Below are 70,095 nucleotides of genomic sequence, written 5' to 3'. Positions count from 1 at the left end.
GAGTATGGAGGGCGTTCATGGAGCGTCTGGGGGTCTCGGTCAGCCTGACCTCCGGTTATCACCCCGAGAGTAATGGGCAGGTGGAAAGAGTGAACCAGGAGGTGGGTAGGTTTCTGCGGTCATATTGCCAGGACCGGCCAGGGGAGTGGGCAAGATACATCCCCTGGGCTGAGATGGCCCAGAACTCCCTACGCCACTCCTCTACTAARGTGTCCCCATTTCAGTGTGTGTTGGGGTACCAGCCGGTCCTGTCACCATGGCATCCGAGCCAGACCGAGTATCCTGCGGTGGAGGAATGGGTGCAGCGCTCCAAGGAGACCTGGAGGGCCGTCCAGGAATCCCTCCAACAAGTGGATGGCAGAAAAGGAGTGCTGACCGCCACCGCAGTGAGGCCCCCGTGTTTGTACCGGGGGACAGGGTCTGGCTCTCGACCCGAAACCTGCCCCTCCGCTTGCCCTGCCGGAAGCTGGGGCCGCAGTGTGTGGGGCCCTTCAAAGTCCTGAGGAGAATAAACGAGGTGTGTTATCGATTACAACTCCCTTCTTATTATCGTATTAACCCCTCGTTTCATGTGTCTCTCCTCAGGCCGGTGGTAGCTGGTCCCCTGCAGGACGGTGAGGTGCCGGAGGTCCCTCCTCCCCCTCTGGATATTGAGGGGTCCCCGGCGTATACGATACGGGCCATTCTGGACTCGAGACGCCGGGTGAGGGGCCTGCAGTACCTCTGGGAAGGGTATGGTCCGGAGGAGAGGTGCTGGGTACCGGTGGGGGACATTTTGGATCCGTCAATGTTGAGGGATTTCCATCGCCTCCATCCGGATCGCCCTGCGCCTCGTCCTCCGGGTCGACCTCGAGGCCGGGGGGGGTACTGTCACGACTCCGACCGAAGGTGGCTCCCCTTCCCGTTCGGGTGGCGCTCGGCGGTCGCCGGCCTACTAGCTGCCACTGTTTCTTTCTCCCCCTCCTTGTATGTTGATTGATTACACCTGTTATGAGTTGTGGTGATTGGTAGGGCTTTATTAGTCAGCCGGCCCGCCTGTTTCTTTGTGCGGGATTGTTTGGTGTAACATTTGTGTACGTTTGAGACGAACGTGTTTGTTCCTGTTCGTGGGTTTTTGCTATACTGTTTTAGTCCCTGTGTATGGGGCGTTTGTTTTGTTCGGCACCCAGTGGTTTTGTGAGGTGGCCTGTGTCCGCCGTTTGTGCAATAAAGAGCACTATTTTGAACTCTCTGTTTCCTGCACTTGACTTCAGACCCACGACACCCAGATCGTTACAAATTGATTGGTTCATTTTAGACTGTGTAATTGATTAATTCTATTAACCAAGCACAATAATTTTGCTTGTTGTTTTCTTTTCATGGCTCCACAAAATGGCTCTGGTTGGCTGGGGACAGTGGGCTTATCCCAGGGGTGGGGTAAACGGAGAGGGGTATTTGCCATCCACCCTAACAAACTACCCTGCGAGCCCTCTCAGGTATGGCTTGAAAGTAAACGTCAGCCCGACAGCCAGCCAGCAACCAATGGCCAGCTCTATAAATGCCCCAGATGTTAGTACCTGAGCAGCAACCACTGGCCAGCTCTATAAATGCCCCAGATGTTAGTAGCTGAGGCAGCAACCACTGGCCAGCTCTATAAAATGCCCCAGATGGTTAGTACCTGAGCAGCAACCACTGGCCAGGCTCTCAATTAAATGCCCAGATGTTAGTGACCTGAGCAGCAACCACTGGCCAGCTCTATAAATGCCCCAGATGTTAGTAGCTGAGCAGCAAACCTGAATGAGGAAAAGTGATCAAAGACGAGAGGGCATACGGACAGACGGACAGACACACACTCACACACACGGACAGACAGATGGACGGAGAGATGAATACTATATAGGACACAACAATTATAGGACAAGAGACCTTTATTAGCCCAATGGCTGAAAGAGAGAGAGAGATCTACCCGAGGCCATACTGGCAATTAAAACCAGTCACGACTCTCCAAAAGGCCACCTTCAAACTGGAGATGGAATAATGCTTAGATTCAAGGGATATCCTATCCTCACCTCGGTGCTCTGCTGTGTTTGCCCAACATACAAATGCCTCATTCGAATACAGTTTGGGTTTGGAAAATACACAAAATGGGACATTGTTAAAGGATTCAAAACCCCCAAATTAACAGTCTGTGTGCATCACAAATGGCACCCTATTCCCTTTATAGTGCATTACCTTTGACCAGACGCTAAGTAGTGCACTATAAAGGGAATGGGGTGCCATTTGGACGGCCAAAAAGTGAATGTGCCAGTCAAAGCTTGGCGAAGATACAAAAGTGACAAGCTTTCTGGCTATATAATTATGGCTTCTAAATGGCTTCCATGTTGCACTGGAATATCACTGGTTATGGGGAGGTGGAGAGAGAGAGGGATGAGAGAACGGAGGAGAGGGGAGAGAGAGAGAGAGAGAGGAAGGATGAAAGGGAGAGAGGGAGGGGGATGGATGGAGCAAGGGAGAGAGGGAAGGAGAGGGGGAAGGGGAGGAGGACTGGAGAGCGGAGGGAAGGATGAAGAGAAGAGGGGAGGGAGAAATGGAGAGAGGGAGAGGACGGAAGGAGGGGCGGTGAGGGTCGAGGGGGAGAGTATAGAGATAGAGGAAGGATGGAGAAGAGAGGGAGTGGAGAGAGTGTGAGTGCAATCAGCATGCTTAACTGTGTCCAGATTGTGGCTATTAAGTAGGAGATGCTGTAATGGAAACTAAGTTCAAACTCCTTCACAGGTGTCAAAGGAGAACAGAAACAATACCCCCTAATTATGTGGAAAGAGTTTGGAGAGGCACGGGGAGTGGGGGGCGGGGTCATGGGAGTGTGTCTGTGTCTTGTGCCGATTGTTGTTGTGGGTGGTTGTGTGTGTGTGTGTTGTGTTGTGTGTGTGTGTGTGTGTGTGTGTGTGCGTATGAGTGTGTGTATGTATAGACATTTTTTCCTCCATTTGGTCAGGAATTGGACCTGAAAAGATTCATCCAAGTGCGTCACATTTGTGCTTGGGTTCATGGGTTTTTGGAGAACTCAACTCCAGCCACCCCTTTTCCCTGTGCCCGTCCGACCTTGCCTTGACTAAGTGCAGTATGCGAGCCACACACGCTATTCTCTCTGCTGCAGTTAGAACAAAGTGTTTTGTTGGTAGCTTAGAAAATAATACAGTTTCCTTTAGAGGGAGTTATTGTGGTTTATATAATGGTAGCTATACACATACTTTATCTTTCTTAATTATATTCCCAGGGACATAAAAATAACAGGCCAGACATGGTGTGTTCTGACAGAGACATGTAAAGCCCACATAAGTCAAGAGAGAACTGGGGGGGATGCTAACCTAATGGCACCTTTTCCCTATATAGTGCACTACTTTTGTCCAGAGCCCTTTGGGCTCTATGGTTCCTAAGTAGCTATTTGGACACAACCTGGGACATATTGTCACGCCCTGGCCATAGAGAGGCTTTTATTCTCTATTTTGGTTAGGCCAGGGTGTGACTAGGGTGGGCATTCTAGTTTCTTTATTTCTATGTTTTCTGTTTCTATGTTTTGGCGCGGGTATGGTTCTCAATCAGGGACAGCTGTCTAATACGTTGTTCTTCTGATTGGGAATCATACTTAGGCAGCCTGTTTTTCCACCTTAGTTGTGGGTAGTTGTCTGTGTTAGTGGCCTGTATAGCCCTAGTCAGCTTCACATTCGTTTTTGTTGTTTCTTGTTTTTTGTTGGCGACATTCATAATATAAAGAAATGTACGCTTACCACGCTGCACCTTGGTCCGGTCATTTCCCTGATGACATTCGTGACACATATGAACCTCTGAATAAAGCCTATGCATCTCAGTTAAAAGGCTATTGTCTTCATTACTGTTGGTGGTTCGTTATCTTCATTAAGTTAGTTTTGGTGGTTATCAGGTAAAGTAAGTTGAACAGAGATGAAGAGGAATAAGTATTTAAAGGTGATGGCAGTAAGGTATATAATGGCCTTTTGTAATCCTATAAGGTTTTACTTTAAGACAGGCAACTTCTAATTCCTGCATGCAATGCCAACCCAGCAGGCAAAATTGGTTGCATTGATGTCAGGTTGACATTTTTTTGCGGTTTCATTGTCAGGTTGCATGCTGATTGCATTAGACGTCGAATTGTATTGTTTGATCCGTCTTTTTAGCAACCAGACAAATACGTATTTAATGTAGCTGGTGGTCATATCTGTTGTCACTTGAACCAGAAAAACAGTTTTCAACTAAAAGATGACGTCATTTTGACGTGCATTTCCAATGTTTTCTTGCTTGATATTGTTGTAATCAGCAGTTATATGTTTAGGTAGAATTAACGTTAGCTACACCTGCTGTACATCAGTGTACTGCAATGTTCTACCTGATGTAATGACTTTGCCTTAGCATTAGGGAAAGGGAAAGGGGGGATACCTAGTCAGTTGTCCAACTGAATGCATTCAACTGAAATGTGTCTTCCGCATTTAACCCAACCCCCTCTGAATCATTACACTCTGACATTTTGAAAAGAGTCTGTTTCTTTTATTTGTACTGCTTATTCTTGGGGACACCTAGCCAAAATATAGGTCTTGAATGTAGCAGTGGAGGCTGCCGAGGTGGGGAATGGAGTCAATGGAATGGTATAAAACACGTAGTTTCCATGTGGTTGATACCATTCCATTGACTCCCTTCCAGTCATTATTATGAGCCGTCCTCCCCTCAGCAGCCTCCACTGGAATGTAAGGCCTATCATGTAATAAATATTACTGCTTTATACATTTTCCTAATCACAGTATTAACAGTTGTGTCTTGCTGAGGATTAACGTCATTTTATTATTTGTTTTGCTGACATTTTTCTAAATAGAACCTTTTATTTTTTCTGTTGAAAAGCAACTTGAAGAATGATCAATACAAGAACGTGTAAACTAGGGTGCCTGATAATAATCTGTAAGAATGATTACTAATACATTTCCTTTGAAATATTGTACCTTCAGCAATATACTGTAGTTTGAATATTGTGAAACGAATACTAGGAATTTCTCAGTGTAAGAAACGAACCATTCTGCTTACAGATATTTCCTGTCTTGACTATATCCTTAAAGCAGGAATCTGCAGGTCATGGCATGCCACCCCACTTCTTGTGTTGTTCTTTTCACTTTGAATGAAATCAACGGGGTTGAGCCCTGATCCGCCTTGGACTGGCCTTCTCCGCCAGGTGTGTCTTTGCACGAAATCCCGCCTACTCAAACGACCCTTGCTGCGCAATGCCCATGGAGCTGGAGAGGAAGTCACTTGCAAGAAACTAACAGAGCAGATGACGCCAACAAAGCTAGCTTACTTGTTTGCAGATAAACTGTTTTGGTAGCAGGGACAACGTTTTCAGAAAATGGCGACAGAAACAAGCAGAATTCTCGGTTCTTGGATCTGAATCATCTCGACCCCAAAATAAGAAAAAATAAGTGAAAAAAGAGTGCTCATTGCCAATCTATAAACCAGATAAACACTGTAATACATTTTTAAACTGAAGAGTGATGCCGAAATGGCCACCGTTCACATGGACTGGTAGTTAAGAGTTGGGTTTCCTTTTTAGCCTGCTAGCTACATGAGCAGCTAACCTTAGTGTGTTCAATGATCAAGCTAGCTAACACGGCTACTTAGCTAGCTAGCTAATATGTTCTGTATTCTGACTGTTTTGTAAAGTTACTTAAAGGAATCTAACGATAGTTACATCATGTAGCTACACTGCAGAAACATGATGGTGTGTTTGGTTTGTAGATGATAATCGATGCGGTCAACAGGTCAATGGAATGCAGACCATGGGGGATAGAAGAAAGACCCCGGATTGGCGCACATTCAACAAATCTGATCTATCGCAGTGGATATTTATCTAATCCGTCATGATTGATTTATTGTACCAGGCGCACAATGTGGTTACTAGTCCGATTTGGATATATTTGGCTGTTTTCGCTGCATAACATTTAGAAGTTGTCCCTTTTCAGGTTCAGAAGAAGTGAGTGCTAAATGCTAACTCCCATTCGTATAAGCTGGTAGCATAGCTGGCATAGAGAAATCAGTGGTGGTAGTCAAAGTCTTTTTTTAACTGTAATACAGTTGATTGGTAATTATGACATGAATATGTGTTGGGGTTGACATCCATACAGCATTATACTCCAATTTTAACCTCAACATAGTGTGGAATATACATACAGTTGAAGTCGGAAGTTTACATACACCTTAGCCAAATATATTTAAACTCCATTTTTCACAATTCCTGACATTTAATCCTAGGTAAAATTCCCTGTCTTGGGTCAGTTAGGATCACCACTTTATTTTAAGAATGTGAAATGTCCGAATAATAGTAGAGAGAATGATTTATTTCAGCTTTTATTTCTTTCATCACATTCCCAGTGGGTCAGAAGTTTACATACACTCAATTAGTATTTGGTAGCATTGCCTTTAAATTGTTTAACTTGGGTCAAACGTTTTAGGTATCCTTCCACAAGCTTCCCACAATAAGTTTGGTGAATTTTGGCCCATTCCTCCTGACAGAGCTGGTGTAATGGAATCAGGTTTGTASGACTCCTTGCTCTCACACGCTTTTTCAGTTCTGCCCACACGTTTTCTATGGGATTGAGGTCAGGGCTTTGTGATGGCCACTCCAATACCTTGACCTTGTTGTCCTTAAGCCATTTTGACACAACTTTGGAAGTATGCTTGGGGTCATTGTCCATTTGGAAGACCCATTTGCGACCAAGCTTTAACTTCCTGACTGATGTCTTGAGGTGTTGCTTCAATATATCCACATAATTTTCCTCACTCATGATGCCATCAATTATATGAAGTGCACCAGTCCCTCCTGCAGCAAAGCACCCCAACAACATGATGCTGCCACCCCCGTGCTTCATGGTTGGGAGGGTGTTCTTCAGCTTGCAAGCATCCCTTTTTTCCTCCAAACATAACGATGGTCATTATGGCCAAACAGTTCTATTTTTGTTTCATCAGACCAGAGGACATTTCTCCAAAAAGTACGATATTTGTCCCCATGTGCAGTTGCAAACCGTAGTCTGGCTTTTTTATGGCGGTTTTGGAGCAGTGGCTTCTTCCTTGCTGAGCAGCCTTTCAGGTTATGTTGATATAGGACTCGTTTTACTGTGGATATAGATACTTTTATACCTGTTTCCTCCAGCATCTTCACAAGGTCCTTTGCTGTTGTTCTGGGATTGATTTGCACTTTTCACACCAAAGTACGTTCATCTCTTGGAGACAGAACGCGTCTCCTTCCGAGCGGTATGACGGCTGCGTGGTCCCATGGTGTTTATACTTGCGTACTGTTGATTGTACATATGAAGGTGGTACCTCAGCGTTGGAAATTGCTCCCAAGGATGAACCAGACTTGTGTAGGTCTACAATTTCTTTTCTGAGGTCTTGGCTGATTTCTTTTGATTTTCCCATGATGTCAAGCAAAGAGGCACTGAGTTTGAAGGCCTTGAAATACATCCACAGGTACACCTCCAATTGACTCAAATGATGTCAATTAGCCTATCAGAAGCTTCTAAAGCCATGACATAATTTACTGGAATTTTCCAAGCTGTTTAAAGGCACAGTCAACTTAGTGTATGTAAACTTCTGACCCTGTGGAATTGTGATACAGTGAATTATAAGTGAAATAATCTGAAATTACTTGTGTCGTGTACAAAGTAGATGTCCTAACCGACTTGCCAAAACTATAGTTTGTTAACAAGAAATTTGTGGAGTGGTTGAAAAAAAATTGTTTTAATGACTCACACCTAAGTGTATGTAAACTTCCGACTTCAACTGTATAAACAACAGCCTAAATGTAGGATAATTTTGCTGGGGGGCAATGAGGGATTCTGGTGATGATGACATGGACATGTATTGGGGTTGACATCCATACAGCATTATACTCCAATTTCTACCTCAACATAGTGTGAAATATACATATAAACAACAGCCTAAATGTAGGATAATTTGACTGGGGGGCAATGATCTTTTCCCCACACGTTTTCATGGCATTTCTATTGTTTTGGTCAAGTTCCATTGGCCTCTTTACGGCATCTATGCTAGCTAGCTAGTTGGTCGATAGCATGGACCACCCCAATAAATGCATCTATCAAATTCAGTACAGTAACATCACACAAACATGTATTTCTCAGGGAGATACTGGTGGAGACCTGAGGTTGAAGAAGTTGTGGTTGTGTAAAAATCAACACCAAAAGAGGTAAGAAACGCTATGGATTTTTTTGTTTTGCTTTGTGTTTCAATAATTATTATTTGGTTGGTAATCGACCAAAATAGTTAACTACATGAAGCTGTTTTTCTGTTCAGCACATTGCCTTTATAGCATGGTCATGATTCCTACTATGAACTGCCCTACATTAACGACTMAATGAATATCCAACAGAGCATTGATTGTAACGATATTCGTCTGAGGAAGAAGGATTAGACCAAAGCGCAGCACGTGTTCATGATGTTTATTATAACCTGAACACTGAAACAAAAAACAAAAGTGGAACAAAACGCAACAGTGCTGTCAGGTACTCATACAAAACAGAAAACAACTACCCACAAAACCAACATGGAAAATGGCAACCGAAATAGGCTCCCCAATCAGAGACAACGAGAAACAACTGTCTCTGATTGGGAACCAATTCAGGCCACCATCAACCTACATACCCCTAGACCATACAAAATCCCCATAGATAAACAAAAACCCTAGACAATACAAAACTAAACAAACCACCCTTGTCACACCCTGACCTAACCAAATAATAAAGAAAACAAATATAACTAAAGTCAGGGCGTGACATTGATGGTGGTTTACAACTCTGGAGCACATTGAAGAAGATGTGGTTGAATTCATAAACAGTGTACATTCTCACTATTATGTACTCATATTATTATTATTATTTTACCTTTATTTAACTAGGCAAGTCAGTTAAGAACAAATTCTTATTTTCAATTACGGCCTAGGAACGGTGGGTTAACTGCCTTGTTCAGGGGCAGAACGGCAGATTTTTACCTTGTCAGCTCGGGGATTCGATCTTGCAACCTTTCAGTTACTAGTCCAACGCTCTAACCATTGACTACCTGCCGATATTCAATAAATATTTTGTTATCAAAATCGATGTTTGTTTGGCATATGCACAGGATACAGTGGGGTGTATACAGAAACATGACATTGTATTGTACCGTGTACTATTGAAGTAACAATTGATTTAATGTTTTCCCAAAGTTAACCTGTAATGCACAGGATAGCTTGGACCGGTTGGATGGAGGAAACAAAGTTAGACATAGCTGACGACGAACATCCTAACCCTTCAGCTACACGACATGTGTCGCCATTAGCACTGTGTCAATGTGATGTTCTACCTGCTACACCAGAAACCAACCAAATCAAACTTCTTTCAACAGACTCAGACTCTTCCCACATGTCCCACTACTACCTCCAGGTTACACCAGATAATGTGATTTAACTAAAGATTTTTGGTATCCATTACTGAGAGTTACAGGATAGGTACTGTTTGGTGTAGCACATAGAATTTTCGACCTACCTTAGCGATACGGTCTTCGTCCTCGATTCGTGGAAACCGGAATCTCCTAAAATGTCTGTGTCTGGTTGCTGGGGGCCTTTTGAATTTTGAAAATGGTCTGTTATTAAAATAAATATTTTTGGGGGGTCCATGAAGTAATCCGACAATGTGTATGCGGCCATCTTGTCTATTTCAAGTCTACACTCATTGATCGAGACAGGTGTCTGTCATCATTACATGTGGCACTTTTGGGTGGACACCCACCTGTCTCGCTCAATGAGAGAAGACTTGAAATAGACAAGATGGTAGATCGAAATTTCTCCGTGCTACACCAAACAGTACCTATCCTGTAACTCCCAGTTATGGATACCAAAAATCTTTGGTTAAATCACATTATCTGTGTTAACAATCTGTAGCTAGTCCCACTACCAACCAAGCAAGTTTCTTCTGGAACATCAAAGCAAAGGGCTTGGTAGGACACTTTTGTTCACGACTTCAACCGAGGCAGGCTCTCCTTCCCGTTCGGGTGGCGCTCGGCGGTCGTCGTCACCGGCCTACTAGCTGCCACTGACTCTTTTTCCTCCCCCTCCTTATGTGTTTATTTGTATCACCTGTGTTCAGTTAGTTGTTAATTAGTGTGGCTTTATTAGTCAGCCAGCCCGTACGCTTCTTTGTGCGGGATTGTTARATTGTAGCTTTTGGATTTCGGGAGTGMATATTYTTATTGTGGACTGGGTTTGTTTCTCGTGTCGTTGGACCGTTGTGTATGACACCCAGTACGTCCGTGTTGGACATTTTGTTTGCCAGTTGGGCATTAAAGACTCAACATATTGAAGCTCTGCTGTTCCTGCGTCTGACTTCGCACCCCCCGACACCCAGGTCGTTACAATGTCAGACATAACACTCATTACAAGTATTTTCCCTTTTCTTGATGAAACTTTTTTAAATTGTATTTTATTTTATTTATTTCACCTTTATTTAACCAGGTAGGCCAGTTGAGAACAAGTTCTCATTTACAACTGCGACCGGGCCACGATAAAGCAAAGCAGTGCGACAAAACAACAACACAGAGTTACACATAAACAAACCTACAGTCAATAACACAATAGAGAAATATATGTACAGTGTGTGCAAATGTAGAAGAGTAGGGAGGTAAGGCAATATAGAGGCGAAATAATTACAATTTAGCATTAACACTGGAGTGATAGATGTGCAGATGATGATGTGCAAGTAGAGATACTGGGGTGCAAAAGAGCAAGAGGATAAGTAACAATATGGGGATGAGGTAGTTGGGTGTGCTATTTACAGATTGGCTGTGTACAGGTACAGTGATCGGTAAGCTGCTCTGATAGCTGATGCTTAAAGTTAGAGTGAGAGATTTAAGACCCCAGCTTCAGTGATTTTTGCAATTCGTTCTAGTCATTGGCAGCAGAGAACTGGAAGGAAAGGCGGCCAAAGGAAGTGTTGGCTTTGGGGGTGACCAGTGAAATATACCTGCTGGAGCGCATGCTACGGGTGGGTGTTGCTATGGTGACCAGTGAGCTGAGATAAGGCGGGGCTTTACCTAGCATAGACTTATAGATGACCTGGAGCCAGTGGGTTTGGTGACGAATATGTAGTGAGGGCCAGCCAACGAGAGCATACGGGTCGCAGTGGTGAGTAGTATAAGGGGCTTTGGTGACAAAACGGATGGCACTGTGATCGACTATATCCAATTTGCTGAGTAGGGTGTTGGAGGCTATTTTGTAAATAACATCGCCGAAGTCAAGGATCGGTAGGATAGTCAGTTTTACGAGGGTATGTTTGGCAGCTTGAGTGAAGGATGCTTTGTTTGCGAAATAGGAAGCCAATTCTAGATTGAATTTTGGATTGGAGATGCTTAATGTGAATCTAGAAGGAGAGTTTACAGTCTAACCAGACACCTAAGTATTTGTAGTTGTCCACATATTCTAAGTCAGAACTGTCCAGAGTAGTGATGCTAGTCGGGCGGGAGGGTGCGGGCAACAATTGGTTGAAGAGCATGCACTTAGTTTTACTTGCATTTAAAAGCAGTTGGAGGCCTCGGAAGGAGTGTTGTATGGCATTGAAGCTRGTTTGGAGGTTTGTTAGCACAGTGTCCAAAGAAGGGCCGGATGTATACAGAATGGTGTCGTCTGCGTAGAGGTGGATCAGAGAATCACCAGCAGCAAGAGCGACATCATTGATGTATACAGAGAAATGAGTCGGCCCGAGAATTGAAGCCTGTAGCACCCCCATAGAGACTGCCAGAGGTCCGGACAACAGGCCCTCCGACTTCACACACTGAACTGTGTCTGAAAAGTAGTTGGTGAACCAGGCGAGGCAGTCATTTGAGAAGCCAAGACTATTCAGTCTGCCGATAAGAATGTGGTGATTGACAGAGTCGGAAGCCTTGGCCAGGTCGATAAAGACGGCTGCACAGTACTGTCTTTTATCGATGGCAGTTATCATATCGTTTAGGACCTTGAGCGTGGCTGAGGTGCACCCATGACCAGCTTGGAAACCAGATTGCATAATGGAGAAGGTACGGTGGGATTCGAAATGGTCGGTGATCTGTTTGTTAACTTGGCTTTCGAAAGGCAGGGCAGGATAGATATAGGTCTATAACAGTTTGGGTCTAGAGTGTCTCCCCCTTTGAAGAGGGGGATGACAGCGGCAGCTTTCCAATCTTTGACGATAAGAAAGAGAGGTTGAATAGGCTAGTAATAGGGGTTGCAACAATTTCAGCTGATCATTTTAGAAAGAGAGGGTCCAGATTGTCTAGCCCAGCTGATTTGTAGGGATCCAGATTTTGCAGCTCTTTCAGAACATCAGCTGTTTGGATTTGGGTGAAGGAGAAGCGGGGGGGGGGCTTGGGCAAGTAGCTGCAGGGGGGTGTTGAGATGTTGGCCGGGGTAGGGGTAGCCAGGTGGAAAGCATGGCCAGCCGTAGAAAAATGCTTAATTATCTGGGAGGGGGGCCTTCCGGGTGGCGCAGTGGTCTACGGCACTGCCTCGCAGTGCTAGCTGTGCCACCAGAGATTCTGGGTTCGAGCCCAGGCTCTGTCGCAGCCGGCCGTGACCTGGAGGTCCATGGGGCGATGCACAATTGGCCCAGCGTCATCCGGGTCAGGGAGGGTGTCACGTCTGCTCCCGCTCTTTCCCTCCCCCTGGCGCTTGAGGGCGCCAGAATGCCTTGCATCACTCACTCCTGCCATCCATCACGTACACCTGCCTTTCCTTGTCACGCGCATCAGCGTTATTGCTGTCTCTTATACACATCTAGATGTGTATAAGATTCCGCCCCGTACCTGCTTCGTCTCTCCAGCGTCATCCTTGTGATAGATCGTGACAGAATGCAGAAGCCATCACACGAAGCATCGGGGAGTACTGGCGCTGTCTCTTATACACATCTAGATGTGTATAAGAGACAGGGTTGAGGACAGCGGCAGCTTTCCAATCTTTGACGATAAGAAAGAGAGGTTGAATAGGCTAGTAATAGGGGTTGCAACAATTTCAGCTGATCATTTTAGAAAGAGAGGGTCCAGATTGTCTAGCCCAGCTGATTTGTAGGGTTCCAGATTTTGCAGCTCTTTCAGAACATCAGCTGTTTGGATTTGGGTGAAGGAGAAGCGGGGGGGGGGCTTGGGCAAGTAGCTGCAGGGGGGTGTTGAGATGTTGGCCGGGGTAGGGGTAGCCAGGTGGAAAGCATGGCCAGCCGTAGAAAAATGCTTAATTATCTGGGAGGGGGGCCTTCCGGGTGGCGCAGTGGTCTACGGCACTGCCTCGCAGTGCTAGCTGTGCCACCAGAGATTCTGGGTTCGAGCCCAGGCTCTGTCGCAGCCGGCCGTGACCTGGAGGTCCATGGGGCYATGCACAATTGGCCCAGCGTCATCCGGGTCAGGGAGGGTGTCACGTCTGCTCCCGCTCTTTCCCTCCCCCTGGCGCTTGAGGGCGCCAGAATGCCTTGCATCACTCACTCCTGCCATCCATCACGTACACCTGCCTTTCCTTGTCACGCGCATCAGCGTTATTGGACTCACCTGGACTCTATTATCACCTGTTCATTTCCTCCCCTATATGTGTCAGTTCCCCAGCTCTGTTCCCTGCTTCTGCATTGATTGTTTTTCTGTTTGCTAAGCTGTTTATGTCTCGTTCCATGTCCGTTATTTATTAAATGTTACTCCCCGTACCTGCTTCGTCTCTCCAGCGTCATCCTTGTGATAGATCGTGACAGAGGGTTTGACCGGCAGGGATATCCTTGTCTCATTGCGCACTAGCGACTCCTGTGGCGGGCCGGGCGCAGTGCACGCTGACCAGGTCGCCAGGTGTACGGTGTTTCCTCCGACACATTGGTGCGGCTGGCTTCCGGTTTGGATGTGCATTGTGTCAAGAAGCAGTGCGGCTAGGTTGGGTTGTGTTTCGGAGGACGCATGGCTCTCGACCTTCGACTCTCCTGAGTCCGTACGGGAGTTGCAGCGATGAGACAAGACTGTAACTACCAATTGGATACCACGAAATTGGGGAGAAAAAAAGGGGTAAAATAATAAAAGGAAAAGGAAAAAAAACTATCTGGGAGGAGGTGCTCTTATTCTCCATGGACTTTACAGTGTCCCAAAACATTTTGGAATTAGTGCTACAGGATGCATTTTTCTGTTTGAAAAAGCTAGCCTTAGCTTTCCTAACTGACTGAGTATATTGGTTCCTTTTTAAAGAGCTACCAGGCATCCTCTAGTGGCGGGATGAGGTCAATATCCTTCCAGGATACCCAGGCCAGGTCGATTAGAAAGGCCTGCTCGCTGAAGTGTTTTAGGGAGTGTTTGACAGTGATGAGGGGTGATCGTTTGACCGCGGACCCATTACGCACGCAGGCAATGAGGCAATGATCACTGAGATCCTGGTTGAAGACAGCAGATGTGTATTTAGAGGGCAAGTTGGTCAGGATGATATCTAAGAGGGTGCCCATGGTTACGGATTTAGGGTTGTACCTGGTAGGTTCCATGATAATTTGTGTGAGATTGAGGGAATCTAGTTTAGATTGTAGGACGGCCGGGGTGTTAAGCATGTCCCAGTTTAGGTCACCCAACTGTACGAACTCTGAAGATAGATGGGGGGCAATCAATTCACACAATTCACACAATCAATTCACACTTGAGTAAACTTGAGTAATTGATATAAAATTACATTGAGTTCGAATCAATGCTATGAAAAGTTGATTTGGAAAGGCCATTGACACTTGCGCTAATAAGTGATTTCAATGCATTTCAAATATTATTTTTTCCCATCAAGATTGCCGGAGTAATAGAACCATGGATGACTTGGACTACTTGCTGCATGATAAAAAACTGCCACAAAAATAAATAAAAAATTACAATGACAATTGAACACTTAAATAAAACACACATACAAGGCAGGACATGTACAGCTAGCTACCAGCTAATATGTAATGCAGATGAGCCATTGTTTACTTGACTGACCACGTTGGATATTCATTCAGTCCTTAATGTAGGGCAGTTCATAGTAGGAATCATGACCATGCTATAAAGGCAATGTGCTGAACAGGCAAACAGCTTCATGTACAGTGAGGGAAAAAAGTATTTGATCCCCTGCTGATTTTGTACGTTTGCCCACTGACAAAGAAATGATCAGWCTGTAATTTTAATGGTAGGTTTATTTGAACAGTGAGAGACAGAATATCAACAAAAAAATCCAGAAAACACATGTCAAAAATGTTATAAATTGATTTGCATTTTAATGAGGGAAATAAGTATTTGACCCCTCTGCAAAACATGACTTAGTACTTGGTGGCAAAACCCTTGTTGGCAATCACAGAGGTCAGATGTTTCTTGTAGTTGGCCACCAGGTTTGCACACATCTCAGGAGGGATTTTGTCCCACTCCTCTTTGCAGATCTTCTTCAAGTTATTAAGGTTTCGAGGCTGACGTTTGGCAACTCGAACCTTCAGCTCCCTCCACAGATTTTCTATGGGATTAAGGTCTGGAGACTGGCTAGGCCACTCCAGGACCTTAATGTGCTTTTTCTTGAGCCACTCCTTTGTTGCCTTGGCCGTGTGTTTTGGGTCATTGTCATGCTGGAATACCCATCCACGACCCATTTTCAATACCCTGGCTGAGGGAAGGAGGTTTTCACCCAAGATTTGACGGTACATGGCCCCGTCCATCGTCCCTTTGATGCGGTGAAGTTGTCCTGTCCCCTTAGCAGAAAAACARCCCCAAAGCATAATGTTTCCACCTCCATGTTTGACGGTGGGGATGGTTTCTTGGGGTCATAGGCAGCATTCCTCCTCCTCCAAACACGGCAAGTTGAGTTGATGCCAAAGAACTCCATTTTGGTCTCATCTGATGTTCATTGGCAAACTTCAGACGGGCATGTATATGTGCTTTCTTGAGCAGGGGGACCTTGCGGACGCTGCAGGATTTCAGTCCTTCACGGCYTAGTGTGTTACCAATTGTTTTCTTGGTGACTATGGTCCCAGCTGCCTTGAGATCATTGACAAGATCCTCCTGTGTAGTTCTGGGCTTATTCCTCACCGGTCTCATGATCATTGCAACTCCACGAGGTGAGATCTTGCATGGAGTCCCAGGCTGAGGGAGTTTGACAGTTCTTTTGTGTTTCTTCCATTTGCGAATAATCGCACCAACTGTTGTCACCTTCTCACCAAGCTGCTTGGCYATGGTCTTGTAGCCCATTCCAGCCTTGTGTAGATCTACAATCTTGTCCCTGACATCCTTGGAGAGCTCTTTGGTCTTGGCCATGGTGGAGAGTTTGGAATCTGATTGATTGATTGCTTCTGTGGACAGGTGTCTTTTATACAGGTAACAAACTGAGATTAGGAGCACTCCCTTTAAGAGTGTGCTCCTAATCTCAGCTCGTTACCTGTATGAAAGACACCTGGGAGCCAGAAATCTTTCTGATTGAGAGGGGGTCAAATACTTATTTCCCTCATTAAAATGCAAATCAATTTATAACATTTTTGACATGCGTTTTTCTGGATATTTTTGTTGTTATTCTGTCTCTCACTGTTCAAATAAACCTACCATTAAAATTATAGACTGATAATTTCTTTGTCAGTGGGCAAACGTACAAAATCAGCAGGGGATCAAATACTTTTTTCCCTCACTGTAGTTAACTATTTTGGTTGATTACCAACCATATAATTATTGAATCACAAAGCAAAGCAAAAAAATCCATAGCGTTTCTTACCCCTCTTTTGGTGTTTTTTTTTTACAAAACCACAACATCTACAAACTCAGGTTCCTCGAAATCAGACTGTCTACACGAATATCGCCCTGAGAAAAACGTGTTTGTGTGATGTGACTGTACCAAATTTTATAGATGCATTTATTGGGGTGGGCCATGCTATCGACCAACTAGCTAGCTAGCATAGATGCTGTAAAGAGGCCAATGGAACTTGACCAATACAATGGAAATGCCATGACAACGTGTGGGGGAAAAGATCATTGCCCCCCAGTCAAATTATCCTACATTTAGGCTATTGTTTATATGTATATTTCACACTATGTTGAGGTAGAAATTGGAGTATAATGCTGTATGGATGTCAACCCCAATACATGTCCATGTCATCATCACCAATAAACTGTATTACAGTTATAAAATACTTCTCTTCTCAAGTTTAGAAGAAGTGAATGCTAAATGCTAACTCCCGTTCTTATAAGCTGGTAGCATAGCTAGAATAGAGAAATCGGTGCAGGTAATCAGAGACTACTTCTAAATGTTATGCAGCGAAAACAGCCAAACATATCCAAATTGGACTTTAGTAACCACATTGTGGGCCTGTTAAAATACATAAATCATGATGGATTTGACAATCCGGCTTCCTTCTTCTATCCCCCACGGTCTGCGTTCCATCGACCTGTTTACTGCATCTATTATCAGCTACAAACCAAACACACTATCATGTCAACAATATTCATATCTAGCTTTAGCCAGCTAACGTTAGCTAGTTGAAATAAAGGCATTGGGCATCTTGTGGGGTTTATGCAGTGTAGCTACAAGAAGTAGCTATCGTTAGATTCCTTTGAGGAGTAACATTACAAAACAGTCCAAATATAGAAGATGTTAGCTAGCTAGCTAAGTAGCCGTGTTAGCTAGCTTGATCATTGAACACACTAAGGTTAGCAGCTCACATAGCTAGCAGGCTAAAAAGGAAACCCAACTCTTAACTACCAGTCCATGTGAACGGTGGCCATTTCGGCATCACTCTTCACCTTTTGGAATTTATTCCAGTGTTTATCTGGTTTCTAGATTGGTCATGAGCACTCTTTTTTTCGCTTTTTATTTATTTATTTTGGAGTCAAGATGATTCAGATCCAAGAACCGAGAATTTTGCTTGTTTCTGTCGCCATTTTCTGAAAATGTTGTCCCTGCTCCAAAAAAACAGCTGATCTGCAAACAAGTTAGCTAGCTTGTTGGCTTGGTCTGCTCTGTGTTTGTTTCTTGCAAGTGACTCCCTCTCCAGCTCTGGGCCCATGTCGATGCAAGGGTCGTTCGAGTAGGCGGGTTTTGTGCAAAGACACACCTTGCCCAGAAGGCCATCCCAAGGCGGCTCAGAGCTCAAACCCCTTGTTTTCTTTCAAAGTGAAAAAACAACACAAAAAGGTGGGCAGCTCACGACCTTCAGATTCCTGCTTTAATGTCTGCAGAAGATCTCCGATTTCTGTGTTGACCAACCTGGTGTTGGGCAGACATGTATTTAGACCATTAAGGATGTCTCAGGGGTCTGGTTTTAGTTAGACCTACAGTTGAAGTCGGAAGTTTACATACACTTAGGTTGGAGTCACTATAACTCGTTTCTCAACCACTCCACAAATTTCTTGTTTACAAACTATAGTTTTGGCAAGTCAGTTAGGACATCTACTTTGTACATGACACAAGTAATTTTTCCAACAATTGTTTACAGACAGATTATTTAACTTATAATTCACTGTATCAGAATTCCAGTGGGTCAGAAGTTTACATACACTAAGTTGACTGTGCCTTTAAACAGCTTGGAAAATTCCAGTAAATTATGTCATGGCTTTAGAAGCTTCTGATAGGCTAATTGACATCATTTGAGTCAATTGGAGGTGTACTTGTGGATGTATTTCAAGGCCTTCAAACTCAGTGCCTCTTTGCTTGACATCATGGGAAAATCAAAAGAAATCAGCCAAGACCTCAGAAAAAAAGTGTAGACCTCCACAAGTCTGGTTCATCCTTGGAAGCAGTTTCCAAACGCCTGAAGGTACCACGTTCATCTGTACAATCAATAGTACACAAGTATAAACACCATGGGACCACGCAGCCGTCATACCTCTCATTAAGGAGACACGTTCTGTCTCCAAGAGATGAACGTACTTTGGTGCAAAAAGTGCAAATCAATCCCAGAACAACAGCAAAGGACCTTGTGAAGATGCTGGAGGCAACAGGTACAAAAGTATCTATATTCACAGTTAAACGAGTACTATATCGACATAACCTGAAATACCGCTCAGCAAGGAAGAAGTCACTGCTCCAAAACCGCCATAAAAAAGCCAGACTAGGGTTGCCAACTGCACATGGGACAAATATAGTACTTTTTGGAGAAATATCCTCTGGTCTGATGAAACAAAAATAGAACTGTTTGGCCATAATGACCATCGTTAAGTTTGGAGGAAAAGGCTTGCAAGCAGAAGAACATCATCCCAACCGTGAAGCACGGGGGTGGCAGCATCATGTTGTTGGGGTGCTTTGCTGCAGGAGGGACTGGTGCACTTAACAAAATAGATGGCATCATGAGGCAGGAAAATGATGTGAATATATTGAAGCAACATCTCAAGACATCAGTCAGGAAGTTAAAGCTTGGTCGCAAATGGGTCTTCCAAATGGACAATGACCTCAAGCATACCTCCAAAGTTGTGGCAAAATGGCTCAAGGACAGCAAAGTCAAGGTATTGGAGTGGCCATCACAAAGCCCTGACCTCAATCCCATAGAAAACTTGTGGGCAGAACTGAAAAATGGTGTGCGAGCAAGGAGGCCTACAAACCTGATTCAGTTACACCAGCTCTGTCAGAAGGAATGGGCCAAAATTCACCCAACTTATTGTGGGAAGCTTGTGGAAAGCTACCCGAAACGTTTGACCTGAGTTAAACAATTTAAATGCAGTGCTACCAAATACTAATTGAGTGTATGTAAACTTCTGACCCACTGGGAATGTGATGAAAGAAATAAAAGCTGAAATAAATCATTCTCTCTACTGTTATTCTGACATTTAACATTCTTAAAATAAAGTGGTGATCCTGACTGACCTAAGACAGTGAATTTTACCTAGGATTAAATGTCAGGAATTGTGAAAAACTGAGTTTAAATGTATTTGACTAAGGTATATGTAAACTTCCGACTTCAACTGTATATAAAGATATCTCAGGGGTCTGGTGTTGGGTAGACATTTAGTTAGACCTATAAGGATGTCTCAGGGTTCTGGTGTTGGGCAGGCGTGTACATTCTTAGAGAAAATGGTCCCAAAGGGGTTCTTCACCTGTCAACATAGGAGAACCTTTTTTGGTTCCAGGTAGAACTATTTGGGGTTTTCATGTAGAATCCTCTGTGGAAAGGGTTCTACATAGAACCCTAACGGGTTCTACCTGGAACTGAAAGGGTTCTACCTGGAACCAAAAAGGGTTCTTCAAAGGATCCCCCTACCTTTTTGTCTAAGAGTGTAGTTAGACCTATATCTCAGGGGTCTCTATAAGAGTTGGTAGACTAGCCTTCTGGAGACTGACCATGACCACACCACACCACCATATTTTAAATGGCTATTTAACGCACATCCCAAACTTAAGAAGCCAGTGTGGTCAAACACTTAAACCTATCCCTAAATGTTTATCTTCGTTGCTTATCTCAACCACTTGCTGACCACCTGGGTTCCCCATCCTGACCAAAGAACAATATCTGGTTATGTTTATTCTGTCATTAGTGCCTGTATTGAACCACAGGCTGTGTTATTAGAGGTCAAGTGTTGGTGGTCCACTTCATTGCCATCTATTTCTACTTGGTCTTTCTTCAAACCTCTGACCAATACAGACTCAATGAATACATTTTAGTATTGACATTGCTTCTAACGTTAGTGGTAAGATGCTGCAATGTGCAACTTACGCAACCACTGTCAAAACACATCGTTGTGATTGAGAATGATAGTTGCGTTGTAACTAATCCTATAATGTCTTAAAAAGTGTCTAAATCATTGCCATCTACAGCCATGTAAAACCCCCTCATGCATTTAATATCGTACTGATGCAGATTATTTTACAAGGCTTTCACCCGTTAATTATCCAATTAAAGTGAGAAATTAATTAAGCACCGATTCTATTCATTCTATGTTGTATAGTAGAATTTAGAGTCGCAAGTGAAATTGTTTTGTTGGTTTCTCAATAAAATCCCACTCAGGATCAAATGTTACAAATGTGGTTTTTCATCACCCCATTACTCTTCTCAATATGTTAATTAAAAAAGCTGCAATTTAAAAATTACATTTGGTTTGTATTTACTTGGCTTTTAAAGAACGATTCACTGAACAAAACAACTTTTATCCAAACATGGATAGGTCTTTAAACACACCAATTAAATAAATAAAATACACTGGAAGACTTGGGGCACACACGATACACACAGTTAAAACGTTTATTTGGAATTCGTGATGTTTTGATGTTATCTGATGACTGCAACAACTTGCTTTGGGYTGTACTGTGGATAGCGGCATGCTACTTTATATGTCAAAAAATGTGAATATTGAAATATTTTCTAAATTGTGTGTCCTCTTGAAAGAGACCTACATGTTACATGATAGAGAGAGGTGATATGTCACTCAGCGCAAACAGGTAATGCCTTCAACATTTGTGAATCAAACTTGAACATACAGTACCTCACCACAACATTTAAGAGTTACTTTTGTAATCAACTTATTATCAATATCAGTATATTCTTCTCTCATTTTTCCGGTAACTCTGAAAATAGAAAGCACAACGTAATAATGCAATACCTTTAAATATGAGTAGAAACGATGAGTTGTGCTAATACATATGAATATAGCTTTATTCAATAAATGGAATGACATTGAAGGGCATTTAATTAGAGACCATCAAAAGCGAAACCGATTCTGTAGATTCAGTTTCTCTAATCCAAGTAAACGTGTATCTCATTTTAGGAGATGTTATTGCCTTTCATTGACCTATACTGGATTACGATTTGAAAGGCATGCACAAGTAGTTTCGACAGGGGATGTTATTTAAATCTTATACTGAGCTCATGGAACCCTTTAGCAGTCTGCCAAAACAATGATGTTAGCCTACAAAACACACACACCATTACAAATGGAGAGTCCAAACTGACTGTTGTTGTTAAGATCGAGAGGGACGTGGGACCAAAACAGATGCGCCAGACAGACCGTGTTTATGCGCCGGATGGTATGGTCTGTCTATGGTTGACTTCTTGGATGATGGCAGTGGTGAAAGAACTTAAGTAAAAATACTTTGAAGTACTACTTAAGTCGTTTTTGGGGGTATCTGTACTTTACTATTTGCATTTTCACTTTTACTTCACTACATTCCGAAAGAAAATAATGTACTTTTTACTCCATACATTTTCCCTGACAGCCAAAAGTACTAGTTACATTTTGAATGCTTAGCAGGACAGGAAGTTGGTCCAATTCATGTACTTATCAAGAGAACATCCCTGGCATCTCTCCTGCCTTTGATCTGACGGACACACTAAACACAAATGCTTTGTTTGTAAATGATGTCTGAGTGTTGGAGGTGGCCCCTGGCTATCCTAAATAAAATTAAAATTAAAAAATGGTGGCGTCTGGTTTGCTTAATATAAGGAATTTGAAATGATTTAAACATTTAATTTTGATACTTTAAGTATATTTTAGCAATTACACTTAATTTTGATACTTAAGTATATTTAAAAACAAATACTTTTAGACTTTTACTCAAGTAGTATTTTACTGGGTGACTTTCACTTTTACTTGAGTCATTTTCTATTAAGGTATCTTTACTTTTACTCAAATATGACAACTGGGCGCTTTTCCACCACTGGATAAGGGTATGGTCGCCCATCACATTTCAAATATTATCAACGTTCACCTCCTCAACTTATAGTGGGCTACAATATTGACAGTGCAGTGCGTCCTATTACGCAGAGATTTGCACATTTTAGATTGACTGGCATGGACATGTCATGGACACTCATTTGATCGCAACGGTAGCTAGTAGCTCTCATCAATGTGTTGAGTGTTGTCAAACTATTCCCTGTCACTTGAGCCTTTTCATTGGACTGACCGAATTCAATAGGTTATATCCTATATTTTATTATTTTATTTTGGGTCGGGTCTGGACCCGGCTCTGTGTGCTACCGTTTCTTTTACGAGAGTGAGGAGGTATTTTGCTGAGCTTACCCTGGCTCTGTCTGAGGAGACAGACTTTGAACTTGAACTCAGGTCTTCTATTCTAGTCCTTATATGAACTTAAGTAGCCAATGGGATATTTGAGGAAATAACCATCGAAAGAAAGCAAATCGAAAGTGTTTGGTTTATGTTTTTGTGTAGATTGAAGCCTGAGAAAGTTGGTTTAAAGAGTTAGGCTACCAACCTAACATATGTTGACGTATAGGCCAAGGCTAACATTCATGTATAGGCTACCATATCAGGGAAGCGTCACAGGGGTTGAAGTCAATGGCCATATGCGTTTTCTAAAACATTGTGTCCTGAAAATATGTTTTTTTCCGGTCTTATTTCTCATTTGAGGGGAGAATTGAACACATCCACCGATGGATTTAAGCGGTCGTTTTAAAATCCCTATATTTCGATGAGAAATGTTGACAATAAAACGTATAAGCCAAACACCAATTCCTCAACATGATCCATATGAGATGCATTGCATTGTCAAACTAGACATTGTTCGTTAGATTAAAGTGTGAGTTGAAAAAGACGGGCATGTTTTGGCTATTTGGTCGATTATTTCTTATTTCATTTTTCGGTTATTGAAAACATGTTTACATAGTATGCAGCATGACATAATTGCATGCGACGAATTGAACAAGGGGTTTTAGAGAGAAAGATATTTGTGACCTAATTCAGACTGTGCTTTCGAATCTCAAACTTGATCGATAAGAATTTGTGAACCATTTTGAGACGTCTGAGATGACTTTGAATGGATGAATAGGCAACTTCTTAGAATGGTCGTCCTTGACCTTGACCTATGACACAGACAGAGGCTATAAAGTTACATTTGAATAAGTAAGAGGGGATTTACATATTGAAGTCTTAAAAATAGAGAATGGAGGAGACGTTTTGAAATAGAAAATAGCCTGCCTGTATTGTCATATCTCATGTTTGAACTGAAATTCTGGAATCAACATTTTCCACCTCTTAAAATGTAAGTTATTCTGGTGAATGTTGATTTGTTTAAGTGTACTTGATCAATACGCAACGGAAATACATGTTGACTTAAACGTACGAATGCACATTGCAGGTTATTCTCAAAAACGAGATTGAAGAGATATGTCACAAGATTGTGAAGTTGAAGATATATAAATTCTATGTTCAAATTCTATGTTCTATGCTTTATGTATTAGAGCATTTCTTAACATATGTTTTATTTGTTTGTTCTTCTGGATGAGGTGAGTATTCCTGTGATCCCATGACAGTTGAACACAATTCAGAATGTTTTTTTGTTGTTGTTGCTTTTTTCCTGCATGTTTCACCTGTCTTTAGATGGCTATAGCGGATCTATGTTGGCCAAATATAGGGTAGGGGCATAAACCTCTCGAGGAGATGACGTATGGTCTATGTATTGCGCTATATTTCCAGGCTGCCTTCTAAAATGTAGGTTATTGTTTGTGTTATGTCTTGGTGGACAGCATTGTAGCTAAACTGACGAAGGAGAAAAAAAAGAGAGCGAAAAACAGATAATTAATTGATTGAATTGGAGACCACTCAAACATAACAATAAAGAGTATAGTAAATGCATGTTATGCACTGGATAGTATATCTGGAAGTATGCTACTCATTTCTACACATAGTAATAACCAATCGTTTTAACTTAATCTTGGAATTTAAATTGTATAATTAAATTGTAGCATGTTGTATTTTAGTACTACAACTTCACATTTTTGTTCTTCTTTTTTAAACCAGGCCTATATATTTTCCTAACAAACGAACGATGCAAATACACTATTCCGTTATTTGGTTATGATCGAACTTTTGAGATCCTATTTCACACGGTATTTCTGTGGGGAATGACTGCAAACGTTGTATTGTAGCTAAATACTTCCGTGCGTTGTATAGGAAATGTATAGTTGTATAGATAGCATAGCGAAGGTATATGGCAGGCTACTACTCAATGCACCCTGATGTCACCCCAAATGAATGAAACAACTGTTGCGAATAGGCAAACTACACAGGACATGAAGCATGTTTTATATTCCATGTTGCCTTGATTGAAAGTTGTTTCTGAATTTACTGTGCATTGCTGCAAGCAGTGCACGACAACCGGAGAGCCCATGTATGAATTGAATGAGTTGTACGTTGATAAGATATTCTGAGGTTGATATTATCAATGTACTGCAAGTGTGGGATTGTAGTCCTTTGCAACATACAAAATAAATGCCCATTATATTTAGTCAACATCGTTCGTATTAGCGATGGAGTGCGTAAATTGAGGCCACGTTTGTATTAGCTGCATGCGTGTTTGTGGTGTGCCATACATGATTAGTGTACATGTCCTACTGTCAGTCACTAAGTAAATGTAACTAAATGTTTCTATATATGTTAACTGTTGAATACTCCAGACTTTTTACGCCACGCAGTTTGATGCGTAAAATATAGGTCTTCACCAGTATCCTATAGGGCATACAGCCTTTCACACCTACACTTAGGTTGTACTATAATAACCAATGCTTAACTCATTGAATTATGGAAGAGGATATTGTTGAAGGTGCACAGTCTATGTTATATATTATGCATATAATATTGCATATTAAATGTTATACATTTTAGGGACGTTAGGCCTAGACTCGGTATGCATGTTAATATGTATTGTATTAGGCCTATATCATGATGTTATATATATTGTGACTTATTATGTTGTGTTAACATATATTCTAAACATAATATATTTTATGTAATATATCATTTGTAAATAAGATACAAAGGAATTTTGGTCATTACGTTCCACATCTGACTAGAACGCACGAGGTGTAGGCTAGACATATTCTATTCTTCATGTCTTGATAATCAGAAATGCATTTAAATAACAGTTAAATCAAAGTTAATATATAGACTAGAATTTTGAAAATCTCAATAATAATAAAAAAAGATAGGAAGAATTCTCCATCCACTGACACGTGACTGCTTTAGTGGTCTGCGGGAATAGCTTTTCATTGCACCTTATATTATCAAATACCTTTTCTTCGTTTAATAAACATGCAACATGAAAATATGATGTCCTTATCAATAGCCTATAATCTTTTAATAAGTTACCAGTTCTCTGAGGTCAAAGGTTATACAGACCAAAACAAAAAAATAAAGCTTGTTTTGACTCTCCTGACATGCCATTTGTTGATATTTAACAACAACAACGGAAAAATATTTGCAGAAATATTTTTGGGAAGAAACGATCAATAGGCCCGCAGTGTCGTGTCTTTTGTTGTGCTGTCTGGACAGCTGCGGTGAGTGACCGCCTCTTCTAACTTGAACTTGGACTTCCGACGAGACGTGTCTGCTTCTGCAACCTGGGAGTTGTTTGTCTGCTTCTGTCTGCTTTCAAACGATTGGACACACTGCTTCGCTATGCTCTCTATACGTATACTCTATTCTTACATTCTCTACACTTTTCTTACTACCATTGATTTTGCTGATAGCGGATTTTTTAAGGAGGGTTTTACTTATTGGTTGAATGCACTGACTCTGGATAATGGCGTCTGCTGAATGAGCAAAATATCAATGGACTCTATGATCCATGACGCAATACATAAAGGCCTGTGCAGCCTAAATGAAGACATATTCTACTGTACGCCTGCATGCCATATTTGGATATAAATACATGCTTGATTTTTTTTCTTTCCTACGTGTATGGGAATCCGTTTGATGATTAATATCCACCGCAGCGACTTGGCAACGACGGAAATCATTTTAAGGAGTTCTTTGTCTATTTCAAAGTTTATCTTGATGTATCCTGTATTCCACTGTGACATTACATAGCAAACATTATGCATTTCATATGTGGAGCTATATTGTTTACGCAAAGCTTTTTACAGAATAGATTTCTCAAGCATTGTTTCCCCCAAAATATATCTTTAAAGGAAAAAAAGCTTGAAATGTCTTAAAAATGCAACTTACATTTGAAATGCTTTCAGAATCAAAGTAGTATAAAGTTGGGGGGGGGGGGGACAAGTCGGTGCCTGTAGTGTTATGGTGAATCTACTGGATTTGAAAACTCCCCCTTTGTTATTTCATATTCGTTAGATCACAGAATTTCTTGCTCATTCGTACAACTGCAACTTCAATTCAAAACAACAATGCAAGCACCGAGTCTTTTTATATAGTGCGATGACCATTACCTATATGCCAAATATCTATACATCTATATGCAATTTCTATCTCTAGAGATGTATCTTTACATCTATATAGTTGTTTCCTATCGGTCCTGAAAAACGTTGCTTGACTGCTTACCAACTTTGCATAACAAGACACAATCCCCCTCACAATAAAACAAACAGAATAGCATGCTATTTGTGGTTCAGGCCTACTCTATATCGCGCATATATGCAAATGTTTTCAATTGCCTAATCTCAAATAGGAAATCGTAAATGATAGGAAAAATATCTGCAATGCGACATCACCCGATTTTGATTCAGTTCAGTATTCATCTCAGGCTGCACGTGAGTCAATCACCTTCCTCCGTCAAACAGTCTCCCCTCCCCCTCTCAGGTTTGCTCGTGCATGCCAAGGTGTGGCCCTCGCCCAGATTTAGTTATGAACAGTTGCGATTAGCACTTAACATTCAAACCCTTAAACAGTCACCGGTTAGATTAATTGAATTATTATTTAGATTTACCTGCACCAAAGAAGCTCACTAAAGGATAATGGTTGGCCTTCAGATATTATCATATTTGAATCGCGGTTATCTTGAGCTGGTACATGTGCCTTTAGAATGGACCTTATCAGCAATAGGCTAGTAGTAATACATTACATTCTCAAATCTTAAGTGGGCATGATTTATAAATGCTGCAAATATTGCCTAATTGTTGAGTAAAAAATATATAGATGAGGCAAGTGTAAATGTTTTCTTCCTTCTAGGTGACAAAATAAAGTGAAAATTATATTTAATAAATGTCTTAAACATATTTAACTGTTTGAATCAAACATGGACTTACATCCGTCATCAAATGATTTCGTGAACCTTTGTCTCAAATTGACTTTCTTATTTCACTGTTATTACCTTGGACATAATGAAATAGTCTGTATTCTTTTATTCGAGATTTAAACTCGTTCTGGCTGCTGTAGTCTATATTTACACAGATATTGCTTGTATGTTTATTACCTGACTGCACCAGACGCAGGCCTGTTACACACGAGGTACTGGGTGAATACTGGGGTTGAAGTAGATGGTCGAAACTGCACGTGCACAGGAAGCCTCTCCATGACAACCCTTTGCCAACATGACTTTCCAAACCCAGAATCTTTGAACGTGTGAGTGTGTGTGACATACTATGCTATGCATGTGTGTATTTGTATCTTTCGAAAAAGGATTCATTAAATCAAAAACAATATTTTGGAGTGTAAAATAAGAAACATAACTTAATGCTGATTGAAACATGTTTTAATACCTATCAGTAGACTATACACATACCGAACACATGAGTAGTAGCCTATGGCGTGTTTAGGAAAACACGCAAATAAAATATATTTTGCATTTCTTTTTCCAAACTGTTAAAAATGTATTTGAAGTCTCATTCCTCGACTGAATTCGATTAATATTTATTTCCATATTCCTTCCAATTAAAAAACTAGAATAAAACATAGGAAAGATTGTTTTATTTGTCCATTGCTTTGGGAAGTTATCGATGATAATTCCAATTCGCTTTTACGCATGCTTTTACGCATGCTTTTACGCATGGATATTTTGGTGGCTGGAGTTCATTTGATTACAAATACCCTATTCAGGCAGTACATGTTTCAAACCATGTTTCAAAATGTGAGCGCATATTAACGCAAAATGAAGTGAGTAAAACTCCATCTCGAGATTGGTGTTTGTAGTTTGCTTATTCGATGAAACAACCAAAAAACCTAGCATATTCGCAACACTTTGATTATTAAAACGACTAACATATTTATGCATGGTAGTTTTTATAATCATACTACTGATTTTCGAGCAAAGACTGGAGCTAACAAGGCAGTTAGCTGATAGTCATAAATAACAGTAGTAGTTTCGACAAGGTGCTTTACCTGCAAAGTCAATCACTCCATTCATCCCATACCGTATGCTAGCACACCAGAGGTTACTTCAAAGAATCTTACATGATCCCCCAGGATATTGCCTCATTCTCACTATACAACCAGTGAGATTGCGCCACAATTTTAGTATCTGTGTGTGTATTTGGGAGAACAGGATCTGTCAATAAATTATATTTATATTTTGTTCTGTTATATTCTGTTCTGTTATATTCTGTTATATTATATTACGTTATATTGTATTCTACTGCATGTAAATAACCGAAATATTATTAAATAATACATTTGATAAAATAATTCATAATTCCCCGCGCTATAGAGGAAGTCCTCATGTAAACAAATGACTGGTACTAAATCGTATGCTTTATGTGGTGCGCAGGCCGGGAGGGGAGCACATGCACCAGTCAGTCAGTTCCTGAGAGCGGAAGCCCCATCACAGGTAGGCTTCTCCACGGTCTGTCGACCATCACCATGGGGACTTGCTTAACGTGTGTGGTGGTGCTGAGGCCCCGGCCCAAACCCTACCTTCCCAAAAAATTGATTCCATCTTCCAGCCTCTGATTCCCGGTGTGACAGATCTAGCACGAGTTTAAGGGTGCTGTGTTAAATCTGGACAAAACTGAAGTGTGAATTTTGCAGCTGCGGTTCTATTGCTTGTTTACAACACTATGCCTAGGCTAGGGTATAGGGTACAGTATAATTTCACATGGCACTGTTTGGTACATTTTAGGGTACATGTGCAGAAAATAGTATAATGGTACATTTTTGTAGCCAATACTTTGAATATAAAGGTACAATCATCACACACTCTCAAAAACCATGCACAGCATTATCATATTTCCCAGCATGCTCTATTGTTTCTTTGTGTCAACATATGTGTTTTTGCATGCACATTGATTGATTGATCTTATGCTAAATAACATACATAATTAAACTAATCCAATCTGTTGGTAGTTGGACTTATTGCACTTGTTACTGCGTGTTTGTTCACATTTAGATGGTTTAGGTAGTCTCATTTAAAATGTCCTTTCCATGGCAGTGATTGTAAATGCAGGTTGCTGGTGATWAAAAATTCACATTTTGGGATATCCTAACTCTGTCTGGATTCGATTAGGAATTACATATCCCTTTGCAAGCCAGCATAATGTGAATGGCTCGATGTGGCCTGCAAACCCATAGTTTTAGACTATTTTGTTGGAGTAAAACTACACTGTCAAAATATGACCTTATGATACTGATATGTAGTGTATTGTGTAAATAGTTTCATTTTGATGATAAAATATTCACTTTGGACATTCACTACAGGACTGAAAGCCATTGAATATAAAATACACGTCTCCGTCTCGAGCAAACACAGTCATGGGTGGTACTGGTATCTCAAAAATTCACTTGAAAGGCACCCTGGGAAATATGCAAATAAGGCTTTGTGGTGTTACCCTAAAAAGACACATTTGTACATTTTCAAAAGGCACGCTTTTGTGCCTGTACTATCTTGTCCCCTAAGGTACAATATTGTCTATTTTAAGGTGCGAACTGCAAGGGTACAATTATGTACCTAGAACTAAAGGTACAAAGGACGTACCTTACAGGGCATCACTATAGTGACAAGCTGTGTATACCCCTTTAAGAACAAATCAGTCAATTTAGGAAATTAATCAGTTAATTAATTGAACATTCACCGTCATTTTCTTTGTTTCATTTCACACATAAGGTTGCTGGAATGGAATTTATGAGTGTCGACCCTTATCCTGCATCCATGTTGCATGCATACTATATAGCATACTGTATCAGGTGTTTTCTGTATATTAGTAGCGTTGCAATATTTTGGCAATAAGGAAATATAACAGGATATATTATATTGGATATGTCCAAACTCTTGGGGATTTCGCTCATGGAGAATAAACAACAAGTCGTACTTTGATGTTGTATCATTATCATTTGTTAAAACTTATAGAGGATGTTCCATAGCTCACATGAATGTTTATACATATCAATTTGACAGTAGTCGAGATGCCATGCAGGAATATCTGGTTTTGCGTGATTATAGCCTATGCATTCGTTAGAGTTTGGCTTATGGTATGGGAGTTTCTAGAAAAATGTCAAATCTATTGCTGACTTGCTGAAGAAACATCTGGACTTTGGAAGCACTGAAAACACGAATGTTGTCATTGTTGGGTGCTACTTTACCGCAGATAAATGATATCCTGAGCGAATAATGCGAATAATAATTACCCAAAGTAATGCAATTCATTGAGCAGGGAAATTCAATGACAACCCATGTACCCGAAATAAAGTTATTTTGTCTTTACACGTGTAAGGACGCATATAAATGTATTGCCACAGGCCAGGCCTGCACACTCACTCATATAAATGTATTGCCACAGGCCAGGCCTGCACACTCACTCATATAAATGCATGTGTTGCCATAGGCCGGGCCTGCACACTCTTCAATTAGCTTACCGCCGGATACAGAACGTTGGAGTTAGTTTGAATGCCTGTATAACCTTACAGATCCAATCATTTTATTTGACACGTTTGAAAGAGGATTCTAAATTAGTCATAACTATAGTAATTTTGAACGCGTAAAAATGATTGACGTGATATCTTTATCAATAACCTAGCCCATGCAGTCTAACGTCCAAAAATATGTAAAAAGGTGAATGTGTATCACGAGGGAACAGTGCTGGATATTTGGTTACAAGTCAAAGGTTTTCTTTTTAAAAACCCTTGCGACTCCACTTTAACAATGGAACACCATGTATACTTGGAAGCTAGTCCTGCCTAAACCTCGCAAACAATTACATTGCAAAACGTGTACATACCTATATAAATCATCAATGTAATCCATATAAAATGGATAACATTTCTTAACACCTCTCACCAGCAAAGTTTAATGAAAAGAAGCAAACGCGTTACTTGTAGTAGTCTATCTAGCCTGCGTTATAATGCCCAGTTTTCTGTCTCTCTTCCCTCTCCTCCACACAGCCCCAAACCTGGTTGTCTTGTCCCTTTAAAACACAGGAAATTACTTGAGCTACTATTGGAGTGTTTGTCCTTCCTTGTCTTTATACTTACTATCCACTCTGCAGGTATTTCAGAGTCAGGGTCTGTAAATTACAGGAGTTTGCATGCATACTCGACAGAGTGTGAAGTTCATTCTTGTCTGTCTAGACTGATTACGACCTTGTTTGTCCGCGTTTTTTACCTTGACCTTGGACTTCCGTGCAGCTGCCATTTGGATGAGCCGGCCCTCCATAGCTGTAATCTCCGGATTTGAGACAACAGAGCACTATTTGTCTATGTGACAACGAATTATAGCCATCTAGTTGTACTCTAGCTTTCCTTTTCCTGTCTAGATATCTATACAACACTGGCACAACGGTGGTATAACTGTTTCGCGGTCAATTTACAGTCGATTAGATATAGATAAACATGTAGAGATTCAAGAGATCGGATTGAGTTTGATGAGTCTGAAATTGTTTAGGATAGACCAAAGCATCACAAGTAAAAATGTTGTGTTTGTTGAACATTCAGTAGTCCTGTCCTATTGTCAACCTCCAAAACATTGGGACAACCTTTGGCGTCCTAAACACATAATTGCGTTATTAGAAACGTGACTGGCATGAGAAAATTGAAATGTTGTATGGTATTTTAATGTTCTACATTTTAATGTATCTGTCTTCGGTCCAAAGGAAAGAATGACAAATGAATCAAAAACGAGTGCCTGCGCCTGAAGTAATCCTTCTTCTTCCAAACAAATACATAAATGGATCTCCTCCACACAAATAAAGCCTACTCATATGTGAACCTGTTCTAACGCTTTTTTTCTTTCAACTGACGGGGTATTATTTTGGAATCATTAAAAATAGTGGAAAAACACAGTTGTGCTTTTTCAGTAACATGTTATTATTGTAATAGGCTACAAATCATCTTGCGAGGTTACTTTCCCTAAAGTCTATCACTCTACCGATTGCAAAAGGCAGACTTTTTTTCTTTCTTTGCATATTCATAGCTATCAATATTTATTCGAATGTGGAGGCAATTGAAGGGACCATGATAAGAACAACATATAGGCAGATCTTGCGCTTTAATTTTGACAAACCTGACCCAAGATTTAGATTATACTCATCACCTTTGGATTTCCCAAAAAAGAGCCAAATGTGACGCTCACTATTTTCTCCCACAAATATGAGTTAGGATTTATTTTATTTTTTTATCTAATAAACTGCATTTGAAATGCATCATTGATTATAGTTCACCAACTAGGCTACGTTTGTAAATGAAAGATGCAATCCTGTAACCAAATTAAACGGCCTGAATGAGTTTTTATTGAAATTAGAGTAAGCAGTAGAATTCATGCCAATGCAGTTGAAAATGCTGAAACTACTAACCCGTAGCCTACACACAGTTCGCTGACAAACATATAGGCTATTTAGTGTTTTACCAATGGTAGTCTCATTATTTTCATTATAAGAAAATACCCAATTACATTTTTGATTACATAGCTTACTCTTGTCTATTTGCATTAGCATTTATGTCTATTTGCATTTGGATATAAGATATTATGCTAACCACTTGTGTGAATATGCAAGTCTGAATATGCAACTTATTTTTGGTCATGCAGCCTAAACGTTTTCCACTCTGACTCCAAAATAAATGAATTGATGGAACATTTGTTAATGAAACCAACACCGACACTGTCACACAAAGCATAAGAAGGCCTAGACTTGCATATTCATTTATTATAATACCACTCAAATTTATTTTTCATCTTGCCCAAAATGAAAACAATTCTGAGTTCATAAAATGTTTACTTGAGGTTAATATTTTCCTGTGTCGGCCAAACTTTGCAGATTGTTTTCGTTTCCCCCTTCACCGAAGGTTTCCAACCTCCCCTTTAAGGATGTTCGTGTAGGTGACTTCAGCCAATGATGGGACCCTGTATTCCACAGAAAGACCCGGTGAAACTTGAGCTACTAGTTGTTTAAAGGGCTTTTCTCCCCCCACTCACAAGCCCCAATCTCTTCGGGCTCGTTAGCATATCACGTGCCAGAACCTTAATGAACTGGACACACGGGTCTTGGTTGCGCATGCGCTCACGTAAAATGTAGTTGGAAATGAGGTGTCGGTCTTGGAGTAGTCGACTTTTAAAAACCATCGGCAGCCCCTGATATGACGACTTCACTGGTTCTGCATCCACGCTGGGCGGACACCTTGATGTACGTTTATGAAAAAAGCCCGAATGAAAATAATCCGATTAAAAACCAAACAATGGAGGGACTGAGCGGGAATTGCCCGGCGACCCATTGCAGGGACCTGATGTCGCACCCCGGGTTGGGGCGACATTCTGGCACTATAGCGTCTCACCAGGGCTCGGTGTACTCGGATATATCTTCCCCAGACACCGGCCGACAGTGTCCTGCTCCCCAAACTTCCTCCAGTGCATCTCTGAGCTACGGTTATCCGTTTGGAAACCCTTATTACGGTTGTAGGTTATCTCACTCGCACAACGTGAACTTGCAGCAGAAGCCCTGCTCGTACCACCCTGCAGAGAAATATGCCGACCCCCACACCGCGTTGCCTACCGAAGAGGTGTCTAGCAGGGCGAAAGAGTTCGCCTTCTACCCCAGTTTTGCTAGCTCGTACCAAGCGGTTCCTGGATATCTAGATATGTCTGTGGTGCCCGGGATCAGCCACCCCGAACCCAGGCACGACGCGTTGATTCCTATGGAGGGCTACCAGCACTGGGCTCTGTCAAATGGCTGGGATGGGCAGGTGTACTGTTCCAAGGAGCAAACACAGTCCACTCATCTTTGGAAATCACCATTTCCAGGTATGAAATGTGATATGTTTTGACATTTAAATGTCTAGAGAATGTGTGAAATTGCAGCATTGTCCTTTGTTTTTATTTAGCTTAGAATTGTTATCCATGATTGTAGTAACCTTTTCCCTTCGTCGAAATTTACGTCGTTGTTATTGGATTTTAATTACGGGTTTCAATATGAAATGCAATCATTTCCTCGTCGTGATGTAGCCGTATAATTTATCATGTGCTACACCAAAGTCCATAACCTATATGTCAATGATCAAGTGTAGAGTGATATACAAACGACAATGTATATAAATGTATAGCATCCCTTTAGTACATTATTGAGAGACAGCGCAATATTTGTAGAACATTTCACAGCGTAATGAAACTGACAGTCAGACATGGTAGGCTATTTTCATCCACGGGGTCCTTTACTGGGGGAGTGTCTGTGCTGTTGGTTGGTTGTGACGCTGATCGCTAAAATATGCCAAAATCCTTCAATTCAACTCAACACCACAGATTGTGCTTTGGTTGAAGCCATTTCTGAATTTTTTTATCGTAAGAGATACACCCTACTCAATGTGATGTTATGTATCTGGTAATAAACAACACGCATGACATATTGGCCAGACTAGAAACTATTCAGAAACAAAACAATTCGTTTCAGCTTTGTTATTTCCAAGTCACAATATGACTGCAATAGTGCTTAAGCCGGGTAGTGAGTCACACGGTGGCAGAATAGAGAGGGGCATGAACACATACCCTTTCTCCTTGTATGATAAAAATTAGCGAGCTAGGCTATAAGGCTACTGTTTGGATTGTGCCAATAAATCTCTGCCGAATCTTTGTCAACAGCGCCCAATGTTTCGCGAGGGCGCGTTTTGCATGTGAGAATCAATGTTCCATTCGCCCATGACCAAAGCATCTAATATCTGACTCAAATACTGTTGCATAAGTATTTCATAAGTATTTATACTTCAATGGCTTTTTGAAAGACAAGCTTTCCTTTTGTATTGGCTACATAGCCTAGTCTGATATTTGATAAAGAAAACACGGTCCATAAGCGTCCAGTATGCTGTTTACACGGTGTTTACTGGAGGTCTTAGTTAACCACAATGTTTTATCGTCTTGGTGAAATGTGTATTTGCATTTCGGACACGGAGGAGTTGTTGCCCTAGCTAGCTCTCCCCTCACGCCATTTTGCCTCCTTTTCCAGGAGTTTCCTTAAAAACACACACGCGGACGACGAGCTCGTGCATTACACACACACACACACACACACACACACACACACACACACACACACACACACACACACACACACACACACACACAGTTAATGTGTAGCCTATGGGTCTGTGTATCTGTCAGTGTGTGGCTGTGTGTAGAACTGTAAAGTTAAACTTTGAGACTTTACATTTCCCCTGAAAATATTGTACATTTCCTCTGAAAACGCTTAAATCCTAAACAATCTTGGGACAATGATGCCCACATTTCAATTGACTTGGGAAAACATGAGAACATGTGTGAGTGCAGAATTTCAACCATATTATTTTCCAAATAGCACTGGGTTTACCATGGAATATTTTGATATAACATGGCGGACGTGCCGTGCARCAAATCATTTCTTTCCTCACGTTTCGTTTCACAAAACACATTTTGACCAGGAAATGAACATGTTCTCGTTTTGTTAACAAATATTTCGATATCAAGAAATGCAGTGAGAATGAAGGGATGCGTACCTGTTATTTGCGTATTTCTAATTCCTTCTAGCTCACTTAGCATCATGACTCTCCAATTTCCAAATGCACATTTTGACCCAAAGAACCTAGTCTAATTATAATATTCAGTATTTATGGAATGCTAACGAAAATGATCTCATATGTAAAAATGTTAGTAGACCTATGGGGTATGTTTCATCTTACTACCATTGAACCCAGGCTACRCACCCCCCAAACCTAGTCTCGTCTTTAAAGCAAAGCCATACCTGTCCTTTCATGTCACCCATACAAGCGGAACTGTTGGTCTGTCTGGCAGCTTTTTGAGCAGCCAGACAGACCTAAGTCGTAGCTTTAGGTAACTCAAATCCCAATTCCCAACATAAATCAAACGTCTAGCTATTTCCACTTTAATGGGTCTACTCAAAAGTTTGCTCGTGTCAACGTGTTCTTGATAACTAGGCTACGCCCATATCAGGTTAATTGACCCGGTAGAGGTAAGTGCATTCGTAGAAGATGAGAACATTGCAGAAATATTAAAGAAATGCAATACTATTATCCAGAAGTGCTCATCTTATCTTCACAGTACAATACCAAAATATTCAGAGATCCATGGCAGGGCATATCATTTGTGTAATTACGCAGTGATATGTCCACTGTTGAAAAACGTATTGTTGATATTTMTATGTTTATATCAATTATATGAACAATAATAGATATTTGGGGTAGGATGGATGTTTCGGAGATTTGGTCCCTTATATAATCCTTATTTTATTTAACTACTTTACAACATTGTGTACATCAGCAAGGCCACGCATATGTTATTCTCATWAAAAAAATCTGAAAGAGAGACTACTTAAATCCCTCATCCCCTTTTCGAGATATGCAAGGAAGTATAAACGATGCATCGACCCTCAAGGACCATCTCTGTGTCTTTCATGTCTTTATCACGGATCAAGATGATCATATTTTGAAGAAATGCAACATTTCACAAATGCTTGCCTGTCACTCAAAAAAAAATCTCTAATACCTCATACACCTCAGGTGCCTGGATAAATATAACAACATGCTTATTATATTATTGTATTTGAATTTCAGCGACGAAAGTGTATAAATATACATTTAAATACCAATAAAAGAGTAGACAGCCAGCCAATTGTGCATCCAAAAATCTCTTGCGTAATGTTTCAATTTAAGTACGCACAATAGGCCCAGGTAATGTAATGTATTTAATGTCTATAAGGCCTTTTTGACATATTTGCATCTTCATAACAAACGTATTAACACATGAAATACATTTGAATTGATCAGATGGCAATTGTGCATCCAKAAATCTCGTGCGTAATGTTTCAATTTAAGTACGCACAATAGGCCCAGGTAATGTAATGTATTTAATGTKTATAAGGCCTTTTTGACATATTTGCATCTTCATAACAAACGTATTAACACATGAAATACATTTGAATTGATCAGATGCAAAATTAGTGCTGGGAAATGTCTTTGCGTAATACATCTCTCCTTCTCTCTTTTTTTCTCTCCAGACGTAGTCCCTTTGCAGCCTGAGATCAGTAGCTACCGTCGTGGACGTAAGAAGCGGGTTCCCTACACCAAGCTCCAATTGAAGGAGCTGGAGAAAGAGTACGCTGCCAGCAAGTTCATCACCAAAGACAAGAGAAGACGCATCTCCGCCGGGACCAACCTCTCAGAGCGCCAAGTCACCATTTGGTTCCAGAACCGACGGGTGAAAGAGAAGAAATTTGTCTGTAAATCCAAGACTAGTAATCACACGCCTACTACTTGATAGATTTCCGGCCCATTGTACACTGCAGCTGATATCCATCCCACCGTCTTTCGATCCATAATTTACCTCTTAGAGACAACCAAGCCTGAAGAATACTTCGGCAGTGTATTTTATTTAAGTTCCAACAGTCCACACATCCATGCCATCACCAACCGCTCTTTTTTCGATATAGAGAAAGAAATGCTATAAAAACTGTGAAAATATTGAGAAATCAGTTAAACATTGTTTTATATGAATGTACATATATAAATATATAATATTTAAAACGATATCTGTATTTCAAAAAGACACAAGGATTGCGTGTTTTTTTTTTTCAAACCAATTGACATTTCCAGGACTTTTCGTCCAACAGACAGCCAGATCAAAACAGACATATTACATATGTTCATCGCGCCATCAACAGAAAGAGAATTGCAATATGGACATAAACTGGTCAGGGAGAACGAAAACGAATGAACTCGAAAGGCTACAGAAAAAAAAACTACATGAGATTTATTCTCTTCAGCCAAGAACTCAGAGGGTTTTTGCGGGGGCTACGGATGATAAAATGTTTTTGTTCAAAACCGCCCCTGTCCCCGATTTCAGAAGCTATATATGTTTTCTTTCTGTGGGATATGTTTTGTTAATAAGGTAAAAGCAAGGCTGCTATTGTTATACATGTAGAGTGCAATGCCCTTATTATTTAATGCATATTCTCTCGTATCACAGGGTTGTCAATTGGAATGTCTCAAACCCTTTATGTGTTCCTTTATCAGTGAAGGATAATGTCTCTGTCATGCAACTGGAATGATTGTAAGCAATTAAAGTCAGTGAGTATTACACATAAATGCACAATCGATTTCTTTTGTTTTCTGTTTATAGTAGGCCTATATATAGTAAAAAAAAACATTTGGGTCTGTTCACACGCCTTCTAAGCAGACAGTCTTGTAACTTTCTTTCGTGCAGTATGTGAACTGTATTGTGGTGTTTAAAACGTACTGGTAAGATGTTTCCTAAATAAATGATGAATAATAACATGATGTTGCTGAAATATGATGAATTAAATGATGTGTTTCTTTCCTGTCTCCTCTAAGTCACTTAGTGGAACTCTTTTTGAAATGTCATCTCACATCCCCATGGGCTGTGTTGTCACGTCGCCGTTGGTTTTGAGGAACGTTTGATGTATGGCCTAGAGCAGGGATGGGCAACTTGCAGCTGCAGGAATTTGTTATACAATTGCAACAACAAAAAAAGATCTCCACCCCATGGAAAAATGTGTAGAGTTGCAGAGGACTTGATTTACAACTGCAACATTTTCTCTACGCGACTTTTTTTTGTGTAACTGCACAAATAGATTGACTGCTCAGATCAGTAGACTGGATGTGTGGGCATACATGTGTGTGTGCAGACCTGCGAACCACTGCAGCCCCTCATGATGAGTTGACATTTTTTTGTGGCTTCCTTCCCAATAAAAGTTGCCCAACCCTGGCCTAAAGGAGTACTATATGCTTTTTGGATATGCATTTGAAATGTATGCTTGTATATCTATGAGATTTCCATAGGACAAAAATAACTGATATTGGATGGTTTGCCGAGGAMCGGTTGCATGGATAGGCCTATATTATATGCCCACTTAACACAGGCCTGTATATTGGGCCTATACTGCACTGTTTAATAAGAGAATGAACCTTTCGACAAAGTTTAAAGCGGAGGTTTGCAATATGAGATCACCATGTCTAACTCGTCTCGAGATATTAGAAATGACGTATTAGATGTAGCAGAACACAGCAACAGGATACCCATACGAAAATGCATCCCCCTGCCAATAATATGTTGTTATTTAATTAATGTGCCTTGTTTGTAAAAGTCTCCCATGATGTTGCCACCAAACTAAAATAACCTACAGTATTCGCTTGCCTCGTGTTCGGTATTGAGCAGCAAACGAATACGATATCAGTATAGGCAATCATGGGGAGTAGTGAACTATGTAATTCGACTAGTAATTATATTACATTTTGCTGTAGCTTGGTGGTAGTTGGACTAAATTCAAATCTTGGTAGTGTTTTCAGTAGTAAATTACATACTATAGCCATGTAGTGGTGTAGCTAACTACTGGTACACACTACGTTTTTTGCGAATAACACGATATGGGTAAAGTAACCAAGATGTCCATTCTTTTTCGACATCAGACCTGATCAATTCTCACTTGAAACATATTTTTTTGTTTAATAGGCTAAATTAGGCTAGATATGATAATTATTTTAGCCCAGGTAGTTTGGATGTAGTGAACTACTTTTTCAAAGTAACTTTAGTTTATCTTCTTCCAGTGTGAAATCATTGGTAGCGTGATAAACTAGATTTCCAAAATAGCTTCCCCAACACTGTGTATAGGCTATAGTTGTGCATTTATTTTCATGCTAATAGGCCTACATTTAGATAATAGCTAAGATGCTGGCTGTAACAAGCTCTCACAGAATTAGATGTTCATCCATGTTTCTCCATCATCAAATGTCGAAGTTGTTCCAGAAGTGTTTAAGGTTAAGTTTAGACATTAACTCCAAAATCTTAAGGTTAGGCATTAACTCCGAAAGGTTAAGGTAAGGGTTAAGGATTGAGATAGGATTAAAACAAAAATCTCAAAAACGACTTTCTTTAGTTGGATTTGAACATGCAAGGCACACCCAGAGGCACACCGGTAACATACCTGAAGGTAACAGCGCTCACTGTTTCCCCTAGTGACCGGTTTCTACGTCATCTCCCGACGTTGTCAGACGTGGATGGAGGTCGAAAACTGACTTGTATCACTGGTGACCTGGCTGGACTACAGGCCTCCAAAATGCGTTTCGTATCCGTAGGTAATAACATATGTGATATACTGTATGTTTTGWTGTATCTATCCTATCATGTCTCAGAGAATGTGGAGGAAGTATTTAAAGATACACTTGTATTGAAGTTAACTAGAGATTTGTGCGTGAAGTTGGCTCACACGCCAAGCTATATAATTCGGCCCAAAGTCTATCGCCTATCCTTGTTTGTATATCGTAAAATTAAGTCCTTACATTTTGTAAATGTATTGAAGCAGTTGTATTATACTCGTCGCCGTCATTGTTATTATTTGATAGGACCAGTATAAATATTCTTAGATATTGTTTATTGTTATCAGGCCTATTCCAAAGCCATCAGACTGTTACATAGCCATCACTAGCCGGCTTCCACCCAGTACCCTGCCCTGCCCTGAACTTAGTCACTGTCACTAGCCGGCTTCCACCCAGTACCCTGCCCTAACCTGAACTTAGTCACTGTCACTAGCCGGCTTCCACTCCAGTTCCCTGCCCTGAACTTAGTCCACTGTCACTAGCCGGCTTCCACCAGTACCCTGCTACCTGAACTTAGTCACGGTCACTAGCCTGGCATTCAACCAGTCTACCCGCACTGCCTGAACTTAGTCACTGTCACTAGCCGGCTTCCACCCAGTACCTGCCTGAATTATGTCACTGTCACTAGCCGGCTTCCACCCATACCCTGCCCTGAATTTAGTCACTGTCACTAGCCGGCTTCCACCCAGTACCTGCCCTGAACTAGTCACTGTCACTAGCGGCTTCCACCCAGTACCCTGCCCTGAATTTAGTCACTGTCACTAGCGGCTTCCACCCAGTAACCTGCCCTGAATTAGTCACTGTCACTAGCCGGTCCACAGTAGCCTCGCTGAACTAGTCCACTGTCACTAGCCGGCTTCCACCTACCCTGCCCTGAACTTAGTCACTGTCACTAGCCGGCTTCCACCCAGTACCCTGCCCTGAATTTAGTCACTGTCCACTAGCCGGCTTCCACCCAGTACCCTGCCTCTGACATTTAGTCACTGTCACTAGCCGGCTACCACCCAGTTACTCATCCCTGCACCTTAGAGGCTGCTGCCCTATGTACATAGACATGGAACACTGGTCACTTTAATAATGGAACACTGGTCACTTTAATAATGGAACACTGGTCAATTTAATAATGTTTACATACTGTTTTACCTATTTCATGTGTACATGTTGTATTCTAGTCAAGTTCATCCTATTCAACTATTGCTGTGCATATAGTATAATATCCACGTATTCTTCAGATATACTACATATTCTAACCACATACTGTCCATAATGTCTATACATCCCATCTTCCTAATAGTTCTATATTTCTTCATTTCATTCTTTTACTTTTAGATTTGTGCCTATTGTTAGATATTACTGAACTGTTGGACCTAGGAACACAAGCATTTCGCTACCACCGCAAAAACATCTGCTAAATATGTGTATGCGACCAATAATATTTGAATTGATTTGTTGAAGGACACACACTCACGCAAGCACGCACGCACGCAAACACACACACACACACACACACACACACACACACACACAGAATGAGAGAGCGACAGAAACAGAGAGACAGAGAGAGCGAGAGAGAGAATCTAATTCAAAACACTCGTCCTATTTCTCTGTTATTTGAAACATAACGCGTACGCACGGGACTACCGTGGCCATAAGCATCATTGATCAACCTGATAATGCTTCGAAACTCTATGAAACAAATACAAAACATATAGATTCCTTTTTTTACTTTTTGGAATGTGGCTCCTCTGGTATTGTAATATACCTGGCCTGGACCTGGCGTTATTCTGACGTCTTTACCCTTGACCGTGACTATGCAGCCAGTCACTTTGACCTTGACATGAGATCAGCGCGTGAATACTGAACAGGGGGCTGGGGGGCGCGTCGCAAGGAAGGCCCGCAGTTTGTTTGCAGACAAACAAGGTGTTATTTTCCCTGTCTAGACAGCTAGACTTAATGACGTGCCATAAATACATAAAAAGGGGGAAATGCACCGATATCCTACTGATCCATCTCTGAGTGAGCCCTATCGTTAACATGTGGGTTTCTGTGTCTTCTTTTTCTGTTTTTACAGAGCGTGCCTTTCTCTCAAAGTGGGTTCGTCTCTCCCCTATCTCGCACTATCAGCCCCCGCTACTCAAAACCAACCACCAATGGTTTCATTCACTCATCATGAGGTGTGTGTGTGTGTTTTCTTTTTTTTTGACCACGAAGGACAGGTAGAACGTTGACGTCTCCGAACACCGACACCACCTATCTGACTGCAGCGAGCAGTTCGAGCAGCCATGTTGTGTGCTGAGCTCGAGGCACGGCTCACCTCACACGCAGCTTCTGTCTGAGAGGAAATTTTATGTCGAAAGTGAGACGTCGCCCCACAGTATAATGATTAAAGGTAATGGCCATTTTCCTTGATATATTTATGCATATTTGGTCAAATGACGGCATATTTTAGCCAACTGATGTCTGTTATTTTTTGTGATAGAAAGTTCAACTTTGTTTGGTTCAGCTGCTATGGGCCCTTAACAAATATATGGTTTTGAGTTCATGTGTAATAACAATGTCAATTTGAACAACTTTGGAAATGTAACGCTTAGTAGGCCTATCAAAGCAGAATCTATTTTCGCTTTTGGTAATGACGGGTTTGCATTGTTATGTTCGGAAAATCCAGTTGTATTTGACAAGAAGGGTTTTGAACATGAAATGAATTGGCTCTCTCTGGAAATGTTTTTGGTAAGATAAATGATGATAATACATGAATAGAGTTGATTGTAGGATCATTTAGCAATTGGTCATCTCTAATAAAACATTTACAAAAGATAGTTGTAACCTCATGTTTTCGCTCTGCATCCATTATTTGATTACGTGAGATGTCGTCACGTTTCAACGAGCAAATCACAAGGCTTTATTTAAGGATGTTAACGTGAGGCCTTTCTATCCTCTCCCTCATCTTGTAGCTGCACTAACTACACTATAAGTAAATTAACAATTGGAATCATGACAAATCCAGAACAATCATTCAGCTGTTCACGTGATTGAATCCAGGATATTATATTAGCCCATTTAATTATGTTACTTCAAACTCAAGCTGCAATATCTGAATAGAACGTTGATAATTATGAAAATTGAATAATATTTATGATGTTACAAGCTTAGATATTGCGTGTCGGGTTAGACAATTTACTGAAAATARAGCTAATGAAATCATGCAGGAGGTTGTCGACGTTCTTGAATCATTCACTCTCAGGCTTAAATTCTTTGATATATATTTTTATTCYCCGGATATTGTGAATCATTTGTGGCATTCTATCTATTTGATCTATCTAATTTCATCCAATCAAATCGAAAACACAAGACAACCTTTCTCCAAATGAAATGTAATTATTTGTCCATTGAAAATAGCACACACTTCCTTTAGAACATAGAAATTAGCCCCAAAATTCTACTTTGATATTTACGATTTAAATTAAATCGTTGACTAATGTTTAGGCCAAGTCTGGTTAAATATTAAATAGGGCTAGAGTGGTTAGTTCTGTCGTTGTTTTCAGGCCCAACCAAATAGAAGGCTCTGGCCCCAACCACCATGTTGCTGAGTGAGCAGCGTTCTAGAGGGCAAAGGCAGATCATTGAGAAGGGGGCTGATAACCTCTGGTGGTGGCAAGTTGAAAATATCCGGAAGTTGAAACGGGACCTAGATTTATTTCTGCATTCATCCAGTCAGTCACACACATCTAACGATGCTGCATATTGCATCTTGCAATTATGATTATTATTAGGCTATTAACACTTAATCCAATTACCATCAATATATAGTAATATTACATACATGCTGCTTTATTATCACAAAAATGCTTGTTTTTTTAAATTGTTGGTGTATTTTTGTTGTTATATTTATTTTATAATTGTTTTATGTTATTATTGTTGCTGGTGATGTTTTAATTGTGTTGTTGTTATCATATATAAATATATCATACATATATACGCATATTGTTGTTTCGTTGTGGCGATGGTAGGCCTATTTGTGTAGCCTATTAGTAGTAGTTACTCAATGAGATAGTATGAATTTGCTCAGCGGAAGTTCAGTTTTCTCCGTATGAGTCCAAATAGATTTTTGGTACATTTCTTAAATCCCAACATAACGAAGATGCCCCATAGGGTTTTTGAGAGTTTTTTTCTAAATGATTCAGATGAATGGTTTATGTTGTGTTAGTTGTGATATTGCGTTATTGGGTTATTTTTACTTGTATAGCTACGCTATAAATGATGTCGATGGCAGATTTTTTTACCTATTTTGTTACTAATTGCTGTTCCAAAGGATTGGGAATAATATATTTGTACAATATGGCTATGCGTAAAATGCCTCAGTATGTCAAATGATTTAAAATATATAGATTGTGATCGATTTACCATTCAATTTATTGATCAATTCTCTCAGCTGTTTTGAAGTAATTTGATCATTGCTTGGCGGAACCACACACACGCACAGGATTACATTGGCCGAATAGTTCTATAACTTTAAAATGTATTCCATTTTAATTCAAAMGCAACACATATATGATATGTCGCCATGATCTTCAGAAAAAAAGAATGTACGCTCGCTTGACAGTCGTTGACGGTCAAGTTCAAAGCGTGTGCGTTAACCCTTAGGCTGGTGTTTAAATTCCGACTATTGTAACACATGCCGCTTTATTATACCTGTAGCCTACATACCTTTAGAAATATTTATTTATATGAAATCGTAATTATGAATAAAGTTTAATAGAACAACATTTTATAACAGAAGCCTATTTTCACAGTAGCCTATGGATTTTTGACAATTGGATCTTGCATATGAGTTCACAATTTTAGTCCGAATTAAATACACTCAAAAATCTTGAGGTTCTTCCCGCGTTGTGTAAAGGGAGGTCTTCTTGGAGGGAATTTACAAAAAAAGATKATCTGCAAAGGCCATAACCGTGGCAACCTGTCTGCAGAAAATCTAAGAGAAAAAAAAAACCTTTGTTTACCCTATTGCGGAGAGATTCCAAGACACCAATTCCAAACCCGGAGACTCCAGACAGTGCACTAGACAGTGACCTTGAACTGACAAGCACTATTTCCTAACCTCCGTTTTTGTTTTGTAAAATAAGATATCAAAACGACTTATTTTCTCAGAACGACAGTTGAGAGTTGCTCACATTTGAATCCAGAAATCGTTTGGTAGGCTAGTGTGAATATGATATCAGCTTGTTGGAGAGCTGTCGAGGATCGAAGGCGTGGTGGCATTGGAGGGTCTGGTTTGCTGTCTGCCGCACTATAATGACGCTGCGGCCTCTATTCTCTCTCTGAGGTAAAGTGGAACCATTATATAATGCAGATTATTTAAAAAGATATGTAGATATTTAAAGCTATACTTTGCAATTGGTCGTGGACTTATCATGACATTGTTGCTGACGTGTTCTCGTCTTGTAATTTAGGTTTTTGTATTGGGAAACTTTTCCTAGAAGAGATGAATTCCTATCTTATTATTAATGAAGTTGTGAACTTAACCGACACCAAGTGATGTCCAATAATGCTCAGACAGACGTGTGTTACCCATAACATATAACCTTTATGTGCACGCGATGTTGTACTGCGTTGCGAGGCTTACTAACTGTTACAGGGGTCCGTAATGATTGGAGATGCAATTCTGAAAGTGCGSGAGATGAGATTAAACCTCGAATAATTCTAGGGAGCGTCTCCAATTCGACATGTTTATTTCTCGTTCTATTTAGGATCTGAGGCTCACTGGCCTCAGATTCTCGATGAAATCTGTCACTGCTGACGCTGGATCAAATAACGTCTGGGTTGCATCAAGTAACGGCTGAGTGGCAAATTGTGCTGCGGCAATGTAGTATGTAATGCTAATTAGACTAGTATTCTCAGATAACACTCCCTTGGCAGGTTTGTAAGCGCTTGTCTATGCAGGAAGACTCAACATGCAAGTACAAAATGCCACACACGTAACATTTAAATCTATWAAATGTTATATAACTGCAATGATTTTGTCAATAGGCCTTTTTTTGGTATTATTTAGCCCTGCCGATATTGTTATATAGTTAGGCTATGTTATAACGCATAGGCTAATATGAACATAATTTATTGTTCAAATTGATTTAGACAAAGAATGATAGATTCACGCTATAGCAGACCATCAGTATTACTAATAGTATTATATAGGCTTACGAATAGGATGGCAACGAGTTATAGTTTCTTTACCATACCCTTAATACACAGTTATATATAATGTCATGTCATTATAATGGGAAACCGTGCATGCTATTAAATTGAAAATCATGAAATAATGTGAGTGGTTAACATGTTTTAAGATCAATAGATGGACATTTTGCGCACGCACTTGAGTTGCACTAAAATACTTAGAGGAATATGCATTTATTAATACATTTACGTATTTATTAAGTATTTATGCTTAGGAAGTCATCCATAATATGATACTTTGTCACCAGTGGTATAGACATCTGGGAACCTAAAAGCAATGAATCTAAACCTATAAGTATACACATATGCGCACCAAAGTCATTATATATTCAATTTAAAAGGGATATTAATATATGCTTACAAACTTGCAGATCTATAAATTCATTTGTTGGCCTTGCCCCAGTGGAAAATAGATAGGTTAAGCATGACGTAACTTCGGAAGAATTTAAATGAGTGTCAGTATAACTAAGATTAGATGGATTTAAGTAGTCTAAGTAGTATTTCCAGATCCCTCCAATGCAATTGATGAACTGATCTATGGACCAGAGGGGAGGAGAAGAAAGAACGAATACGGTATCATACCATCCATAGGCAGATTATAAAGACGGTATATGTTGACAATTTGACAGTCTTACACCACACCTGAACGTATGCACTGTTGGCTGCATGCCTTCATAGGAGGCGTTTTTAAAGAAGTGATTAGATTGTTTGCTGAGATGGAGCATTCATTTTTCCTGTAGTATTATATAAGAAAGTATTTTCCCCAAAAAAATTGCTCTCTAGGCTGTTAATTATATGAACCTTTTACTGCAGTGGGCAAAATCAGGGTCACGGAGTGTTTTTTGATTGTTTTAAACAAATCTACTTTGAAACAAAAGTATACACCTCACACACATGGTTATGGGCTTACAAAAAATACACCTGTAATGTCAGATGTAGAGTTGAAATGAATTAAATGTTGTGTTAGCATCCTGAAATATGAAGACTGAAATATAAGAAAACTGTTTAACATAGAAACACCGGATTTTCAGCGTAAAAAAATGCAGATTAATTATGAAATTATGAAAAATAGTAATAACTTTCCATCCATGAGGCCACTAGGCTACAGGCTATGTTGTGCAACCTGGATTTGGGGGTAGACATAACATAGTAAATGTACATCCGGGATACAATCAGTATATCTTGCGTTTTGTATGGTATGTATTACTTTGTGGATGTCCATCATCCATTTTGTATGATATGTTACGAATTGCAATTTGTTCAGCATGTTAAGAATTTTCTAAACATATGATATGTTACAAATTCCAATTTGTGTGGCTAACATTAGCTAGGTGGCTAGGGTTAGGGGTTAAGGTTAAGGTTAGGGTTAGGAGTTAGGTTAGACGTTTGCATTATACACCCACCTTCTGACCAATCACCCTACTTTTGTTTTTGTTAAGTAACCTTCTGTCTTATGTAACCATACCAAACGTAAAATATCATACTAATTTGAGTGTCCCGGATTTACATCTACTATGTTACGTCCAGTCTATGAGACCAGGCTGTGTTGTGATGCATAGTAGATACCTACAGAGCATCTTCAGAATCACAAATCAACTAATTAATGGAATATGGTTCATACTCTCCGCTGATTGAATCACTTAAGTGCCCTCTGCTACCTTATAAAGTTAATATAAAAGAACTGTGAGAGGCATAACAATCCCCATCGAGTCTGCCTGCGAACGTTTATAGGGGGTATCTGTTAAAGTTGTTCATGTGAGAATATTATGTGAAATATATGCTCTTAAAGTAACCTTATTGAATATCGTCTGATTTTAACAGAGCCAATGGTTTCAACCCGCTGACCCCGATACTGTAAATATGAGTAGAGCGCAGCAATGAACATCAGTCTTTTCTTAAAACAAGCTTGTAAAAGAGGGACATCACAGCTTTATATGACATTGAATTCAACCGTAATTTGCTTGAAAACAAGATGTCCTATGCACCCTCTCCTTCTTGGAAAATAAATAGTTTTCATAAGAAATAATATTTGAAAACTTTTGCCAGCTAATAAAGATATTAAACGAGACTAGGGACAGTTTCATATATTTGTACAGTATAGCGTACAAACTGAGAAGTAGGTTTGGACTCTACTGGCTTCCAGAGAATAAAAAATAGATTCTACATATTTAATAAAATATTTATAGCACTTTTTTTTTAAAGCATATAAACCCCCATATTACAGAAGTTAATGTTTTGTTTTGTCTGAGATGGACCAAGTGGGTGGTACTCTGGTGTAGAATAAATTAGCCCTCAGACCACGTGACTTGGGGTTGACCAATCAGTTGCACCCCCAGGTTTAACTACGTTAAATGTCAGATTGCAATAAACTAGAAGCTGTTGGTCGGGCCCGCGGAAATGGGCGAGCATAATCTTCTTAATCCCGGGTTTGTGGGACCTTTGGTAAACATCCACACTGGAGACACTTTRTACTTTCCGAATTTCAGAGCCTCGGGGGGACAACTGGCGGGGCTACCGTCTCTCCCCTACCCGAGAAGGGACAATGTTTGCTCCCTCCCGTGGAACCCATCGGAGCCGTGCAATGGATACTCTCAATCCTACTTTAGCAGCCCCGTATCTATTAACCCTTCTTTCAACCGGTCGTGTGAAATTACTCGACCGGAGGAGGGTAAATGTTATTATAGCAACGGCAGCGCAAGCAACAGAGAGAGCTGTTCCGGTGGTGGCGGGAGCAGCCTAAAACGAGAGGATAGGGCGAGGGACACATCATCATCCATAACATCTGATCACGGTATGCACACTGGCATGGGCAGCAACAACAGTGGTGCCTTTTCCAAGTATGATTATGGGACCGAGCAACTCACTCAAGACCCGCAGTCCTGCCTATCTCTGGAATCCGATTCCAACTCCTCGCTTCTAAACGAGGGCAGCAAACCGTCCTCCAGCGACCCTCAGACCCTGGTGTCACCGGGAAACCACACCGTCCACTCGGGCAACATAACTGCAGGCGGAGGTGGGTCCCATTTTCATTCATCCAGACACTGTTATGTGAAATTAGAAATCCCAAAGATGCTTGTTTATTATCAAATGACTCGTACTAGTTCAGCATAGCCAGGGATTTGTTGTAGACTAGGTATTCGTAATCATGATGCTCATCACATTGTTTTGATTTTTGCCTGCAGGCGACTTGACTTGCATGTTGGACAAACGCTGCTAGGGGTTTGGGGTTGCCATACAATGTTCCATCATTCTTCAAGTGTTTGTGTACGGTTACTGATAGGACCAACCAGAAGGCTATATATAGACTGCAGACCATTTTAGTACACGGTCTTAGGTCTTACTGTCCTGTCTCAAGTCAGAGACAAAAAAATCTGAATAACCTAATCGATGTGAAAGTATCAGTTCAGTCTATTTGGATCATATAGCTTGTTAGAACATGTCTATTACGCACAGATTACGCACACAAATGAGTACAGTGATTTAAAGAGGTAATGCGCTGTGGATGACTGCATCGAATAGAGAGGGGTTTCGTTTTAATGACTCGTAAACTCAATTAATATCTGTCGCTGTGTACAATAAGGAGTCGTTTAATATGCCTGGAAACTGGTAAATAAGTAGGGGTATTTGCAAGGAAAGATTTAGGCCTAATTATCACGTTAATGCAGCTTTAACTGCGTCAGTAAAACTTCATGTGACACAAACTACTGTAAATTAGTGGTCCCTTTGACTTTATGTATAAACACGACAAGAAGGACACAGAGAATTCCAGCTGCTGCTTCTGAACAAACATGCCCCATGTCATTGAATGAGATTCAGACATAGACTGCAGACCAAAACAAGTCAAGTGTAACACAACAGGTTGTGTGTATGTGCACAGCACAGGAAGTCACATTGTAAGGAGAGTATCCCCTCCCCTTGGAGGTGACCGTGAGCGTAATTTGTAGACCTAACTGTTGTGACTTATCCATCTGTTGTATGCTCCCTCCAGGTGCCCCGTGGTATCCGATGCACAGCCGGACCCGAAAGAAACGCAAGCCCTACTCCAAGCTCCAACTGGCCGAATTGGAGGGCGAGTTCATGCTGAATGAATTCATCACCAGACAGCGGCGGAGGGAGCTCTCTGACCGCCTCAACCTCAGCGACCAACAGGTTAAAATCTGGTTCCAGAACCGGCGTATGAAGAAGAAGAGACTGATGATGAGGGAGCAAGCTTTGTCCTTCTTTTAGAATTAGCAGAGATGCAGCAGCATACGGAGAATCGATTGATGGGCAGTATTTCTCCTGTCTGCAATTGCTATAAATGCATGCAAGCACCTAGCCTACTCTCACTCCATCTCTATCACACAGGAGGTACAAAAGGATCAGGAAGGTATTTGAGGTGTAGGTCCCAAAGAAAACGACCAAGTGATACTGCTGCCATAACTTAGAATCTCTGCAGAGTTGTGCCAGATAGTACTTCCTGTATAGTGTTATGGTAAACCACTTATACAGACGTTTATACACTTGTGAGATGATATTCTTGCGTCCCCCGCCGGATAGGCCTAAAGGATAGAATTAGTGCATGGTGTCCTAGACTCTGGTAAGTTCCCAAGCCCTTAAAAATGAATAATTGATTCTGATAAAATACTTATAACCGCGTAATAGTCATATGGCCAGTGAATATGAATTTGAAAACTAAATGAACTAAATTAAAAGCAATGTAGCCTAATAAGCAAATGAGGCCAGAGTGAGAGATTAACCCTTGTAATCAAGCCAATTCTCCAATGTAGACCTAACTGAATCATCTTTAGGCGCATTCATTGTCACTGACAGTGTAGATTGGTTAAGATGGAGGACATTTCCAGTTGTTTAATATCTCCCAAAGTTCACTTGTAAGTGATGCGAAACACAATACCCTCATCTACTTTTCGTGGTCTCCGCCACGTGTTTGGGCACGGAGTCAGARTCCAAGACGCACATCAGAGGATCTTAGAGATCCTTAGAGCTAAAATTCTAAATCCATGCCAGCCTCTTTATGAATGCAGCGCATTGAACTATTATTTTCCATGAATTCGTTCATGTGCTGACAACTTTTTCTAGATAGTTTCACTTTTTTTTATCGCCTCTCTCCTCATCTCCCCCTCTGAGCCAACCGCCTCTCATAACATTGGTGTTCACTCTTAGAAAAAAAGGATCCAAAAGGGTTATTCGGCTGTTCCCCATAGCATAGGGGACTGGAAAAGTCTCAACGGGTCCTTAGGACGTCCCAACTCTGACGTCACCCCATTGAAGTTGAAATTTAAAACGGTTAAGGTAGGGTTTAAGGTTAGAGTTAGGGTTTGGTAAGAGTTATGATTGAGGTAAGGGTAACCTTTTACTGCAGTGGGCTAAATCAGGGTCACACACAGTGTTTCGTGGTAGTCTTAAACAAATCTGCTTTGAAACAAAAGTATACACCACACACATGGATTTGTTTTGTTCTTAAATGTAACCTTTATTTAACTAGGCAAGTCAGTTAAGAACAAATTCTTATTTAGAATAACGGCCTACACCGGTCAAACCCGGTTGTGATACAGCCTGGATTCGAACCAGGGTGTCTGTAGTAACGCCTCAAGCACTGAGATGCAGTGCCTTAGACCGCTGCGCCACTCGGGAGCCCAATGGGCTTACAAAAAAGAAGACACGTGTACCATGTCAGATAAAGAGTTTAAATATATTACATTTTGGGTTTCCTAATATTACACTTTATATAAATCACAGAAGACTGAAATATAACAAAACCGTTTGACGTAGAAACACCGGATTTTGGGCGTTTTTTTAATGAATAATGCTAATTAATTATGAACTTATTAAAAATAATAATTACATTCCACCCATGAGGCTACTAGGTCATTTGACTGCAGGGAAGCTTAGGGTTTAGGGTAGGATTCCAGGTAGAACCATTTTTTGTTCCGCGTCGAACCCTTTTGGGCTCCATGTAGAACCATCTGTGGAATGGAACCCAGATGGAATTGAAAGTGTTGTACTTGGAACCAAAATGGGTTTTTCAAAGGGTTCTCCTATGGGGACAGGCGAATAACCCTTTTACCTTCTAGACAGCAGCTTTTTTGCTAAGAGTGTTGGATCAGAACATATGAGGTTGCTGTTTAAGCGAGGTTTTGTGTTGGCTGCTATCAAAGAAAGATAGTTCTCATAGCTGTGCTGACAATTATTATTAAATTAGTATTCCACAAGACAGTTGCTGGATTTCCTTATGGTAATAACAAACTGAGGTGCATGTGTTCTATGTATAAATGCAAATCCCATATACACTCAATAAGCGTTGTGTACCTGATAACGGTTACTGATAGAAAAGCGCACATTTGAAATAGGCATAATTGAAAGTAGATATAAACTTGAGTGAAAAATAAGCATTGTGGAAAGAATGATCGTATTATAAACATACATGAGATACACAATCTAAACGCAGTGTGTTCTCCTTTAACATCTGGACAGCACACTGTATTATATTGAATGTATATGGATTAAAACCTATAAATGGCACTGAAAGATACTTGCAGCATGTTAGTGATTATGTGAAATATAACAAATGGTTAATAGATAAACGATTTCTCTGGCCCTATGAACTTTCAAAGTAGAAACGACTGAAAGATTTAAAGAAATGTCGTTGCATTTTAAGGCAAGTAAGTATGAAACCTTTATTATGAAAGTATTTATGCTTATTATTATTATATTATTATTATAGTATTGGTCGGAGTTGCTGACTATTATTTGTACTGTGCTTGCTATTCGCTATGTTCTATGTCTCTTACCTCATAACGTGTATCAAATTGTAAAAGTATGGAAATTATGTGATATGATGCTATTTACATCCTATTTGAGGATACCTTATCTCAATGTAAAAGTGTCTTTTGTTAACGTTCCGTTATTTCGTCCTGTAGATTTCAATCTCGCATTCCATTATTTGCGGTTGTAAGGGGATATGAAGTGACGTGGTTATATAAAATGATATGATATGGTACTATTTACATGCTATTTCAGGATACCCTGTCCTCAGTGTAATAGTGTTTTATGTTATTGTTCTCTTGTACAATATTGCATTCCCTTATTTGCGCTTGTGAGGGCTGCTTAAAACCTTTTATTGTATAAAAGTAATAATGACATGAATGTATCTATGTATGAGTAAGGTTTCTAATAAACAGAATCTTTAAAAATATATATAATTGGTCTTACCATCATCATTATGCTGTGATTTTAAATACTGTATTATGATGTAATGGTACAACAATTGAGTCACATTTGAGCATTACGCACGGATATTGCGTTGAATACACGAAATAATTCTACGATATACCTTTACTTTATTTCCCTTTTTCTTCGAAAAGAAACATTCTGAAGACCAGTAAGTTGAATATAGCTCACTCATCTAAATATTAGGCTATAAACAAACCTTGCAGTACAAAAGCCAGGTTGTCAATGTAGCTGAAACGCTAAACAGTGACTCGAACACACAATTGCCCTTTAAATCAGTCATATGCTTACATTCCAGTTATAATATCCTGAAACTAATACTTGGCTGAGTATTTTGATTGTGGTTAACCTACATGCTGTGTCAACAAACGTACGATTACTGTGGTCCGCAAAATCATTATTTAGGTCAAATTGATGGGGTATGAACAAGTGGCCTAAATAGCCCTCTTGTTTGGGATTTTAAAACAATACGAGCACTCGCTATATGGAAAAGACAGCTAAAAATAAAATATGGAGTTCGCATTGTAAATATCAACCAAATAACTCTCAAACATAATTATCTTTGCAAATAAAAACCTATTGGGAATTAAGGCCTTGTCACATTAAATTGTCGGCTTGTGTTTTTTCTGAGTTGAGATCAGTTGTTGGCATTTCAGTGAACTGTAGCAGACCGGCTCCAGCGACCGACTCGTGGCACCAGCCAAGCGGTCTGAGTTAGTCCCTGTATGACCAAAACACATCCATCATACGCTGCTGCCACTTATGCCTTTTCCAATAGCTTACTAGCCTGTGTTGAACTAAGTATTTCACCAATAACTTGTGCGTGAACATGCATTCGTTGAGAATTTGGAAGACCGCACATTTTAATCATCACAATGAGGTGTTACTAGAAAACGTCGCCATATTCACTATCCCTTTCAGCTTCATTTCTTTCTTCTGTCATATTCTGCTTGTGATTTTGCCCTTTTAACTAACCTACACTCCAATGTGTGTATGTATAGTTTCTACGGTCAAGATATTGAGAGGTGCGTTAAGTCATCAATGGAGAGATGCATTGCACCATAATGCCTTTACCACACGCTCCAGCACCAGCCTCTGGACTTGCTTATAGATAAAGTGAATAAAGAAAAAAAGATAGAGAGAGAGAGAGAAAGAAAGAGAGCATATATTGGGTACTACTGTCGCAACTAGCAATCATCTGAATAATTGTTCAGATGATACAAGTTTTCGAATATTTCATACAAAAGAATGTAAGTTTAAATGTATTCAACCTAAGACATTATGGAGAAGGCATGGTGGAAATATGTGCATTTTTATGCACAAGGCAAAGCAATATAATGCTCCTGATTTGTGGTTGCACATGCAGTCTATAATAGTCTAAACGTGTTAGATTATAGAAGCGAATGCATGCACATCTTTTAAATGTCTAATGATTCGGGTTACATTGTGTGTTTGTACTCATTGGAGTTCAATATCAAGCGCCTTTGCGCAGAGATCACGCAGATAATATCCCTGCAGTTTCAATGTTGAACACTTCTTTGATGTGTGACAATATATAATATATTGTATTACTAAAAATATGAGTTGTGTTACTGGACCAATGTTAGCCTAGTACTGCATAGTATTTTTWATACGAATGATATAAGTATTGTGTATGTTATGTAATATATACATTTTGTCAGGATATTGTGTAGAATATGCCCTCATTTCAAAACAATTGTTAGTTATTTGTATCTTAGCAAATAGAGTACAGCAAATAGKCTTTTATTTTTCTCTCCGTGTTATTTTCCCTTTTCCAAAACACATATTCGACGTTGGGTTAGGTTATAGGCCCTCTAGTACATTGCGTAATGGCTACTTCTAGTGTTAGAAACGTGCTTTTACGCATATGCCTACACATGCAATGAAAGCCAAGAAAGGTTTATTGTGCCGAGCCAAGTAAGCCTTGAGATGAAAAAGAGGCACTCTTGAGGATTATAGAGCCTTKAAAATATTGTGGTTATGTCACCGAAGGACCAATTTCTAAAAGCACATTTAGTAGATCTTCGTGTGGGCCTACTATAGATATGTTGGCTGCATGCGCAGCGATCTTAACAATGGCCTTGTTTAATGCTCCTGGGCGCTTTTGACTTTGAGACTGTCTAAATCTGTTTATGGTGGCTTGACTCCCTTCGCGCCCCGTCACAGAGGTCAGTAAGCGGTACGTGCATGCCCTTCACAGAGAACTTCACCACAGATAGCCATGTGGTCAAGTAGGCCCCCGGCCCGGCCACCTTTCTCTCAGTCTCTCTCATACCGTTTATGGCACCGAGCTTGTTAGAGAGATGGAAATGAGTGAGAAATGGGCAATAGTATTTCCATGCACCCAACTGTGTGTGTGTGTGTGTGTGTGTGTGTGTGTGTGTGTGTGTGTGTGTGTTGTGTGTGTGTGTGTTGTTGTGTGTGTTGTTGTGTTGTGGTGTGTGTGGTGTGTGTGTGGTGTGTTGTGTGTGTGTGTGTGCGCATGCGCGTATGAGTGTACTAAAACAAGGTCTGGCTTACTATTATCCATAATGATATGTTACATTGTTGATTGGTGAAAAGAGACGGCTCCGTCAGTGTGTATAACGACCATAGTAGTATGAACATCTTTATGCTAATTCTAATTATAGCCTAATAGTAATGAGCTAATAAGAAAAGCCTAATACTTATACTGCCAATGCAAATATACCACTACTAGGCCTACTAATAATCATACTAATAATAGTAACATAATTTATAGAKGTAATTGTCACAAAATAAAAAAACATTTGAGGACGAATCCGAGGACGTATCAGAAAACGCTGTCCATTTKGACCCACATAAATGCTTGGCGTTTCAGCATGCGTACCAGTAGGCCCCCTATTAACGTTTCTTGGAGAGACTTTTTCTTGTCTAAATCCTTTAGTCCAGACAAACCAAACGCTGTGATTACTAAACCTGAACAGCGTATTCGCAGCTAATTTTTTAAATTTGTAACCGGCATATACCACTCACTGTTATGTGGCATGGCATGGTATGTGTTACCTTGTTCAATCGACAACAGGATTTTGATCTGCCAAAGCTCCACAGTGTGTAGGCCTATTTGTTATTTGTCTAAAAATACGCACGCACAACCTTTTTAGAGGCCTATTCACAGTTGTGGGGAGGGTTCTATAGCTTCTCCTCAGCCCCACTCCCCTCACTCCCCTGATACGTGTGGGCGGGAGCAGTGCACACATTGAAGGTCAAGTTAGTATGCACCTTATATGGATCCCTAGTGCACTAACAGACTGACTGACTGACTTACTGGGTGCAATAGAAAACGGTGAATTGTCTCAGACTGGGAAGACAACAAAAACAACCGTCTAGCTAGTTTCCTGTCTTGTCTTTTGTTGTACTTGCCATTGGTAAAATGCATTGAACACCATGGATCATTTGCTCACTTTGAGCTCTTCTGAACTTCTTTCAGTTAAGCCCTGTTAGCCTTGTAGTTAGTTGTGCAGCAGAAATTGGCACAGATTGATTCCGTGCTTAATTTGTGACTCTGGTATATACAGACGATGCATTGTCTTATATGTGAGGTAATGAAATAGGACTAGACTATACTACTTCTGTGAAAATACAGTATAGGGCTACTTTACAAAATAATCGTATACTACCTTTCATTTGGGCAATATGCAACATTCGAGCACCAGGCATATGTTGCCTGAATGTTATTTAAGTGTTGTGTAAGTCAATATGCCTAGGCATGCACTTTAGTGCTGCAAGCCTAGCTCATATCTGCGCTGTGCGTTGTTCAGTGCTCAGTGTTTAGAGTTCAATGCTCCGTTGCCTTTTGTTTCTAAAGAAAGGCGGGACTTGGATACCCGTGCACAGACCTAGTTAGCTCACTGATCAACACAGCCGCGACCTCCTTCTTTTGCTAAATTAAATACTTTGGCATGCCAATGTTACATTTGATATATGCGTCGCGCAACATAAAGATAAACACATATATTGAAATCGTCGAGCTTTGCCATTGTGTCTGAAAACTTACTGCATGGGAAATGACGTTGATGAAACTAGTTTTGACTTGAAAGGTTAGGRGAAAAATTCGGAATGGGAAAGCCATATGGCAAATGGGATCCATGGTTATTAACAAATACATCATAAAAGGGGTTTGCTAATTCATCGTTTTAAACAATAGCACAACAATAAAGTAAAAAATAAAAGTAGGCCTAGAAGACCTAAGTCAAATGTAATTATAGCAATAACTTAAATGGGAAAACAGGCCTACACTGGCAACATGAAATAGTTTCATTTGAATGCGTTTTGGTATCGATTAGACATGCAGAAATTAAACTCTTTGGTTGTTGTTGTTGTTTCTTTGCTGTAATGTATTCCATTTCAGACACACATCTAAGGTAATTTACACATGTTTGTTTGTTTGCAATATACACTATACATACAAAAGTACGAAGAGCTCATTGACTTACGTGGCACGGCCATAGGATGCCACCTTTCCAACAAGTCAGTTCGTCATATTTCTGCCCTGCTTGAGCTGCCCCGGTCAACTGTAAGTGACGTTATTGTGAAGTGGAAACGTCAGGAACTGCTAAGCCGTGAAGTGATAGGTCACACAAGCTCACAGAATGGGACCACCAAGTGTTAAAGTGCGTAGCGCGTAAAATCGTATGTCCTCTCTCGGTAGTGCAACACTCACTACCGAGATCCAAACTGCCTCTGGAAGCATCAGCAAAATAACTGTTCGTCGGGAGCTTCATGAAATGGGTTTCCATGCCTGAGCAGCCGCACACAAGCCTAAGATCACCATGCGCAATGCCAAGCGTTGGCTGGAGAGGTGTAAAGCTAGCCGCCATTGCTGGCTGGAGAGGTGTAAAGCTAGCCGCCATTGCTGGCTGAAGAGGTGTAAAGCTAGACACCATTGCACTCTGGAGCAATGGAAACGCGTTATCTGAAGTGATGAATCACCCTTTACCATCTGGCAGTAGAAGAGCAAATTTGGGTTCTGCGGATGCCAGGAGAATTCTATCTGCCCGAATGCATAGTGCCAACTGTAAGTTTGGTGGAGGAGGAATAATGGTCTGGGGCTGTTTTACATGGTTCGGGCTAGGCCCCTTAGTTACAGTGAAGGGAAATCTTAATGCTACAGCATACAATGACATTCTAGACAATTCTGTGCGTCCAACTTTGTGGCAAAAGTTTGGGGAAGGCCCTTTCCTGTTCCAGCATGACAATACCCCCATGCACAAAGCAAGGTCCATACAGAAATGGTTTGTCYAGATCGGTGTGGAAGAACTTAACTGGCCTGCACAGAGCTCTGACCTCAACTCCGTCGAACACCTTTGGGATGAATTGTAACGCCGACTGCGAGCCAGTCCTAATCGCCCAACATCAGTGCCCGACCTCAGCAATGCACGTGTGGCTGAATCGAAGCAAGTCCCAGCAGCAATTTTCCAACATCTAGTGGAAAGCCTTCCCAGAGGAGTGGAGGCTGTTGTATCAGCAAAGGGGGACCAACTCCATATTAATGGCCATGTTTTTGGAATGAAATATTCGACGAGCAGGTGCCTACATACTTTTGGTCATGTACTGTATTAATCTGTACACATTTTGCAATAAGATTTAATTATTTATGCAAAATAAAGCCTCAATCATATGATACTTGTTGTTTATAATATAGCCTACAAACTAGTCAAAATGTTTATTTCAGTGTGAATGATTTATGTATTTAGAACTTCTGAAAAATATTGACTTTAAAAATATGCTAATTTAAAATACACCTTTCGACATAGCCGACAGCCGTTTGTGGGAAGGAATGTTTTTTTTTTATGTAGGTGCAAAATAATACATGGAGGATTTATAACTGTTTACGAACAGTTATAAAACTGTTTATAAATATAGTCTGTTTTGGTCTCATAATTTGGTCTCATAARGAGCCGTAGTATAGTTAGGCCTGCTATTATTGCATTTTTATTTAATTTTAATGAATGTTCAAAAGTAGGCCAAACCTTAGTTGGTTGTTTTGGGGATGCCGACTGCACTGTGCCTCGCTGCAGTAAAAACAAGTTGACCAGTCAATAACATTTACCATGAGCAGAAAAATACATCACAGGATAAATAGGATGGCCACCTGRGGTCACAAAATAACCAGCCAATATGTGTGAAATAATTTGACACTTTCACAGAATTGATGAGGATATTTTATTGAGCGCACTAATGTAAAATGCTTTTGTCAAACCCACCAAATTATTGTGCGTAAAATATTACTTTGTGCGAAAAATAATGCAAAGCTGTTTAAATATCCAAGCAAGGGAAATCATTTAACTTAAATGCATATATTCTATCTTTGTGATGAGAGGACTAATCAACGGCCTATTGTTTATCAATCTTTGTGCTCCTAAATTCCAGAAATAGACTCTGGGGAGTCCGTTTAACAGCGTTTATATCATCTGATCTTGTAACCTATACTGGTTCTCAGTGCAGATGCTTTCACGCTATGTACGTTCACTGAGACCTCAGTAAAAACAAGGGCCTTTCTTGTTGCGCTTGAAACTGTTAGCAGCTTATACAACCACGTTTAACAGCCCGACTTACATCCAATTAAATGTATCTAGGCCATGAGGGGACAGTAACATGATTACACACGCTTCGAACATTTAGCCCTGGCTTCAGACCGCTTTAATTTGAGGCGGGCCAGGCAGGCCGCGCGCGCCTCTCAACAGGAAAACGTTGCCTTCCTTCCGTTTTGGTGCTTAGTGTCAAGACAATGTCTGCGTCTGGAGATGGTGCATCTGTTTTTTTTCTTKTTCCGTTTGAAATAAAACAGGAGCAAAAATATGGATGATGAAATTATTCACGGCATWGTCTGTCCCCGAATAGCAAAGGAATAGGGTTGTTTTTGAATTACTGTGGCATTTGGGCCTGGCATTTTGGAAATAAATCTACTTCATTTGTCTAGATTTGTGTTTATTGAAATGTATTTGGTTAGGCCTACATATTCCCATTCTAAATCAACTAACATGGTAGCTTAATTACATTTTAAACTATTTGTACCATTCTGATAACATTGTTCCCTAAGATTAGCAACACCAATGATGGTACCACCTGTGAGACATTTTATGTACATTTGGATTTTCTGAAATGGAGGCCACAAATGTTAAAATCTAAGGTACTCAACCTTTTWAAAATAATTTACTAAAGTAATATGATTAATAATTTTGCTCACAAAGTTATTTCCTTTCATTTAAATTGACTAACACCAAGTGACACTTTGGATTTAGACACCAAATGATCAATGGAATCGCCAAATGTATAACATACTAAAAGGGCGTGATTTGCTAATAATTATATATAGTAGGCCACTCCCACGATAAGTTTGCCACTGGAGAGAATGCTCAAGGTCTGTGTATATCTTTGTAAACAGTGATGTTCAAGGCAGCAACACACTGACATCAAACTGAGTAACACATTATAGGTCTACTAGTAAAAAAAATAGTATTTTAATAGCCTTCTTTTATTGATCTATATAATATATMAAATACTTTTGTTCAATGTCTAGCATTCAAAATAATATATAGATATCTCTAAATCTCTAAAACATGTCACTACACCTCTACACATCACCAGCGGGACAGGCTCATTTGCTAGCCCCCAGTAGTTTCTACAATGCATACAAATACATGCTTTGCAGTAGAAAGGACTTGTTATTAAATAACAGTTCAATAAAACGGAACATGTATTATTTGTCACGTTTTTGTGCTTTTAAAGAGTTTTTACATGGTGCCAAAGTCAAGGTACAGCATTTACCACCTCAATTCAAGAATGACTCCATTGGAATAGCCCATAATGCTATAGGCTTCAAGACCAACCAAACAATAGTCATGCTATCGATTTAGGCTAAACAAATACYACTTGCGAATACAGCAACTTTAGCGAATACAGCAACTTTATTTTTGTCAAGATAGTTCTCGCTCTTCTAAACAACATGCTGCACTTTGATTTAGACAATGCATTGTAATTACTGTGCGAGGTAGCAATACATTGCTTAGATTCCTCAGACACAGTCGTAAAGCATGTGCTCTCCTGACAGTGATGTTTAAGCAGAGAATGGCACATATTTACAACACCTCTTTCTTTGAGGAAACTCGCAGGACTCGAAATGGCCTGTGTGGCTATTACGTTAAAGGCTCTAGCAGTATTTTTGAACATTTTGTAATCGTACTCGCTGCATGGGTAGGCATACTCAGCAGGGGCTTTGGTTAGTCAAAAACATTTGTGAAGGAACCCCTTCTTATTTAGAGAAATGGCGCACCAGCCATCCGACTCCAGGGTCCTACTGCGGGTGGTATTTTATAGGCTAACTGTGACTTGAACTTAAATCCAAGAAGAATAAACACATGGTAAACCTTATCCCCTGAATGATGGCCTTAGACCGCCGTAAGACATGACTAGGATAGTTTGTGGCCTTTGAAGGAGGATTACGCACGACTTTATTGCTCCTTGCAAGCTTGTGTCCAGATTTGAAAACGGAAGTGTGGTGGGCATGTCCTTTATGTAATACCCCAGGCAACGTTTTGGCATCTCCTTTTGTGATTGCACACCACTGGTGTATACCGGATCCTGCGATTGGGCCCTCCAGTACAGGCCTAACTTGTACAATTCTCAGAATCCTTATGCATTACAGCACAGAAACATGTTCTCTGCGCTGGAGAACATCTGACAAGGTTATGGATAATTAGCCGAGGCTATTATGTAACCGACGTTGGTTGTTGTCTTGCTGCAGATTATCATGCATTCCACAAAGGAACAAATACTGTGTTGTGTGTTAAGGCTTCGTTTACAGTAAATGTTATTGCCTTCGGAGAATCAGTGCCATTTAGAACCCATTCTCMAAATTACTCAACAGTAGGCCTACAACAGCAGTACAGTTTCTGCAACCAGTGAATGGGTTTATTATTACATTTCGGAATGGTTTACTTTCTGGAATGCGAAGCTCCTTGAGCAAAAACGTTCACCATTTTCTATTACAATGTAAGGCACTAAGCCCAAACCTGTGGGAGACGACGACACACTGCGCAGTATAGCCAGACTAACCTATGGTAGCTAACATTTTTCCAGCATCAGCTATTTTGTAAAATAATGTTGACTTATTTTACCCGTCCCTTGTACTGTGACATGGAATTCTCCATTTGTGTTTTCATTATTCAAAACCACAGTCGACCTATGTCTGCATGGTTACATGCGTGGTTAGAACTTATTAGAGTGTATACTCATTTTAAACTCCTTTCCCATCTTACTTCAATGTGTTCTGTAGAACAAAGGGATTTAGCTTTTTCTTACAGCCATTCGGCGTTTTATGGTTAGACGCGTAGAGGATTTTAGTGGTCAAATTCAAGTGCTGTGTCTTGGCAGCTGTCTGCTTTCTTTGTACTTGGATGCGGGCATCGTGTACGTCAACTTTGTATCTGCTGAAAGGGGACTGTAAACAAACTAATTCCATTGCCATATACCTCTCTCCAAAATATATACATCTACTCATGATAGTCATATTTTTTGATGTTTTACCAAAAAAAAAGTGCTTTTAGGCGWCAACGTGGGCCGTCAAGTTTACCTACATAATTCCATCATCTTAATACCATGATAATCTTAAACGTTTAAACTARTGGAACCATAGAGTTTGTGTTATGTAATTCTATAATTTGCATACAGGTTAACCTTTAGAAAAAAATATTTTGGAACATAGGAAGATATTGATAGTCGAATGAGATTTATCAATACCATGATCCTACTTTGTGTTAATGATTGGCAATTGTAGTAAGAGAAAGAGAAATAAGAGAAAGAGCACACAAGGGTATTTTAAATGTGTATATATATCAATTTATTACAGGATTGAAATATCATTCCTCTAGTTGATCACATGGCCTAATCTACTTTAGAGCTTTGTGATGAGGATTTCAGCCGTGAGATATATTTTTCAACTGAAATGTCGTTTAAATTCCTTGAATGGAGGCGATAACTAATCTAGCCCATCTTGCCTGGGAGCACTCAGGCATATTAAAACAAATCAATAATGGTAGCCTAGAGTTTTATTTTTCTTTCGTAAAGCAATGTGTATTTAATCGGGCAAATAGTCCTAAAGCTACACTGTAGTCCTAAAGACAGAGATATAGTGCCCGATTTCTTATTGCTATACAGCTGTCAGTGAAGGTATTCTATGACAAATCGATTCATTTGTTGCCCAGTGAGACAGTAGAGACTAAGCAGAAATAGCCCCTCTTGTACTTCAAAACAAAATAAATGGCCTCCTGGAGACTATTTGGGCGCATTAAGCTTTAATATAGCCACTCTCGTGTAGACTATCTCGATTCAAAATTACGATGACTTGATATGTTATAGTTTGCAGTTGGTGGATTAGAGTTGTTTTGACAGCCTTCGTCGTCAAAGGTTAAACTTAGCTGGTTTTCTTCTCTCCTCCATGTTCAGCCTGGATACTTGGTCTTGACTTTCTCGGCTATTTCCTTCAGGCCCTATCATGATCCAAGAGAAATGGACTGAATTAAGAAAATGAGTGATTTAGTCAAACTAATGGAGTAGGCTACCCTAAACGTTATGCTCTGCATCCTTGTTCATTCTCATTTACTTCACATTGATGTTGAAACTATAGCCAGAACATGTAGGCTTCCGTTAAGGCCATGCCTTGATCAAATAAAATCCGAGATAAAACTTAAATAGAAAAATGTCCTTGAAACACGGGAATGTAGCCAAATATCCTATGTATTCAAAAATGCTTCTTTTGAATAGTTACTTTTCGTGGGGGTTTTCATTATAGGGAAATGTTAGTCTGTTGATGGCTGTTTCAAAATGTAAATATAGGCTATTACAGTGGTTTAGATGTAAAATGCCCAGGTTTCAAAATTGTAATATCTCAAGCAAGAAAACATCTAGTCATTGATTCACGATGGACATTTAGACTACCTAGACATATCATAAAGCCTGCTAGACTGTATGAGAGTGAAAACACACTTTTCAAAAGAGCAGCGCTTCGAGTGTGGTCTTGAAATCTTGGTCTCATTATAAAGCATAGATTTGCCTTAACCTCGCAGTGATCTCGGTTCACTTTGTCAGTAAGGCTGGTAGTGGTTAGTCATACATTACAATGTGTGAGAGTAAAGTGTCTATATTCTGCTGTATTCCAGTATAGGCTATTGTACAATATGCTAATGTATTAATGTAGTAGCTATACTATAGTGGTAGTTATAATAATACTAATAATCATAATCATAGTAGGCCTAATAGTGAAGTCTTACCTGTAGAATTCAAAAGCATGTTTAGTCTGCTATATCAAATACTAAACCTGTGCTAGCCTAGCCCACACCCATACATAAATAGCCTCCTAAAAATTATCTTCATAATTGCCATAACCTATGTAAACAAACGGGAATCTGTTACTGGTTTTCTTACTGCTCCTGCGGTGTTTTGAAAATGAATAGTTTGAACCTCCTAGATCTTGCCTAAGTGAACCACTCCTACACATCCAAGTGTTCCACGTTGATATATGACAATATCTACTTTCGATCACGTGTCTCCGGGCGACTTAGACGGATTGCGCGTCATCTCGCCTTCCTAAATMTCCCACTTCTACAGCTCGAATCCAAAACATCTATCTATCGTACAGAGTACGGGGGAAAGATGTTTAACTCGGTGAATCTGGGAAACTTCTGCTCCCAGACGCGCAAAGACCGGACATCCGAGTTTGGGGACAGAACGGGCTGCGCCTCTAACATCTACCTCCCCAGCTGCACCTACTACGTCCCCGAATTTTCTGCCGTCTCTTCGTTTCTTCCACAGGCCTCGTCGCGGCAGATAACCTACCCATATTCCACAAATCTGTCTCAAGTGCAGCCGGTACGGGAAGTTTCCTATGGATTGGACCCTTCTAGTAAATGGCACCATAGAAGCAATTATGCATCATGCTACTCTGGAGAGGATCTGGTGCACAGGGACTGTCTTCCGCAATCCACCATGACAGAAATGCTTATGAAAACGAACGAGAATGTGTACAGCCACCATAACCACCATCCCAGCTCCAACCATCCCTCCACAGGGTTCTACCCCGGAGTGGGGAAAAACAGCGTCCTCCCTCAAGGTTTCGACCGCTTTTTTGAGACCGCATACTGCGGCACGGACAATCAGTCAGCAGATACTTGTTTACAAAAGAGCGAGGCTAGAAAGCTGGAAACAAAGTTCCAGCAGCCAGCGGCTCTACCGGGCGTCCCAGACCAAGACAAGGACACAGAGGATGAGGAGGAACATACAAATTCGGGCTCYTGTTCTTCTTCAGCCACCAAGGACCGCAGCGCCAGCAAGAACAGCCACTCGAGTAGGTACCGAAGCTGTAAATGGGGAAAGGGACTAGCCCGGTGTTTTGTCGGTCAGATTTTATGTGGAGTTTTATAAGCATTCAAAGGATTTTATTATAACCTACAAAGCTCTTTCTTCCAATGAGAAGACTTTTTACGATGGGAAAGCGCTTTGAAAAAAAAGGATGTTATACACAGACGCTTCTATCGTGGAGTCTGTGAAATTTTAAGAGCGCGCTATTGTGACAAATGCTAACTTTGATCATGAACTTGCATTGGGCATTTTAAGGGATTTTCGCGTTGGGCTGTCGTGAGTAAAAACCAATTGGGCAGAACATTGCTTTTGGCGTCCTGTGAATTTTATTTTAGCAGCTTGCACGCAAACTATAACACTAAAGGACATGCTGTGTGATTATTAGCCTTGTACACTTAGACGCAGGCTCCATAAGTATCCATCTATCTATATTTATCTGGGCAAATGTCGAAGATAGCAACAGCATTGTGTTGTGGTGGTTTCCTTGCAACGAAAGAAAAAAGGATACAAGTGAAATCAGTCGTAGAGACTCCAGTCTGAGTTTGTGTCCATCTGGATTCAAGCATTGCACTTCAGTATTGAACCAAACACATTCTGTCCAAGMGAGACACATTTCCATTCGGTTAGCCCTGGGATATGTATGCCTGAATCTGCAGTGATTGATACACACACACACACACACACAATCTCTAACTCACACACACAGGCCCACTGGCGTCTTTTTGTGTAGCCAAATGTATCCCAATCAGGAAATAACCGCAGAGATGTTTTGTGTCGTTGTACTTGATCTTTTTCATGAGGTTTTGACCACCACTGTGATGTAGTGTGTCTCAGATCCGAAAGACATTTTAGCTTTTACGAGAGGATTCACATCGAATATAAACATATGCATTTCACACAGCCACGAAGGAGTGTGGAAATTGATAGCTAAGGTCCATGGGAATGTAACGCAAACTGTAGCCGTATACATTTTGTTGTTGTATATTTGTAAGAGACAAACACATACTTGGAGGCTGTAAATTGATACGATTTGCTCCTCAAGCGCTTGTGATAATGTAACAGTCTTTATGGCGGATGTGTCTGATGTGTTACGTGCAGTATTGGATGTTGACAGAATTGTTATAATCAAATTGATGCTTCTCGAAATTCCTGAATAGTTTATTCACACAGAGAGGCTATATACTTTGTGTTGATGTGAATATGTGTGAGCGGCTACTTTAACTTCATGTGAATATCTGTGCGTTAATGGCAAACAATCCCATTGAACTTTCACTGATCATTTCCTTTCTGATTGATTGCCCCAGGTACACCTCGCACAAGGAAGAAGAGGTGTCCATACTCCAAATTTCAGATCCGAGAATTGGAGCGGGAGTTCTTCTTTAACGTTTACATCAACAAAGAGAAACGGATGCAGCTTTCCCGGATGCTGAACCTCACCGACCGACAGGTTAAAATCTGGTTTCAGAATCGAAGAATGAAAGAAAAGAAATTAAGCAGAGATCGTTTGCAATACTTTTCTGGAAACCCCCTATTGTGAGCATGTGGAGTGTAAAAGCATAATGATTATAGTCAAAGGTCAATGACACACTTTTCTCAGTGAATTCMTATCACCAGTAATAAACACATTTCAAGTTACTTCAAAAAGACAGATCAGCAGCAATGTTAAGATGAGGTTATTTCAATTTCTAACATTTGGGGTTGCTGTATGTATGCGTAATAAGGCACCATTTTCCTGTAGCCTTCATTCGCAGGATACTTTCTAGTTCATATATATACAGGTGATTATATAGAATAATCATTTKTATGCTGCTGTCGAGTTCATATAGTTTTCCGTGTATTTACCACGAATCTTAATTGTGTTTATTCAATTGTGCATTTCACAATTATTATTTGTTGAATAGTATTAAATGTTACAACGCAATTCGGAAGCCATGATAGGCCTATATTGGACATTTGAACTTTCCCTTTCCTCTGGTCGGCGTATTTGTAGCCTACCATGATTCTGTTTTCGACCAGAATATTCAACACAAAGTAATACATTTACAGGTGTCAATTTTGCCACCGAGAACTGTGACGTGTACAATCTGTAGTAATGTTTTCCTTGTACAGACTATGCAACTATGTGCATTCGTGARTGTAAATATGATTTTGTTTTTAATTTCGCTCCCCCTTTTCCCTGCTGCTATTTTCTTTACACCGCCCAAGCTGTGTACTTTAAAAGCTTTAATGTTAACACTCCTTTAAATTATTTGCTTTACGCTTGGTGCTTCTTTATGAAAGAGGAGGAAAATATGGCGTTGGGCCTGTGTATCATTAATCTAAAGATACCTATGAAATAAACAGGCGTATAGACAAAACTAACAGACTGGTGGATTTTTGTCATAGATGTTATTATTGACCATGGTTATGCCTCTGTGAATGTCGTTTTCAAGCCGATTGATTGAGTGGTAGGCAATGATTAAAAAAGTATTGGCAAAATAATCCGACTGCATTTTTGCCTTCGATTTTCTTTTGGACCATTGTTCGGTCTATCTGATGGTTATTTTCAAGGGATTTGAGTGGGGTTGGTAGCCTAGATGTTTGTGCTAATGTTTTGAGAAAACTAAGTTCGAAGCATGTGGAGAGATTGCGAGTCGTGCGTTATTAGTTGGGTATTTATGGATAGTAATTGCATCCAATGCCAACTTAGTTTTAAGCCACACTATTTTAATGTAGGAACAGGCCTTACCTTTTACGCAAACACATTTTCAGACGAAAACATTGTTAAGGGAGTGTGTGTGGGCTGTTGAGCGGTACATTTATACAACGCTTACAAGCTTAGTGGATATAACTCTAGGAGTGCATATTTGAGCTTTTGCAAGCACACACAGAAGTACACGGAAACGACAGCACAGAAACTAGGCTACACCTCAGAATCACAGAGAAAGAAAGAGGAACGGGATCCTCCTTTAGTGCCCACTAAATGGAATCGCCACTCTTGCAGTSCAGACAGTGTCATAAAGA

The 70,095-nt window shown here is 40.3% G+C and overlaps 2 protein-coding genes and 1 pseudogene across 2 annotated transcripts; all 3 read left to right on the top strand.

Annotated features, from left to right (window-relative positions):
• The first annotated feature begins 34,102 nt into the window (after positions 1-34,102).
• On the top strand, positions 34,103-39,437 carry LOC111977260 (homeobox protein Hox-C13a). The gene is made up of 2 exons (XM_024006643.2): positions 34,103-34,885; positions 38,121-39,437. The coding sequence occupies exons 1-2, from the start codon at positions 34,225-34,227 to the stop codon at positions 38,378-38,380; spliced, it is 921 nt and encodes a 306-aa protein (XP_023862411.1). The 5' UTR covers positions 34,103-34,224; the 3' UTR covers positions 38,381-39,437.
• A 10,302-nt stretch (positions 39,438-49,739) lies between these two features.
• LOC111976423 (homeobox protein Hox-C12a) lies at positions 49,740-54,662 on the top strand. Its single transcript, XM_024005252.2, has 2 exons — positions 49,740-50,479; positions 51,455-54,662. Exons 1-2 carry the CDS (start codon positions 49,864-49,866, stop codon positions 51,691-51,693), a joined length of 855 nt encoding a protein of 284 aa, XP_023861020.1. The 5' UTR covers positions 49,740-49,863; the 3' UTR covers positions 51,694-54,662.
• Positions 54,663-66,238: 11,576 nt separating this feature from the next.
• Positions 66,239-69,567, top strand: LOC111976422 (homeobox protein Hox-C11a-like; annotated as a pseudogene).
• The last annotated feature ends 528 nt before the right edge of the window (positions 69,568-70,095 follow it).

Source organism: Salvelinus sp. IW2-2015, linkage group LG17 (genome assembly GCF_002910315.2).
Source record: "Salvelinus sp. IW2-2015 linkage group LG17, ASM291031v2, whole genome shotgun sequence".
Lineage (NCBI taxonomy): Eukaryota > Metazoa > Chordata > Actinopteri > Salmoniformes > Salmonidae > Salvelinus > Salvelinus sp. IW2-2015.
Note: the sequence above shows the minus strand (reverse complement) of the source record. Positions and strands in the feature narration are given on the sequence as shown.

Excerpts from the sequence above, each read along its gene's own strand:
- LOC111977260 (XM_024006643.2), top strand. The coding sequence starts at position 34,225 with ATGACGACTTCACTGGTTCTGCATCCACGCTGGGCGGACACCTTGATG. Across the intron at positions 34,886-38,120 it reads TTGGAAATCACCATTTCCAG|ACGTAGTCCCTTTGCAGCCT; the intron begins GTATGAAATGTG and ends TTTTCTCTCCAG.